At 36.5% G+C, this 72,089-nt stretch overlaps 3 protein-coding genes and 3 non-coding genes across 6 annotated transcripts; 2 read left to right on the top strand and 4 right to left on the bottom strand.

Moving 5' to 3' along the window:
• The first annotated feature begins 8,957 nt into the window (after positions 1-8,957).
• LOC142627611 (aldehyde oxidase GLOX) lies at positions 8,958-10,478 on the top strand. The gene has a single exon (XM_075801483.1). The coding sequence runs from the start codon at positions 8,970-8,972 to the stop codon at positions 10,476-10,478; it is 1,509 nt and encodes a 502-aa protein (XP_075657598.1). The 5' UTR covers positions 8,958-8,969.
• A 22,148-nt stretch (positions 10,479-32,626) lies between these two features.
• Positions 32,627-51,866, top strand: LOC142627848 (serine/threonine-protein kinase EDR1). The gene is made up of 13 exons (XM_075801739.1): positions 32,627-33,299; positions 34,535-34,957; positions 41,084-41,187; positions 43,644-44,842; positions 45,435-45,475; positions 46,356-46,424; positions 47,006-47,106; positions 47,298-47,376; positions 47,457-47,555; positions 49,755-49,823; positions 49,951-50,000; positions 51,140-51,316; positions 51,415-51,866. Exons 1-13 carry the CDS (start codon positions 32,826-32,828, stop codon positions 51,548-51,550), a joined length of 3,021 nt encoding a protein of 1,006 aa, XP_075657854.1. The 5' UTR covers positions 32,627-32,825; the 3' UTR covers positions 51,551-51,866.
• A 2,702-nt stretch (positions 51,867-54,568) lies between these two features.
• On the bottom strand, positions 54,569-55,514 carry LOC142626763 (uncharacterized). The gene has a single exon (XM_075800463.1). It carries the CDS (start codon positions 55,371-55,373, stop codon positions 54,837-54,839), a length of 537 nt encoding a protein of 178 aa, XP_075656578.1. The 5' UTR covers positions 55,374-55,514; the 3' UTR covers positions 54,569-54,836.
• A 915-nt stretch (positions 55,515-56,429) lies between these two features.
• On the bottom strand, positions 56,430-56,590 carry LOC142630112 (U1 spliceosomal RNA). The gene has a single exon (XR_012843225.1). It is a non-coding gene; the product is annotated as a U1 spliceosomal RNA (small nuclear RNA).
• Positions 56,591-61,751: 5,161 nt separating this feature from the next.
• LOC142630106 (U1 spliceosomal RNA) lies at positions 61,752-61,904 on the bottom strand. Its single transcript, XR_012843221.1, has one exon. It is a non-coding gene; the product is annotated as a U1 spliceosomal RNA (small nuclear RNA).
• Positions 61,905-65,731: 3,827 nt separating this feature from the next.
• Positions 65,732-65,884, bottom strand: LOC142630109 (U1 spliceosomal RNA). Its single transcript, XR_012843223.1, has one exon. It is a non-coding gene; the product is annotated as a U1 spliceosomal RNA (small nuclear RNA).
• Positions 65,885-72,089: the final 6,205 nt, after the last annotated feature.

The following is a 72,089-nucleotide window of genomic DNA, read 5'->3' as shown; positions in this document are numbered from 1 at the left end:
TCATGTGCGAAGGTACCGTCTTACTCTTTACCACCATATCATCCACGTATACTTCTATGTTTTTCCCCAGTTGCTGTTCAAACATTCGGGTCATCATTCTTTGATAAGTAGCCCCAGCATTTTTTAACCCAAATGGCATGACCTTATAATGATAGTTCCCCGTTGGAGTAATGAAAGCAGTCTTCTCCTGATCCTCTAACGCTAAGGGAATTTGGTGGTAACCCTGAAAGGCGTCCAAGAAACTCATCCGAGGATGTCCGACAGTAGCATCTACCAGTTGATCAATCCGTGGCATTGGGAAAGAATCTTTAGGACAGGCCTTGTTCAGATCAGTAAAATCCACACATACTCTCCACTTGCCGTTTTTCTTCTTAACGACAACAGTATGAGCCAACCATTCAGGGTAGAAAACCTCTTTGATAGCCCCCGCCCTTTTGAGTTTAAGAACCTCTTCCTTCACAGCCTCAGAATGCTCTCGGGAAGATCGCCGAGGTGGCTGCCTCCTCGGAACAATGGCCGGATTGACGTTTAAATGATGGCAAATAAAGTTCGGATCTACACCTGGAGCCTCATAGGGGTCCCATGCAAAGACATCTAAATTATCCTTCAGAAATTTCAACAACTCCATCTTCTCTTGGTGTGGCAATCGTATGCCAACTGGGAAAAACCTCTCTGGATCATCGGTTATTACAAACTTCTCTAACTCCTCACAAACAGCCTCATCTTCTATCATCGCTCCAGGTGCCTCCGGAGCTGTTAATTGCTATGACTCCTGGATGGGCAAGGCTGATGACTCAATTTCTGACTGACGAAGCACCGCAGCCGATATGCATTGCCTAGCAACTACCTGGCTGCCGAGGATTTCCTCAACATGCTCCCCCGAGGGGAATTTTACTTTAACATGTAAGGTAGAAGAGACAGCTCCCAAAGCGTGCAGCCATGGCCTGGCGAGGATGGCTGTATATGGAGAGTACGCGTCAACCACAAATGAAATCTACCTCAACCGTTTCTGTGCCGGATTGTACGGGTAAACGGATCTGTCCTTTTGGTACAACGGCTCTCCCTTCGAAGCTAATAAGAGGTGAGTCATAAGGAGTTAAATCTTCCAACTCCAACCTTAACCCCTTAAATAGATCAGGGTACATGATATCTGCACCGCTGCCCTGATCTATCATCACCCTCTTCACGTCATAATTCCCTATTCTGAGGGTAACCACAAGAGCATCGTCATGGGGCTGGATAGTCCCTATTTTATCCTCCTCGGAGAAACCCAAGACAGGTAAAGTGCTATTTAATCTCTTCGGCCTACCACCCACATCCTCGGCCTGCGGATGGGAAACCGCCATGACCCGAGTGGGACCCGAGCCGGTCCCGCTGTGTGCGGCGAAGATAACGTTAATTGTTCCCAATGCGGCCGAGATGAACCGTTCCTCCGGTTGTTTGAACCAACTTGACCGACCCGCCTTGGGCCGACACAAATGCCGCTTCAACTTTCCCTCACCGACGAGCCGCTCTAGATGGTTCCACAGTGGTCCGACAGTTCTCGCAGTGTGGCCCACATCTTGATGGTACCGACGTAAAAGGTTTTGATTTCTTCTCGCAGGGTCCCCTGCCATCTTGCCGGGCCATCTGAAGAAGGGCTCCTTGCGAACTTTTTCTAATAACTGATGCACTGGTTCTCGGAACACAGTATTTACAGCCTGGGGTGCTGCCAAGCCGGATTGTCCAATGTAATCCCTCCTCGGCTTGTTGTTGTGATATCAGTCCGACCTGAAATCCCTTCTCTCCTGCGGGATAACCTTCTCCTTCCCTTTTCCCTGCTGCTGGTCTTCCTCTACCCTTTTATATTCATCAATACGATCCATAAGACGGCGTACGCTGCGGACGGGCTTTTTCGTCAAAGATTTTCGTAGGTCGTGATCAGTAGGGAGGCCCACCTTAAAGGTATTAAGCGCCACCTCATCAAAGTCGCCGTCTATTTCATTAAACATCTCCCGCATATCGTCGGAGTATGCTTTCAGTGTCTCCCCTTCCTTCATAACCATGGATAGCAACGAGTCCAATGGCCGAGGGACTCTGCTACACGTGATGAACCGCGAAGCAAATGCTCTAGTTAGTTCCCCAAACGAGCCTACAGACCCCGATTTGAGACCGTTGAACCATCTCATAGCCACAGGTCCCAAGCTGGAGGGGAAGACTTTACACATCAAAGTCTCGTTGTGTGAGTGCACTGCCATCCTTTGGCTGAAGTGACTCACGTGCTCCACCGGATCAGTCCGGCCATTATAGATGGTAAACGTGGGCTGGGTGAACCTCCTGGGAAGCCTCCCCCTCTCAATCCTACGTGAAAATGGAGATTTAGAGAGTTGGTGCAACGCCCTACTCATGGTATCGTTGCCTAAGCCCCTAGGACGAAGCTTCTTACGTCTGCGGATTGGCTGGTCGTTCTCCTCACCAGAGGATGTTGCACTGGGGGGGGAATATGACCTTGAACTGTAGCCATGTCCCCTATCCTTCTCTGAGGAAGAACTAGATGAGGACGGGGAAACCTTACGTTTAGCACGGCGTAACTTCCTCTTCAAACGATTGATTTCCTTCTGCATGGATTTAGAGCCCTCATCGTGGGTAGTGCTACCCCCTCCATGAGTATGGCTAGCCCCTGGATATTCTGTATGGACGCTTCCCTCACGATCCCTACGATGTTCAAGACGTTCGAAATGATCTTCCGGTTGTGATCCTTGTGACTCTGCATGGTGAGAGCCTAATCCTGCCATAATATCCCTACTACTTCTAGACTAGATTCCCACAGACGGCGCCAATTGTAAGTGCACAATTGCACCTGGACCCAAGAACAGTTATGGGCTCAGGCCCAATGAGCCTTAAACAATATGAATTTGTAGAGTGTGTGGGCTTGAAACCCAGGTTAGAAGTGTATAAGGATGAAATGACAAACTAAAGATTACAAGTAATTGAAAGCAAAAAGGAGTAATGTAAATAGGCCTCCTCGGACGTAAGCCGAGAGCTGTTCTTGTATTATATTTATCTCTTTATCTTTTGTCTTTTTAGGTTACAAAAAGTTCCATCCCGTTTCTGTTCTAGGTCCTTCCTTAAATACTCCTCTTTTTAATACTTTATACACGTGTTGCCCCAATTCCTCCCTTAGCCTAGATATTTCTTTTCTTAGTGCCTTTGAACAGTAACTAGAAGTTTCCCTTTCACTGTTCAAGTGTCACCTCCCCATTAATGCGGCCAAGGTGGTAGGTGCAGGGTCTTTAATGTGGAGGTAGCAGCCTTTACTTTTGCCACTTTCCCAACATCGGTGCTTCTAGGACATTCAAGGGTTCATCCCCTTTAACCATTGGTCTTGACCGTGTCATTCCCTAACCTGTACTATGAAGTCCCGGGTTCTCTGGTGTCAGTCCGAGGGGAAAAATATCCTCGGCTGGATCCTCGGATCCTCGGCGTATGGGCCGACCTGAAGTACCAACAAGCCATAAACCCAAGAGCAGGTCGGCCTTCCTTAGCAAGGCCCGACGGCCCATATCCCTATTGAGATCTTTTTACTCCCCACAAATATAATAGAAATTTTACAAAAGATTATTTTCATCCTTCACTTTTCCATCCATCATAAAGGCTTACTAGAGACTTGTATTGGGATTTTTTTTTTTTTTTTTGATAATGGGAAATTGAAATCTTTCCTTTGAGTTTTTCACCCTTCTCATGCTTTTTTCCACTCACTTTTACATCATTCCTACCAAACACAGCCAACAGATTATGAGGTCTGGACTTGTAGTTGATGATCCTTTAATCTCAAGAGTAGCAGTGGTAAGTGCCACTGTTTGGCACAACATGGAAAAGGTTGATCAATACATTTAGTTGTGCAAATGTCCTGAGTGACCATTTTAACTTTCTATGGGAGGCTGTAAATTGTAATTCCAGAGAACTCTCTATTAATGAGATTTTTCAAAATTTATATTCAAGATGCTTAGATGAGAATGTATCAATCAATTTTCATTTGCTTAAGTAGAATTTGGATTGTCAGTTTTGTCTGTTTTCTCTGATGTAAGATATACTTGAGAATTTTCAAATGGTCCTGCCTTACAAAATTTTCCAACCTATTGTGAAAATTATGAGATCACCAGTTCATATACTTTATATTTCTTAGGACTTTTGGTACAACTGTGGTGCCCCCTTTTTCCTTAGAGGATGGTTTATTTTACTTTATCAAAAAAATACTTGTCTAATGTTCAATTAACATTTAACAGTGAAATAAGTGTATTCTCTTATCTCATCTCCTTTTCCTATATATATATATATATATATATATATATATATATATATATATATATATATGTGTGTGTGTGTGTGTGTGTGTGTGTGTTTCTCAACAAAAAAAAAAAACATTTAACAGTGAGTCCCATATTAGTACTGTGTTTCCAGTCAATATCAGAGAGACTCGATAGAAACCTAAGCTTTGTTAAGTTTTAAAAAAATAAAAAATCAGGAAAAGAAATTTTTTATTTATGGTGGTTTGTGCCATTATGTTGCAAATGGTGTAGTGAATGATGCATGGACTATGTTGCTGGTGAGTTTTCCACACAAACAAAGGAGACAGGGGGGAAGGAAAACACCGAAGTTACTTTACCTTTTTCTGAGGGAACTTCTTATCATAATATCTAATTCTTGATGATAGAAGCCCATCTTTCTATTTACTGCTGCAGCAAAGAACCATGATGATTAGAGTTTCGTAGACTCAATCTGTCAATTTTGTTGGATCTTCCTTGATAAGATGAACCACAACTAACATGCCTTCCAACATTTTTTGTGTGTATGTAGTATTGACATTTTATTAGATGGGACATTAGGATTCTATCATTTTTCTCACCAAGTTAGTGCCCTAAGGCCATGAATCAATAATGTGTAAAGAATTAACACGAAATTCTCAAACCTATGAGAAACAAAATAGAGAAAACATACACCAAAGAGAAAAAATAATCACATACACAAGATAGTATTTACATGATTCGGCAATTTGCCTACGTCCACGAAGTTCTAGAAATTTCACTATAATCAAGAAAAAATACAAAGTGCGGGAGTACAGTTTTTTTTCTCACTCTCAAAAACTATATCGAGAAACCCTAATTACCAAAACAACGGTTTTTATATCCTACACACACAATTCACAATGGACTACAACACGGGCCAAAAAAAATTTCCCAAGAGCGTTGCCCTCGGACTCCTAGGAGACTTGTCCATGAGTGTTACGGCTTAAGCCTATCGGCCCAAGCTTCAACTCCATGTACTAAGCCTCAGAAAATCTCCCATTAAAAACTACGCAACATCATTTCAAGTTGGGTCGTCATCCAGATCAAACATAGCTAAACTCTACAAAGCCCAACATAATGCAGTTCACAAGAATTTAGAAGTTGAAATGCTAATAATTATCTCCTCTTTTTTACCTGCACTATGCAGGTTGTGAATGATGATGATGACGACGATGTCAGCAGAGATGTTGCTGATGAGAATGATGATTCGTCAAATATGATGGTGGATGTACTAGAGTCCGAATTAAATTTGAACCCTGTAAACATACAAGCTGATGATGACCCTAGGCCAAAGGGAGCAGATGAAATAGAAGATGGATGGGTCCAAGTTGCACGAATACGGAGAAGGGGTAAAGGAAATTAGGTTGGAACAATGGTAGTACTCTTTCAATACAAATAATATCTCCTCTATTTATTTTCATTTGCTTCTTGTTCCCCTCCAACGGTATAAAGTTGTCTTATTGTAAAGGTTTTGGTTTTCAATTCTTGAGAATATGTTAGATGAGGTTTTTCTTTTTGCATACATGTTTGGATGCCTTGTGTGAACTCTTTACGAACCCTAAAAACCATAGGCGATAAATATCAGATTATCCTCGTATGCTATTTTGATTGAGTATTTTCTGGCAATGTATAGTGTCAAAAAGTGCAGTGAAGTCTATGAATAGTAGCAAAAATAAGCTGAACAGTGAAATAATTTGCATTTTTCATCCTAACCCAAACACACACTAATACATCAGGACCTTGCTATAGAAGCCATCCTAAATCCTAATCAAGCAACTTCCCTTTTCTTTTGCTTTCCAATTTGAAAATAAACTAGGCTGGTTGGACAACTTATAACCATTAATCATCCTAGTTTTCTTTCCAAAATAAGCTGTCATGTTCGGATTGAAAGGCTGAAGAGCCTGTGATTTAAGTGGTTGAGCGAACCATAATTATCATTGTATTAATCCAAAAATTATTATTTTTATTTGACACGTTTTGAAACCAAAAGTTATCTAATTTTGATTTCTTTCATCCCAATTTGGAATTCTCAGCCCACCCCTGTGAATTAAGGTAAAGGAGCAGAACAAGGTACTGGTGGTATCACTGTTCAAGATAGAGCGGCAGTGCTAAGTTTGTTTGCTTTCAGACTAAATGCTACAAGTGTCACATGACATTTTGTATGTTATCATATACAAGAAATAAAATTTTTAACTATTGACACGTAAAGAATCCTATTATGTGTGTTGAGACTTTCACCTGACATTGTATTAATCCTTTCTATTGTGTGCTATCATATTCAAGAAATAAAATCTTAGCCATAAACTAGGCTTGAAATAGAAAGGATCTTGTTACGTGTTGAATAATGTAATTATGCTGTAAATAAAATCTCAACTGTACCTATTTGTACACCAAAATAAATTAATACACAAGCAAACATGTAAATAACACAATGCAGATTTCTAGATGATTAACGGTTATCTAATTCTACTAAAAACTGTGATTGTATGGTTGAGGAACTCTCATCTCCACCATCCCTCTCTCTACAATTTCTGAACAGTATTTTCTTCTTTTGTGGAATAAATGTCAAATCTAGCCATTAATGGTGCCAAGGCAAATATTTAGCCATTGTTATATGGCCTGCAATTTCTGAACTTGAGAAGGAAATGAGCATTATTTCAGCTGCATATATTTAGCTTTAAGAAGTATATATTAATATTTCGTTTTAAACTTTTGGAAAAAAATAAAAATAAAAGTATCATATTTCTTGAGCTTATGATGCACTTTGTCAATAACAATCCTCACACCTCTTCTTTTTCTTCTCTTTTAAGCCATATATTACCATTAATACCTGTAATGGTTTTCAATGGGCCTAACTTTCACGTTACTTTTGTCTACGGTGCCTCTTTCAAGGTTTTCACCCTACCCGTGGTATATTATGCGTGTGTTTGGATTGGGCGTCCAGCGTCCAGCGCCTGCGTCCAGCGTCCAGCTTCAGTTTTTTTTTTTTTTTTTTTCCTTCCCAGCCGTAGTTATTGACTTTTCTTCCGTGAACAGTGCATTTGTGCACTGTTCACGGACCCACAAATTTTACTTTTCAGCCACTTTTTCATTAAAAATGGGTTTCACGGTACTATTTACACATTTTAAAATTATTTTGATACAGTGTTTTCAGTTTTCAGTTTTCAGTTTTCAACAATAAGCTCTATCCTAAGTTTATTGAGCATTTGGGGGATAGTGGTTACATAATGGTTTTCAAGGGAAAGTATATTTTAATGTGGGCTTTCTTTCTTTCTTTTTTCTACCTTCTTTCATTTCTTTTCTTTTTCTTTTTTCTTCTTACTTTTTTGTTTTTGTTTTCCCGTCAAGGATTTTTTTTTTCTTTTGAGGCCCAAGATAGGTTTTAGAGGATAATTATCTTGATAGACCATATATTAATAAATGGGATATTTTGATTTTCCTACTAGTAGTAGTAGTAGTATACATTTAACCAAAGGAAAATAACAAAATGTTCTTATCAATATATCGAAGTTTTATGGCATAATCAAAATGACAGGCACATGTAATTCACCTTCCTCCATATCAATTAGAATAAGTGTTCCTCCTTAGAAAGCCCTCTCCGTCATAAAATGACATCGTATGTTGGTGCAAACTTAATTCTCAGGTTTGACAAAGTTTATTTATGCTCCCAATTCGAAAAGAGAGTTCTAGCTAGCCATAATTATCATTGTATAAATCATTAGTCCTCGATTTGAAATTGATTTTTTTTATAGTTCAAATTAATATTTTAAATTAAAGGTGTAATTAGTTTACATTATGAGAGTCAAACAAAATCTAAATTGTAAGATAAACTTAAAATGCAGAGGATCCTATGACATTATGAATAACGTGATTTTGTAGTAAATATCTTTTCACTCCCGTAACCTATTTGCATACCAAAATAAATTAATACAAAATAAAGGGAGCAAATCAATAAAACAATGCAGATCATACTAAATATATGGTTAACATTATACTAGATATATAGTTAACGGTAAACTTCTATTGAATGTGATTGTAATTGTAGAGGAACTCTTTCCATTTCCTCCAACCTTCTCTCTGTGTTGGGAGTTAATGATGGAGATGAACAGTATTCATTTTCCTTTGTTGTATAAATCTCACTTCTAGTGAACGCTGCCAAAGCATTTGGCCATTGTTATGTGCCCCTAAAGTTTCTGAACTTGCCAAAGAAATGAGCATTATTTCAGCCGCATATATGTTAAATATCATATTTCTTGAGCTTATGATGCAGTTCTTGATTGAAACTTTTTAGCTACCAAGTAGCCCCTGAAAAGATTAACTCTACTTATTCTTTGGTTAATTGTTATATATTCAGTATCTAAATGCTTATTATATATATCAATAATCACATTTCCTTCACTAGTCTATCCACCTCACTGCACCAACTCTTTCACAAACCAGCAACTTCAACCATAGCCCACCAACACTAATCTTTCTCTCCTCTTACTTACCACATTAACAATGTCCACCAACATGATCACATTCTTCCTAACTTTGGTCTCATCTATTGTCTCTAACACCTTGGTTTTTTGTCAAACACTTCCTCCAAGTACTGGCCGCCAAGGCGAGTGGCATCTTTTGCATGCATCCATAGGCATATCTGCTATGCACATGCAAGTCTTACATGACAACAAACTCATCATGTTTGATCGCACCGATTTTGGCCAGTCTAACCTCTCACTCCCTAATGGCCTTTGCCGGTATGACTCCCAAGACACTGCACTCGAAATCGATTGCACTGCTCACTCTGTCCTCTACGATATTGACACCAACACTTTCCGGCCTCTTATGGTTCAGACTGACACTTGGTGCTCTTCTGGGGCTGTTCTTCCAAACGGAACCTTCATTCAAATCGGTGGCTTCAACGATGGTGACCACGTTGTTCGCTCATTCACTCCTTGCATCGATGAATACTGTGATTGGATTGAGTTTCCAAATTACTTAATTGAAAGAAGATGGTATGCAAGTAATCAAATACTACCAAATGGTCGTATTATTATTGTTGGAGGGAGAAGACAATTCAATTATGAGTTTTACCCTCAAATGTACTCTTCATCTTTAGGCCTTTTCAGGCTAAGTTTCCTAGCTGAAACCTCGGACCAAAGTGAAAACAATTTGTACCCATTTCTACACCTTTTACCAGACGGAAACTTATTCATTTTCGCTAATACAAGATCGATATTACTCGATTACAACAACAACCGTGTTTTGAAAGAGTATCCTCGTATCCCCGGCAATGATCCTCGTAACTATCCAAGCTCAGGCTCATCAGTATTGCTCCCTCTTGATGAAAACTTACCCAATGTTGTAGCTGAAATCATGGTATGTGGTGGTGCACCACAAGATGGGTTTAGTCGTGCAGCACATGGGAGCTACGGACAAGCACTTTCAACGTGTGGAAGGATAAATGTTAGTGATGAAAACCCTACTTGGGTGATGGAAGACATGCCAATAGCAAGAGTCATGGGTGACATGTTGCTCCTACCTACAGGAGATGTCCTTATAATCAATGGTGCAAGGCAAGGCACCGCTGGATGGGAAAAAGGTCATGCCCCGGTAAGAGCCCCCGTCCTCTATCGCCTTTCTCAACCCCCCAACAGGCGGTTTTCATTCATGGCCGCCTCCCCAAAACCAAGATTATACCATTCCTCAGCTGTTTTAGTACCTGATGGACGGGTTATAGTAGGCGGTAGCAATCCACATATGTATTATAACTTCACTGGAGTTGAGTTCCCCACTGATCTAAGCTTAGAGGCCTTTTCGCCGCCCTATTTAGCGGAGCAGTACGAGGTGGTTAGGCCGAGAATTCTGACTCTAAGCGAGGTTTTAGGGTATGGGGAGTTTTCCACGTTGGTGTTCACGGTGCCAGAGTACTATTCAATAAGGTTTTTGTCTGTAAGGCTAATTGCTCCATCGTTTACAACACATTCATTCTCTATGAATCAGAGAATGGTGGTGCTGAGATTGATTAGGGTAACGCGTGTGGCACCAAATACGTTTGAAGTGACAGTGAGAGGGCCATCCACGGCTGAGATTGCGCCGCAGGGGTATTATATGTTGTTTGTGGTGCATACTGAGATACCAAGCTCTGGTGTGTGGGTGAAGGTGCAGTAATGAAGGGGAATGTAGTTGTGGTGGTGGTGGCGGCGGCGGCCGTGCTCTCTTATCCTAAAATGTTTAGTTTTGCACTTTAGCTTAATGCATGCTTGCTCTCTTATTTATGTACTTCAGAAAAAGGGGTTGGAAGGAAGGTGTGTGATTAATTAATTATAGTTAGAATTTAGTTTTATCAAAGTTGAACGGGTGTGTTTTGAACTTTTGCTTTAAATAAAGCAATAGTAGTTGAATGAAAGGAAAAAAAAAATCCAATTGTTTCACAATTTAGATCTACACTCTATACATATAATGTCTCGAATTTCAAACCAAGAGTCCACTTTTTTTTTCTTTTCCAAATGTCCACATGTATTACATGGTGTATATAAACAATATAGATACAGAGGGAGTGTGAGGAAATTAAGGCCACAAAGCACTATTTGGTACTAAGGTTATAAATGAGCCAAGTTTTGTCCAATATTAAATGTTCAATCTTAGCTCGTTAATAAATTTAACATATTCAAGTTTGACTTGAGTTTGAATCAAGTCTATAAACAAAGTATAAGTTTGAGCATGTTAGAGAGTCCAATAGCTTGAGTTCAACTTGGCTTGGCTTGATTTTAGTCAAGTTAAGCTTGAGCTCAAACTCTAACTTAATATTAAAATCTTGAGGTCGAGATTCTATACAAGTACAATATAAAATAAAATATGTAGTGTTTTGTCATATATGAGCCAACCCTAGTAATAGGCTAGCCCCTTTTGGTTCAATACTAGGCATTTTTGGATGTTGTAGCAGCAATTTATAATGGTTGGTGCAGATCTATTCTTAGTGTAGCATCACTTGTATTTTTTTATTTTTTTGAAAAATGCTAAAAGTATTACTAATTTTACTACAAAAATTATTACAAGTTTGCGTGACAAAGAATGTTATAGTAACATATCAATAACATAATAAATAAATTTCTATATTTTTTTGTGTTATGTTTAAAATTTGACACATCTATTTGTAAAGTCTATAAAACCTATATAATTAAAGGTGAAATATCCATAGCATCAGTACTCCATTTATTTTGTATTTAAAAACTGAAAATTTAATTTGATACTATTATACACCAAAAAAATGAAATTATTACTCGAAAGAGGTAAAAAAAAAGTGAAATTATTATACACCCTAGAAATACTCATGCAATCCATATTCCATAAAGACCAAGGTAACACAAATAATATTCTTTGTAAGATTATGTGATGGCAATACGTACCTACACCTAGCTAGATGATATCAAATTTCTCAATTTAAAAAATAATAATAACTAATTGGTCAATATTTTCAATTTCATATGGTATGAAAGTAAATGACTAAATAAAATAAAAAACAAAAAAAATTATGACTTTGGCATGAAATTCCTAATGTATAACATCCAATAATTGGCGCATCATACTGTTAAAGAAAACATCAATTACAATATAGACTTATAGAGTAGACACTACGGATTAACTAATTAAATCTAATTATCTAAAAAAAAAACTAATTAAATCTAACAATTTAAAACTTTTTAAAAGATATATTCTCTCTGTTACCTCCCCCCCCCCCCCCAAAAAAAAAAAAAAAAAAAAAACCTGCATATAATTAATGAGAAACCTTGACCTTCAAATAATACGGCTGGTAACGTTTTGGCTCATAGAATATTAGTATTTTGTCTCAAACTTCTTTAATGGCTTCCGAGATATATGGCTGTTTCCTATATAACTAGTCAAGCTTTAAAAAAGTAGTATACAATTTGTTTATCTATAACGCCTACCTCGTTTTCTCTAGTCTTTAGGAACCTTCCCTCTTTCGGTCAAGCAAGGTACCCAATTTCATAGTATGAGCCTTCCTTGATCTGTATTAGCGAAACTGTTAATTTGTAAAATCTTAAAAAATAAAATTTTCATATGCATTAGCTGTAAAACCAACTTTCACATTTATGTCATTAAAATCGTGTTGAAAAAATCTCTTGGTTTTCAAAGGAAAAAGTCTATCAAAACGAATTATGAAATTCTAAAAGCGACCTGTTTATTTTACCTTCCCCAGTCTTCCCGTCATTTTAAAAGTCATAACCTTATAATTAAAGTCATAACTCATAACTTTGCGTTTGGTTCGTTTAATTAAGGATTTTATTTCTTTTTATTGTATGTTAAACTTTGTAATATATAGGGTCTGTTTGGATAGAACTTATTTTGCTGAAACTGAAAACTGAAAACACTGTAGCAAAATAATTTTTAAATGTGTGAATAGTATTGTGGGACCTATTTTTAATGAAAAAGTTGCTGAAAAGTGAAATTTGTAGGACCCATAAACAATAATTTTGTATACAGTTCATAGCTGAAAGCCAATATATGCGGCTGGGTTAAAAAAAAAAAAAAAAAAAACGCGGACGTGAACGCAAAAAAGTGCTATCCAAACGCCCTCATAGTCTCCTATCCTTGTGGCTTTTTCAAGAAATCTCAAAATTAATCTGCTCCAATTTTTGGACAAACATATGGTGGTCCTGTTTTATCATGTGAATTTGCCATCCTTACTGATCACTAATTTACAGAAATGAAACAATTTAAGCTGAACTATAAGTCATAGAAAACTATGCTAAGGTTGCGTTTAGCATTTGCTTAAAGAGCCAGTTTTTTTTACTATTTAGTTTATTTTTTGTACTATTTATGGGTCTCATTGTACTTTTTGTATTATTTATGGGTCTCATTGTACTTTTTGGTACTATTCATGGGTTACACTATACTATTTCAGCTACTTTTTAGTTTTAGTTTCAATTTCAGTTAAATAAGTTGTTCCCAAATGGACTGTAAGTGAAACTTGATTAAGCTAACGTTAAGAATGTGTTTGGATCCACGTTTTACTGCTGCGTTTTAAGTCTGCTGCGTTTTCAGTTTTTTTTTTTTCTCCAGCGCGTGAACAGTAACGGGTACTGTTCATGCACATGGAGTTACTGTACAGGAGACCAGAGGTACTATTCATGCACTATTCACACACTGTTCATAGGACCCACAAGCACTTTTTCAGAAAAAAAAAATATATATATATATATATATTAAAAATGGGTCCCACAATACTATTCACACATTTAAAAATTATTTTGCTACAATGTTTTTAGTTTTCAGTTTTCAGCAATAAGTTCTATCCAAACAGATCCTAAGTCCAAATTTCAATAACCATTAAATGTGTAGTAAAAATTTATAATAACTTCAACATTTTCTTTGAAGAATAAAAAACCAAACCTGCCCTCATAATCAACCTCAGGAGGAAGACCCAAGAGGGAATCTAATTTAGTGAATCTCAACCTTAATTAAATTCACACTGTGAAACAACTTTAGATTTGATTTTAGCCATATATACAAGCCAATTATAGCTAAGCTGTTTGTCCAAAAAAAAAATTATAGCTAAGCTGAAAGGAACTTGAGAAGCTTCTAAGCTCAAAGTTTGGTAATCATTACACATGCTTTTCTTATATAGCAAAGACAAAAGTATGTTTTGGTGATCTGGTCAGTTGAAACTGACAAGTATATATATATATATAACCGTCCCTACCTTCTTCTTTTTTTTCCAAAACGCGTGAAAACATGTATTGTAAAACATGTAAAAAGGTCTTTTATAATTAATGGAATTGGTTGTGATCAACTCAATCTTGATTTATATTAATTAAGTAGCTAGGTTGTGCTCCTCCCTTGCAATTAATTACTTTTAAAAAAAAAGGTACGTAACAAAAAGACCTACACTTATAATATGGTAAACTTGACAAACCTAAATATATAGACTAACAATTTCAACTATGGAAAGAGTAGATAACCTCATTGATCCAATCACAAGATCATGATGAGTATCATTGATTGATCAAATATTTCTTCCCCATAAAGCTGGGTTATTAAATCCATCCCGTTGAGTGATAGAACGGTGCAAGACATTCAAACTTGGGCATACACAAGCTCAAAGTTTGTAATAAGATCAAAATGTTCATTTGGCGAGCTGCAGAGACATATTGCCAACTAAACTTAATCTGGAAGTTTATACGATGTTGGATGTAAGTGTTGTGAGGATAGGGAGGAGTTAACAGACCATGTCTTGTTGTGTTGCCCATATACTGAAGAGGTGTGAAAGTTTACATGCTTGAGAAATACTTTGTACCGATATATGGTTAAATCTATCTTTTGTTGATGTTGTAGACCAAATACTAAATGGAGCAAATACCCAAAGACTACAATATTCTTTACAACTATCTAAATGATTTGGTACAATTGTAACTAATAAAGCTCGACAAGGCACACCATGGCCTAACCCTGTCTCCCTAGCCAGATCTACTACTGCCGATGCTCTAGAAGAATTAGAAGCTAATTTTGGTAGTTTTACTTGAGGTTTTTCAAAAAGTTTAGTTGTTGTTATGTATAGGAAGTATTTCTTTTTGTCTTTGTCTGTTGTTAGGGGAATTAGATAAATATGGCAGAGGCAAATGGATCGAATTCAAAGTGTGTGTGTGTATATATACTTTGAATTAGATCAATTTTAGCTATACAAGAGCATGTTAACTAATTAAGCTGAGCGTAACTGGGGTAAACTTATCCTAAACCCAAAAATTGATCACTACTAATCGTTATTCATGCGTGACAAAATCAAAGCTTTACTTTCGTCCAATTCATTTGGACAAGTGAAAACCCCTACTTTATTGTCAAAAGCGTGTGGAATTCTAAAACATGTGAAGAATAAAATAATAATTAAAAAAAAAAAAAAAACCCAATGATTATAAGCGTAAATTTATCCAGTTAGTTGTGAATCACCGCGCGATAAAGTCTATATTGATTATTAAGTAGCTTGGTTGATTACAAAGAAGAAAAAAAGGGGTAGCTTTGGTTGATTATTCATTTTGGTTGGATTTGGGTCTCACTCTTATAAAACCTTCATGTCTTCATATATATTAAAAATAAATAAAAAAAAGAAGAAGAAAAGTCCGCACCATATACCCTGTTAAGGAAGCCCTGTTAAGGAAGATGCGAGAAGGAATATAATTTGGTGAACTTGACAACCTTGCTTTTAACATGATGAAACAACTTTGGATTCAATTATTTATTCTAGCCTATCTGCTAATTAGTTGAGTGAATATGCACGGGTACAATTAAATATATATATATATATATATATATATATATATATATATATATATATAAAAGTTTCTAACTACCTTATAAATAATAACTGTTCATGATATTAAGTAAAAAGTTGATAAATTCGAATTATTTTTAACTAGACAAATAAATGGCATTGGAAAACATAGTTTTTCAAACTCTTGCTTCTTTTAATTTAAAATATATGATTGGGTTTCTTATGGGTCATTTATATTGAATTCCATGTATTTTGTACTAAATTAACTTACTTAACACAAAAATTAAAAATTTTAGATGAGACACATCTTACAAAATTAGATTACAGTTGAAATTTATTTTAAATTTGTGGTGGGTCTTCTTGCACTTTTGGGCTGGGCTGCCTCTTGCTGCCTTCGGCCACGCTGAGACCCAAGTGTTCTGGGTAGGAGAGTAGGACCGGTCCAATTGCAACTCACCTTGGTCCGGCTTGTGCACAAATTATGCCCATTTTTTGCTGAAACTTTGATCACATGCCCATATGATAGTATAGCTGTTACAAAAGAGTTATGGCAGGCGGATACAGTGTGACAATGATAAAGGCAACACACATGCTGTTAGACAAAACAAAACTATTGCAAAAGAGTTACGACAGATAAATATAATAAAACAATAATAAAAATAGATATGCTTATTGCCAGGCAAGACAAAATAAGGGATCTTTAATTAAAATAAGGAAAAGAACGATATAGCAACAAGGAACACATTATAAGTGAAATTGCAAAAACGAGAAAGGAAATAATAACGATAAGTAATGAAATCAAAGAAGGAAAAGGTTAGTTTGCTGTGTTCAATTGTGTTACGGGACTAAGACTAAGGAGGGATCCACTCCCTCAATGTGAATAACCTCTCAAGAAGATCCTACTGTAGAAATTATCCATTTTGAGAGAACGGGCCCGAATGACTTATGCTCAAACGAATTTTTCCTCCTCAACAGATGGTAGGCTTTTAGAGGGAGAGAAGGGATTAGCCTATCGATGCATACGTGCCTTTCTACACTCTCTATTTCTCTTCCTGATTCTCTTTTTCTTCCTTTTTTCTCTCTGTTTTGTTACTTTTATTCTTTCCCCCTCTTTTCTTTCTTCCTTAGTGCTTGCTCTTATAGTGTTATGGTGATGATGGTGCTGTATTTCTCTCTTAGTGGTTGCTACTGTTGCGATGATGATACCGTGCACGGCAAGGGCCCTTTATATACTGCATGCCATGACTTTTTTTTACCATTTTATCCTTTAACTACTTTTGTCTGTATTTTTGTGTCCTTCCCAACCACCCACTAGTTTGTCAATTGCCCAACCACCACCACTTATCTGTGCTGACTGTGCAACTCCCCATTACCAGACAAAAAAAATTATTTTGTTTGCTTATTTACCATGGCATTCTTATCCACCATAGTGTGAGTATTCTCTCTTGCTATCCTTCATGGCATACACCTAGTGGTTCCAACTCATCCTTCCCTCTTTTGGGTGGTATGTTACTCCAACATGACATTTTCCCCAAAAGAGTTTGAGTAGGAACCCTAGAATAGGCTTTCCTTTCTCTCCACCACCAGACCAAACCTTCTCTTACCTCTGACCTATGACTCACAACTCTTGTATTGACTAGGTACAGGTTGGTGGTACCTGGGCCTTAGACGTGCTCCACTTCCGTGTATGTCTAAAGCTTGTCTGCTACTCATGCATTAGCCATGGACTAGAGGTTTGTCTACGCGTTCTGCTGCTCATTCTTAACCTCTTATAGCGTGAACTATTTTCTAATCCTCCATTATTTATGGCTTGCTTCCTCCAAGAGCTAGGCCTTGTTTGATTGTAGGTTTTTCTCCCTTTTAACCCATTGTTTGCTCCTTCCGTTGGCTTATTAGTATTCCTACCATGCCATTCTGTTATTCCTGCTGAAGCGCTATTTGATGCATGCTTGTTGGGCCTCTTTCGAGCCTATTGTATTCTCTTCTTTCAATTGGTTACAATGTCCCAGTATGGTCATTGAGTTTATACTCATGCTACTTTAGGCTTTCTTGACCATTATATTGCTTGTGGGCTCTTTTGGCCCATTTCTTTCTCATTGGGCATCCTCGGCCCATTTGCTTTCCATGGGCATTCTCGGCTCATTTTCTAATTTTGCATTCCTATGGGCTTTTACTAACTCTTTTGGGCTTCCCTGGCCTAATTACCATATCCTTCATCCTTGGAGTTCATGAGCTTTCCATTAACCCCTTACTTTCTTAATTCATTACTTCGGCCCTGTTGTGGCTCATTCTTGCTCTTCTATATCACATAATGCCCATAGGTTTACTACTTCTTTCTCTGGACTCCTTTGGGCCCATTTGCTTTCCTCAAAGCTTATTTGTTTACTTTATGGGCCTATGACCCATTATTCTTGCCACTCAGACTTAATGAGTTTTCTCTCAATCTTGCTAACTCTTTCCTGCCCATATTGCTGGGCTTCTTCCTGCTATTGGGCTTTTCCAAAATGAGCATCAACAAAATTCTAATTAGATTTTATCTCATCTTTTGCTTTAAATACATATATATACACTAGGTTTGCTCAAGTATTAGTTAAGCTCGAGTTTGGGGTGACCTTGTCACTTGACTTGATTATGTCAAATAACAAATTTTTGAACCTGCTATGATCAACCACTAGATTGGGTGAAAACCACTCATTGCGGGTGGACGGTAGGTTCTTAGGCAAGCCATTAGATTAGAAAAAGGAAACGAAAAAGAAATTATCAAATCACTCCACAAATCCCATAAGAGTAGTTCTAAGATCACAAATTATTTCACAATTTTAATGTGATACATTGCAAGTAGTTAACCATCACTTACATATAAACCCATCATTTTTTTTCTTTACCAATTATACTCTACCACAACAGTATTGTGGCAAAAAATTGTAAAAAATTTGTGTTCCTAAACTTTTTCTTCCCATAATTTTCCTACTGACAGTGACACATATATGTTGACACGTATAAGGCATCTACTTAGAAAATATAATTAGATGAGTTGGGTTTAACAGATTTATTTGATGGAAACTTGACAACCTGACTTGATGTAATCAGTTTTTGTACCTTTTAAACCCATTGCCAATTGAGTTTTCTTTTGAATATGACCATTTTGGATTAGATTAAACTGGGTCGAATGGTAATACCAAAAAAAAAAAAAAAGAGGGAGAGAACAAAGTAAATCACTCATTGATAATTAACTTAATTTAATGAAAGTGGTTGGTATAGACACTGTCTTGATTGATTAATTAGCCTAGCCACCTATTTAAAAAAGATTAGTCGCAAGTTTAATTATTAACAACTAAGGCTTGACGTTAGCATCTGAGGTGATATCCCTATGTTGTAGTAACTAGTAAGTAATCATAGAGTTCCACCTCAAAAAATAATAATAATAATAATCATAGAGTTGGTCTTTATTTTTTATTTATTTATTTTTATTTACGGTAAAAGGTAGAAAGTAATTTGACCGTCATAATAAAGCTAAAATTTCTTTATTTATTATTGTACGGGCGTCGCCCTCCTTCAAGCCCACTTACTCAAAGATCCATGGAGGTAATAACACATGTAAGAACTTTACACTGATCACGTGTAAAAACACTCACCGCATGGCTGGCGAGGGTGAAATCTCGCCGCCTCCGACAGATATGTCTTCCGAGCAGGTTGAACTCAAAATGCACGACATCACCTAGGGGATGCCGCTGCCAAGCAGAGAACTTACTAGCGGAACTGGTTCCAACGCCACTATCACCTTCTCCCACCCATCACCAAACATTCACTTAAGTGAAATGATATTGGGCATTCCTTCCGTTGCCTAAAGAATGCTCCTACCGAGCATAAAGTCTAACGGTGGAGCTAGTTTCAATGCCACTGCCACCTTCTCCCACTCACAATTAAGCATCCACTTAGGGGAGACAGTATTGGACCTCTCCTTTCACCTACCAGGAAAGTGATCACGGCCATTCCACTAACTTTGGCTATAAATAAGTAAGGAAGATTCAGTTGAAAGGGTTGACGATTCTGGAGAGCAGAGACTAAGGAGAGGAAGTGATCACCTTGGAAAGAAGGAGAGAGTGGTCTTGAGAGCATATGGGACTTGGGTACATGGGTTGCTGAGCATAGTATCCCCCATTGTAAGAAATCCAAAAGCCCACGATACAAATAGATTGTGAGTCCAAATTCCTTTTAGGCCCAATAGCCATATCTGGGCACACACAAGTATTATTATTTTTTAGAATCAATACTGGAAATTTTATTCAAATAATTGAAAGATTAGAAGTGACAAAAAAAGAAATGTACATGAAATAGAATCCATCAAAACTATCAAATGGAAATTATAATGTTTTTGTTCTCCTAGCTAAGATATGAGCTACAGAACCATGTCTCTCTTAATACGAGAGAAAAAAAATGAGTTGTAAATTTTAGAGAAATGTTATGTTTACAATATTTTCATAACACTTTTGTAAGTGCACAATTGCACCTGGACCCAAGAACAGTTATGGGCTCAGGCCCAATGAGCCTTAAACAATACGAATTTGTAGAGTGTGGGCTTGAAACCTAGGTTAGAAGTGTGTGGGGATTAAATGACAAACTAAAGATGCAAGTACTTGGAAACAACAAGGAATATTGTAAATAGGCCTCCTCGGAAGTAAGCCGAGAGCTGTTCTTATATTATATCTTTCTCTTTGTCTTTTTTCTTTTTAGGTTACAAAAAGTCCGTCCCTGTTTCTGTTCCAGGTTTCTCCTTAAATACTTCTCTCCTTAATACTTTATACACGTGTTGCCCCAACTCCTCCCTTAGCCTAGATATTTCTTTTCTTAGTGCCTTTGAACAGTAACTAGAAGTTTCCCTTCCACTGTTCAAGTGTCACTTCCCCATTAATGCGGCTAGGGTGGTTGGTGCAGGGTCTTTAATGTGGAGGTAGCAGCCTTTATCTTTGATATTTCTCCAACATCGGTGCTTATAGGACATTCAAGAGTTCACTCCCTCTAACCATTGGTCTTGACCATGTCCTTCCCTAACCTTTACCATGAAGTCCCGGGTTCTTCGGTGTCAGTCCGAGGGGAAAAACATCCTCGGCTGGATCCTCGGATCCTCGGCGTATGGGCCGACCCGAAGTACTAACAAGCCCTAAACTCAAGAGCAGGTCGGCCTTCCTTAGCAAGACCCAACGGCCCATATTCCTATCAAGGTCTTTTTACTCCCCACAATAGCCCCTCAAAACTCTAATTTTCGACATCCGAGGAGAAAAATAGGGTTTTGATCTAACGAGGATCTACTCCTACCACTTTATAAGTGATGGCACGTGTGGAAATCGTTTCGCGTCCCAGAAGATGCCACTTGGCGGTTTTATTTTCAAAAACGCGCGCATTTATTACTGTAAGTTACTCTTTGTCTCCCATGTTCAACGGTGAGATGGGCATCCAACGGTCCTCGTTACTCTACGAAATTTTAGGCGAGACAAATATAATTTCGAGGCCGCCTTTTCGCACGTCGTGACGCTTCGGGAACCTGCGCCTTCATTTAAGTCATCAGGGATCAATCCCATCAAAACAACAACAATCATTCTTTACCAGCAGAAAACCGTGGAAACCTGTACCTTCAACTTTGTAAGTTCTTGCTCTCTCTATTCTTAACCTTTTCTCCTCGGATACAGTCCTCGGCTGTCTTCGTAAACACCCTCCCCTTTAGAGTTTAACCTTTCGTTCTTTTCTAATGGGTAAGTTTAAGTGTCTAGTTGATACCGCCGCTGGGATGGAGGGCTTTAGGGCTAAATACCGTATTCCCAGCGATGTAGGACTAAAATATTGCCCGGCAGAAGCCGTGGCCGGTTCTAGGAAAGAGGAAGAGGTTATCATCCCTATGATAGCCTTTATAGAGGGTGGGATGACCCTTCCAATGAAACCCGTAATGAGGGAGTACCTTCGCAACCACCGGTTGTGTCCCGATCAATGCCTCCCAAACGTTTTTAGAGTTCTAGGTAGTGTAGATGCTCTAAACGAGCAGATGGGTTTAAACCTCACATGGCACGATGTCGTGTTCCTATATGAGTCCCATAAACTTTCTAAGGTAGGTTATTATATTAAATCTCGGTCCAGCACCGTTAGGCTAATCTCCTGTCTGCCCAAATCAAACAAAGGCATGAAGGACGACTACTTGATCGTGTCTGGGAACTGGCACGACGGCCTCCACTGCCCAGTTGAGTGGGGGGATCCAGGTGCGACGCCGTAGGATTAATCTCCCCACAACACAACTTCTCCTAACACACACAGAAATGCGTATTCGTATTTACTTAAATTTGTTAAATATCTGTGTGAATCTGACCAGGTTTGTTTGTTTTGACGTCTTTTTTGCAGATAAGCAGCACGTGCGTCCTCGTCTGAGTCACTGTAACATTGCCGATCTAAACCGAGTACTTCGCTCCGAGGTGTTCGTTAGTGAAGACTTACAACTCCGGGCTGCTCACCTCATTCTAGGGTACAATCCCCTTTCCTCAGACTTCCAGGAGATAGAGAACGCCATAATTGCGGGCGACCGAAGACGAAGGAGGATAAACGTAGCTCGGCCCCACTTTCTGGACGACCGCGACCTCCCGGACGCTCCTAACACCGTTTTGTACAACCAGCCTATAGCAGCAATTCCCCTTGCTGTGCATTCACAAGCAACTGTCGTTCCAGAAGAGCAGGTGTCTTCTTCACACACGCTTGACGACGAGATAGATCAATTCCATCTCGAAGACACCGAGAGACCTCGCGGGAACCAGTTTGTGGTACTTTCCGACGAGGAGGAAGAAGCCACCGAGGCCTCTGGAATTGCAGGGTTTGTGGTTGCCCTTCCCGAGGACGAATTTGAAGAAGACATGGGAAGAATGGAGGGTCTCCTCACCAATAGGGCTACTAAGGTTGCAGAGAAAAAGAAAACGGGGACGTCCCAAGTTCCCCCAGCTTTACCTCCTCCCTCTCCTCCAGCTGAGCCAAAAATTCCAGCCGAGGACCCAAAGAAGAAGAGGAAGGGGGATAACGAGGGGACGATTAATAAAGACCCCAAGAAGCCACGACAACAACTCCCACCGGCCCAGCAGCAGAAGGTGGACAAGGGCAAGGGTAGGGCCCGCTCGGTTGAAATCGGGGAATTCAGGGACGAGGCTGAAGTGCGCCGAGCACCGACCACCTGGTCCCCCGATCTAAGACTGGACGGCGCACCCATCTCCTGCCAGTCCAGTATAAGGGCAGTTCAACAAGGCCATGCCCACCACCTGGCCGAGGTCTTGGAACGCCCTCTCCTGCTGCCCAAGGACATGGAGACCTTGGAAAAAATGGGCCAGCCACAACTATTCCTCTCCCTAAAAAGAGACTTAGCGCTGGTAAGTTTTTCCCTTTCTTTTAGGAAGATTCCACTTTTAACAGTATTTATAAGTAAGTTTTTTTTTTCTTTTACTATTCCTAACTTCATCATACTTTGTTACAGGCTATTCAGGAGGTCTTTGTAGCTGAGAAGTTTATTGAAGACACTCGGAAAATAGCCAGAACTGAGCTCGAAATCAGGATGGAGACTGAGAAGTCCTTGGGTACAGCCCTTGCCGAGAACGAGAAGCTGACCTCGGAGGTGGCAGATCTGAGGAGAGAGAAAAATGGGGTCGAGTCAAGCTTGAAGACTATGAAGACCCAGATAGAAGGACAGCGCAAGCTCCTTCGTGAAAGAGATGAAGAGCTCTCCCAAGCTTAAAGGGAGTGCTCGGATCTGAAGAAGGAACTGGCGTTGATGAAAAAAGAAGCCAGCTCCTTCCAACTCTCTCTCCAAGCTGCCAAGCAGGCAAGTTTCGATAAAGGGGTAGCAACCACAGAGGAGCAGCTGACAGAGGAGTTCGCGGCTTTATGCCGCGAATACTGTCAAAAAGTATGGGGGGAAGCTTTAAACGTAGCAGGAGTTCCCCAATCTTCGGATCTGAGGAAGTCCGAGAACGTTTGGCTTCCCCTAGAAATACAGGAGATTGAAGAGGCTCCTGCTGCTACTCCTACCCCCGAGATAACTCTTCCTGCTCTACCTCCGGTGGTCCCACAGCAAATTCCTGATCCTACAGAACCTTCTGGTTCCAACAAAGAGAAGGAAGGAGGAGGGGATGCAGAGAAGGACTTAAGCCAGACAGTTGAACCCAACGTCCTTCCAACTAAGACAGCCGATAAGGGAAAGCAAGTCTTGACTCCCTTTGAGCTGGAGTTGAGAAAGACCGAGGGCACCAGTACCTCCCAGCAAGATCCTCCTCCAAAAGCTTAGGACTTAGCTTAGGGCTTCTCTTTTTCCATTTTTGAATTATATATGTAATGTATATTCAACTGATTAATGAAGAACAATTTCGTTTGCTTTTCACTTGGGTTGTATCTATTTTTACTTTGTTCTTTTTGTACTTATTACAAAAGTTTCCCATTAAATCATATCAAAAGTTTCTCAGAGTACACAAATCTAACTCCAAGGATTGCACAATCATAACTTCCACATAATCATGCGTATATTATTAAAGATTTAATAAAAGGTGACATGGTTAATATATTTGAACAATGCCTTGATTAAAAAGAAGAGAAGACCTCATATAACGATTAAACCCTTGTAATGCACAGCACTGTTTCTAGTAAGATGTAAGATCCGAGGACCATTCCTTACATAAATTTTCTTGACATTTAAGGATATAAGACTTAAGATCCAAGTTAATAAACAGCAACGCATTAACACCCAGGCATAATCAGAAGTTAACTTTAATCAAAGTCGTAGTCCGAAGATAAGTCTTAAGCAATCTTTCGTTTAATTCTTAAAAATTGTAACTGTAAATGTTAATTTTCCCAAAGTAGGAGGTCCGAGGACCCGGCATAACTAAGGTTCTATTTAACAAATGATAAGACATCAATTTCCACAAGGTTTGTGGTCCGAGGACTGCACTTAACCAAGTTTCTGTTTGATTCTTTAGAACAGCAACTTCAAATGTTAATTTTCCCAAAGTAAGAGGTCCGAGGACCCGGCATAACTAAGGTTCTGTTTAACAAATGATAAGACATCAATTTCCACAAGGTTTGTGGTCCGAGGACTACACTTAACCAAGTTTCTGTTTGATTCTTTAGAACAGTAACTTCAAATGTTAATTTTCCCAAAGTAGGAGGTCCGAGGACCCGGCATAACTAAGGTTCTGTTTAACAAATGATAAGACATCAATTTCCACAAGGTTTGTGGTCCGAGGACTGCACTTAACCAAGTTTCTGTTTGATTCTTTAGAACAGTAACTTCAAATGTTAATTTTCCCAAAGTAGGAGGTCCGAGGACCCGGCATAACTCAGGTTCTGTTTAACAAATGATAAGACATCAATTTCCACAAGGTTTGTGGTCCGAGGACTGCACTTAACCAAGTTTCTGTTTGATTCTTTAGAACAGTAACTTCAAATGTTAATTTTTCCAAAGTAGGAGGTCCGAGGACCCGGCATAACTAAGGTTTTGTTTAACAAATGATAAGACATCAATTTCCACAAGGTTTGTGGTCCGAGGACTGCACTTAACCAAGTTTCTGTTTGATTCTTTAGAACAGTAACTTCAAATGTCAGAGCTAGCCATAACTTTGAAGTATTAATTGACAAAAGCTCATTTGATTAATAATAATACCTTCTAAGATTATTTACATTCCATGGACGTGGTACAATTCGTTCGTCTAGGTCAGCTAGCCTATACGACCCTATGCCTGCTATTGAAACAATGCGATAGGGGCCTTCCCAGTTAGGTCCTAGCTTACCCCATGCTGAGTTCTTAGAAGTGCCTACAACTTTCCTTAATACAAGATCACCAGGTGCAAGTGGCCTTAGCTTCACGTGGGCATCATATCCTCGTTTTAGCTTCTGCTGATAATAAGCCAATTGGACCATAGCTGCCTCACGCCGTTCCTCAAGTAAATCAAGATCTTTCTCTAGAAGTCCCTGGTTATTCTCTAGGCTAAAAGAACTTGTCTTTAGAGTAGGAAAACCAGATTCTAGTGGTATCACCGCTTCGGCTCCATAAGTCATAGAGAATGGTGTTTCTCCAGTGGACCTGCGCGGTGTGGTCCGATATGTCCACAGGACATGAGGGAGCTCTTCTACCCATTTGCCTTTCGCATCATCCAACCTCTTCTTGAGCCCGTTGACTATGACCTTGTTAACGGCCTCGGCCTGCCCATTTCCTCGAGGATAAGCTGGGGTAGAGTATCTATTTGTGATGCCCATGTCACCACAGTATTGCCTAAAGGCGTTGCTGTCAAATTGAACGCCGTTGTCTGAGACAAGTGTATGCGGTATACCAAATCTAGTGACAATATTTTTCCATATAAATTTCTTGGAATCAACATCTCGGATATTGGCTAAGGGCTCAGCTTCAACCCATTTAGTGAAGTAGTCTGTTCCCACGAGCAGCCATCTTTTGTTACCAGCAGCTCTCGGAAATGGCCCTACAATGTCCAAGCCCCATTGTGCGAAAGGCCAAGGGCTGGAGAGAGGGTTAAGAACCCCTCCAGGTTGGTGGATATTAGGGGCGAACCTCTGACATTGATCACATTTTCTGGCATAGTCCTGAGCCTCCCTCTGCATATTGGGCCACCAATAACCCTGAGTCAAGGCTCTATGGGCTAAGGACCTTCCCCCAGTGTGGCTCCCACAAATTCCCTCATGTAATTCCTCCAGTAATGATTCTGTTGATTCAGGGTGTACACATAACAAATACGGTCCTGAAAAGGATCGTTTGTATAGCTTCTGGTCCTCGGACAACCAGAAACGCGGCGCCTTTCGACGTACCTTTTCTGCTTCAACCTTGTCTTCAGGAAGGATGTCATTTTTAAGAAAAGATATGATCGAATCCATCCAACTAGGACCAGGCCTTATTAGATGGATGCGAGGTGCGTTAGTAGTTACAAGAGAAGGTTCTACCAGATCCTCAACGAGAATAACCCTTGGTAGACCTTGAGCCGAGGATGTTGCCAATGTAGCCAAAGAATCTGCATGAGTGTTTCCACTCCTAGAGACATGAGCTAAGGCAAAGGAGTCGAATTCAGCCTGCTGACGCTTGACTTGGGCCAAATATTCTTGCATTCTGGGGTCTCTAGCCTCCATGGTCCCCATGACTTGGCCAACCACTAACTGAGAGTCCGAGAACACATGGATTTCCTTGCCACCCATCTTATGTACCATTTGCATGCCTACCAAGACCGCTTCATACTCGGCCTCATTATTAGTAGCCGAGAAGGCCAATCTCAAAGATTTTTCAAAGACAATTCCTTCAGGGGACATTAGAACAAGTCCAACACCAGACCCTTTATGATTAGCAGCCCCATCCACATAAACTTTCCAAGCCGAGGGCGATATGGCTGTGATCACACCAACTGATTTTTCACCCATGTGTGCTTCCTTTGAAGTTTCTTCTAACAATGGTTCAGTAAACTCTGCCACCAAATCAGCGAGGACCTGACCCTTCACCGAGGTGCGAGGCTTGTATTTAACATCAAAGGCTCCCAAAATGGTTCCCCATTTTGCCACCCTGCCAGAATAATCAGCACTACGCAACACAGCCTTGAGAGGCAACTGGGTCAAAACAACCATAGTATGAGACTGGAAATAATGAGGAAGTTTGCGCGTGGCGTGGACTACTGCCAGAAGCGCTTTTTCCAAGGGCAGATAGCGCACCTCGGCCTCATTCAAGGACCTACTAACGTAGTAAATCGGTCTCTGCACTCCATTTTCATTTCTTATAAGGACTAAGCTCACCGCGTGAATAGCCACAGCCAGATAAGCGAATAAAACCTCGTCCACCTCAGGGCGAGATAAGATGGGTGGCCGAGAAAGATATTGCTTAAGCTGTTGGAAAGCTAACTCGCAGTCCTCGGTCCATTGAAACCCTTTCCACTTGTTCAACAACTGAAAGAAAGGACGGCACCGGTCAGCTGACCGAGAAATAAATCTATTCAGCGCAGCAATCATCCCGGTCAATTTTTGAATTTCTTTTGGGTTCCGAGGCGGCTGCAAATTCTGAATAGCCTTAACCTGCACTGGGTTTACCTCTATACCCCTATGAGTAATCATATATCCCAAGAACTTTCCAGACCCCACGCCAAAAGAACACTTGGAGGCGTTAAGGCGCAACTTATATTTCCTTAACACCTGGAAGGTGTCGGCCAAATCTGTCATGTGCGAAGGTACTGTCTTGATCTTCACCACCATATCATCCACGTATACTTCTATGGTTTTCCCCAGTTGCTGTTCAAACATTCGGGTCATCATTCTTTGGTAAGTAGCGCCAGCATTTTTTAACCCAAATGGCATGACCTTATAATGATAGTTCCCGGTTGGAGTAATGAAAGCAGTCTTCTCCTGATCCTCTAACGCCAAGGGAATTTGGTGGTAACCCTGGAAGGCGTCCAAGAAACTCATCCGAGGATGTCCAACAGTAGCATCTACCAGTTGATCAATCCGTGGCATTGGGAACGAATCTTTAGGACAGGCCTTGTTCAGATCAGTAAAGTCTACACATACTCTCCACTTGCCGTTCTTCTTTTTAACAACAACAGTATGAGCCAACCATTCAGGGTAGAAAACTTCTTTGATAGCCCCCGCCCTTTTGAGTTTAAGAACCTCTTCCTTCACAGCTTCAGAATGTTCTCGGGAAGATCGCCGAGGTGGCTGCCTCCTCGGAACAATGGCAGGATTGACGTTTAAACGATGACAAATAAAGTTCGGATCTACGCCTGGAGCCTCATAGGGGTCCCACGCAAAAACATCTAAATTATCCTTCAGAAATTTCAACAACTCCATCTTCTCTTGGTGTGGCAAAAGTGTGCTAACTTGGAAGAACCTCTCTGGATCATCTGTTATTACAAACTTCTCTAACTCCTCACAAACAGCCTCGTCTCCTGTCATCGCTCCAGGTGCCTCCGGAGCCGTTAATTGCTATGACTCCTGGATGGGCAAGGTTGATGACTCAATTTCTGACTGACGAAGCACCGCAGCCGATATGCATTGCCTAGCCACTACCTGGCTGCCGAGGATTTCCTCAACATGCTCCCCCGAGGGGAATTTCACCTTAACATGTAAGGTAGAGGAGACAGCTCCCAAGGCGTGCAACCATGGCCTGGCGAGGATGGCTGTATATGGAGAGTACGCGTCAACCACAATGAAATCTACCTCAACCGTTTCTGTGCCGGATTGAACGGGTAAACGGATCTGTCCCTTCGGCACAACGGCCCTTCCTTCGAAGCTTATAAGTGGGGAGTCGTAAGGAGTTAGATCTTCCAACTCCAACCTTAGCCCTTTAAATAGATCAGGGTACATGATATCTGCACCGCTGCCCTGATCTATCATCACCCTTCTCACATCATAATTCCCTATCCTGAGGGTAACCACAAGAGCATCGTCATGGGGCTGGATAGTCCCTACTTTATCCTCCTCGGAGAAACCCAAAACAGGTAAAGTGCTCTTTAATCTCTTCGGCCTGCTACCCACATCCTCGGCCTGGGGATGGGAAACCGCCATAACCCTAGTGGGACCTGAGCCGGTCCTACCAGGTGCAGCGAAGATAACATTAATTGTTCCCAATGCTGGCCGAGATGAACTGTTCCTCTGGTTGTTTGAACCAACTTGACTGACCTGCCCAGCGGGCTGACACAAGTGCTGCTTTAACTTTTCCTCACCGACGAGCTGCTCTAGATGGTTCCACAGGGTCCGACAGTTCTCAGTAGTATGGCCCACATCCTGATGGTACTGACAGAAAAGGTTTTGATTTCTTCTCGCAGGGTCCCCTGCCATCTTGCCGGGCCATCTGAAGAAGGGCTCTTTACGAACTTTTTCTAATAACTGATGCACTGGTTCTCGGAACACAGTATTTACAGCCTGAGGTGCTGCCGAGCCGGATTGTCCGAAGTAATCCCTCCTCGGCTTGTTGTTGTGATATCTGTCCGACCTGAAATCCCTTCTCTCCTGCGGGATAACCTTCTCCTTTCCTTTCCCCTGCTGCTGGTCTTCCTCTACCCTTTTGTATTCATCAATACGATCCATAAGACGGCGTACGCTGCGGACGGGCTTTTTCGTCAAAGACTTTCTTAGGTCGTGATCAGTAGGGAGGCCCACCTTAAAGGTATTAAGCGCCACCTCATCAAAGTCGCCGTCTATTTCATTAAACATCTCCCAGTATCTGTCGGAGTATGCTTTTAGTGTCTCCCCTTCCTTCATGACCATGGATAGCAACGAGTCCAATGGCCGAGGGACTCTGCTACAAGTAATGAACCGCGAAGCAAATGCCCTAGTTAGTTCCCCAAATGAGCCTACAGATCCCGATTTGAGACCGTTAAACCATCTCATAGCCACAGGTCCCAAGCTGGAGGGGAAGACTTTGCACATCAGAGTCTCGTTGTGAGAGTGCACTACCATCCTTTGGTTGAAGTGACTCACGTGCTCCACCGGATCAGTTCGGCCATTATAGATGGTGAATGTGGGCTGGGTGAACCTCCTGGGAAGCCTCCCCCTCTCAATCCTCCGTGAAAACGGAGACTTAGAGAGTTGGTGCAACGCCCTACTCATGGTATCTTTGCCTAAGCCCCTAGAACGAAACTTCTTATGTCTGCGGGTTGGCTGATCGTCCTCCTCACCGGAGGATGTTGCACTGGTGGGGGAACATGACTTTGAATTGTAGCCACCTCCCCTATCCTTCTCTGAGGAAGAACTAGACGAGGACGGGGAAACCTTACGTTTAGCACGGCGTAACTTCCTCTTCAAACGATCGATTTCCTTCTGCATGGATTTAGAACCCTCATCGTGGGTAGTGCTACCCCCTCCATGAGTATGGCTAACCCCTGGGTATTCTGTATGGACGCTTCCCTCACGATCCCTACGATGTTCAAGACGTTCGAAATGATCTTCCGGTTGTAATCCTTGTGACTCTGCATGGTGAGAGCCTAAGCCTGCCATAATATCCCTACCTCTTCTAGACTAGCTCCCCACAGACGGCGCCAATTGTAAGTGCACAATTGCACCTGGACCCAAGAACAGTTATGGGCTCAGGCCCAATGAGCCTTAAACAATACGAATTTGTAGAGTGTGGGCTTGAAACCTAGGTTAGAAGTGTGTGGGGATTAAATGACAAACTAAAGATGCAAGTACTTGGAAACAACAAGGAATATTGTAAATAGGCCTCCTCGGAAGTAAGCCGAGAGCTGTTCTTATATTATATCTTTTTCTTTGTCTTTTTTCTTTTTTAGGTTACAAGAAGTCCGTCCCTGTTTCTGTTCCAGGTCTCTACTTAAATACTTCTCTCCTTAATACTTTATACACGTGTTGCCCCAACTCCTCCCTTAGCCTAGATATTTCTTTTCTTAGTGCCTTTGAACAGTAACTAGAAGTTTCCCTTCCACTGTTCAAGTGTCACTTCCCCATTAATGCGGCTAGGGTGGTTGGTGCAGGGTCTTTAATGTGGAGGTAGCAGCCTTTATCTTTGATATTTCTCCAACATCGGTGCTTATAGGGCATTCAAGAGTTCACTCCCTCTAACCATTGGTCTTGACCATGTCCTTCCCTAACCTTTACCATGAAGTCCCGGGTTCTTCGGTGTCAGTCCGAGGGGAAAAACAACCTCGGCTGGATCCTCGGATCCTCGGCGTATGGGCCGACCCGAAGTACTAACAAGCCCTAAACTCAAGAGCAGGTCGGCCTTCCTTAGCAAGACCCAACGGCCCATATTCCTATCAAGGTCTTTTTACTCCCCACAACTTTCATAACAAATTTTAAGTGGTAAGTTTTTACGAGTTGTTATTGATAGACAAAAATGTAATTTCAATGATAAGTTCAAATTAGAAAGTATTGTGACAATATAGCAAAAGTTGAACTTTTATAATTTGTTATGTTTGAATTTTTATAATTTGTTATGAAAGTATTGTGAAATTATAATAAACGTTGAACTTTTAGATTTTATAGTTGCACTTTTCCACATCCTTTTGCTCCCTTACTACCCTGCAAATTTTAACGTGCTTGGGTGATGTTATATTTTTTGTTGTTACGTAAAGAATAGGTAGGGGCTATCTCAGTAATTCAGTATGCAAAAGACCTTGTTTGAATTTGACCAAAAATATACCTACTTGTTAGAAAGCCAATACTTCGAAAGTTCTAGACAATAACTGGAAGGCTGGGAGGTAGGGATATTATAGACACTCCCTCAATTAAGTTTAGCCATAACTTTTTTTTTGTTTTTGAACTCTATTCCACCAAAGTTTCAATAACTTCAACTAGTGGGCATTATGATAAATCTAATGTTAATAGTTTAACGACAACACAATGAAAAAACCTCACGAACTTATAAACCAACTTAATTTGACAAAAAATGAAATGATTAAACTAACTTAATTTGGATGAGTTTATAGTCATTCACCATTATTAATTACTTTACTCATAATGAAACACTTAAAGTTCGGTTTTAATCACACACTAACACACATTAACTAACCAATCTAAGTGTAACTCGAGTAAGCAATCCTAAGCTTAAAATCTCAATTACCATTACACGTGTTTCTCATGCTAAAACCTCAATTAACACACCCAATTATAACGTCACAAATATAATTTAATAAAAAAACTGTAAATTGTAATTTGTAATGAAAGGTAATATTATTTTCGTATAAATTTACTATTAAAATAATATTTACTACTATTACTTAGTAATTGTAAATAAAGTTAGTGAAAATTTTTGTTAGTAAAATTGATGGGTCAAAGTTAAAGACTAAAAATGTATAAAAATTGCCTTGATGACGTGGACAAACACCTCCACGTCATCCAATCCGGTTCTTTCCCGTACACGAAGTCGTGGCATCTGATTGGCGCATATAACTTTATATTCTCTGTCAACCCCAGGCGTATGTGAATAGTGAAGGCGTGAATGGCATTTTGGTAAATTAGAGAAATAACGTGACCCTTTTGTTACCGCCAGATACATAATACCACTGCGCTAAGTTTTCCCTCCTACAGCGCTTTCCTCTCTCGAGAGAGCCTTGACTCCCAAAAAAACCAAAGAAAAGTGAGGGAAACATTAGAGAGAGAGAGAGAGAACTTCGAGAGAAAGAAAAGTAAAAACAGTGAAACAGTGAATACAGAGAGAGAGAGAGAGAGAGCGAGAGAGCGAGGGAAAGTGTGGGAAAATTTTAGTGTGTGTGAGAGAGAGAGAGATGAAGCACATTTTCAAGAAGCTTCACATAGGAAGCAACCACGACCCGAACCGATCAAACGAAAACCCTAACGTGACGCCCGCCACGGCATCGACGCCGCCGTCTTGTGCCCCCGATCAACGGCCGGTTTCTGTGCAGGTTTCCGGCGCCGGACCTCCGGCGAGTCCTTCGGCTTCGTCGTCGGCGACTACTTCTCCGGCGAGCAACGCTGCTGGTACTACGCCTTCTTCTGCTGTTGCTGCTGCGTCTGCGGCTGCGGCTGCGGCGGCTAATAGAGCTGACTATATCTCGTCGGAGGAGGAGTTCCAGGTTCAGCTGGCCCTAGCGATCAGCGCGTCGAATTCGGACTTCCGAGACGATCCGGAGAAGGATCAGATCAGAGCCGCGACACTGCTGAGCTTGGGAGGTCATCGGAACGATTTGGCGAGGGATAAGGATGAAGTTTCGGCGGAGACTTTGTCGAGGCAGTATTGGGTGAGTTGAAATTCAATGAAGTTTTGATCTTAATTGAAGTGAATTTCTAGTAAATGATCTTGAATTAGGTGTTTCTACTCGGTGTTTGGTAGCTAATTTGTTGTATTGAGTATCGAATTGGTATAAATTAGGGCTTTTTTTTTTCCTGTTCTATTCAGTCAACAGTTTGAAATTTAATTAAATTGCTATTGAATTAGAGGGAGCTTAGTTTGTTGAGCTGTGATTGAGAATTTCATGTAGTGAAATGTACAATACGAGCTTGAATTAGGAGCTTTTGGTAGTTGACAATTTGTACTGAGTTGTGGATTGTTGTAGATTAGGCAATAACTGTTCAAGTATGCCAAGTGCCTAAATTGTTTAATTTAACTTTAAATAAATGGTAGTTTGGTTCATTGAGATGTTACTGAGTGTTGGATATAGTGAGTTGTGTTGTATGAGCTTATTTTATGGTGGTTCACTTGGTTTTGTTAAGTACAGATTGTCAAAATTCTGCCTAATCTAAAGCTAAACTGGGTAGAATCTGGTTCATGCAGTAAGAACATTATAAGTGGTCGAGTTTGATTTTCTTGAACCTTTTCTGAATTTTGTGGGTTTCTGGATATTACCTTGTGCATTTAACTTACCAATATTTGCTTGAGTTTAGGGGGAAAATGTACTAGCTTTGCACCATGCACCATTACTTTAGGCAAAGTATTCTGTATTCAAGCAGAAAGCCACTGAAACTCTTCTCTGACTGAATTGTGCACTTGGAAGTGGTGATTTTGGTAAATCAGGAGGTGTTTTCGTTAAAGCTTTGTTATGCATCTGCGTCTCACAGTTTAGTCAGTTTGAATTTGAGCTTAGCTTGATTATCGTAACTGACTTACTATGTAGTTGACTTTTATTTTATATATATTTTTATTTTGGGTGATGTTACATCATAACAAGAGATAATGCGGTTTTGACCGAAACACACACAGAAGAAAGGACAGGAAATGGTTTCAAAACATCCCACTTTTTAGATTTTCTTTCCTTATTCATAATGTAATTTAGGAGGCAAAAGGCATTTCAGATGTGTAAAATCTATATTGCAACTGGAGATTACCCCATATTTATCATGATGTTCTTAGATGTTAGCATTTATGTTACTGCTTGATTATGTTTTGCTCGCATATCAACTGATTTAAAAAAAAAAAAAAAGTTTTCGTGCTTTTTCTATTTTGGTTTGATTTCTGTTGGGTTCTTTGGTTCACCAGGAATACAATGTTCTTGACTATGAAGATAAAGTGGTGGATGGTTTTTACGATATATATGGGCTCTCCACGGAATCAGCAAACCAAGGAAAGATGCCATCTATCACTGATCTTGAAACAAACCTTGGTAGTTCTGGCTTTGAAGTTGTAATGGTTAATCAAAGAATTGATCCTTCCCTGGAAGAGTTACTGCAAATTGCACACTGTATTGCTTTAGACTGTCCAGTCACTGAGCTTAGTGTGTTGGCACAGAGGCTTGCTGAACTAGTTACCGGACATATGGGTGGGCCTGTGAAGGATGCTAATATTATCCTGGTGCGGTGGATGGAAAGGAGGACAGAGTTGAGGACGTCTCTTCAAACAAGCGTGTTGCCTATTGGGTCCATCAATGTTGGCCTTTCTCGACATCGTGCTTTGCTTTTCAAGGTCAGCTATCAGACTTACATTATTGATTTTAGTGTTTTTAGGCTGTATCTTATTTGACCTGATTTCTTGTGGCTATATCCTGGTTATGGAAAAACTCAGGCCAAATTTGGTATAGGCCCTGCTACAATATTTTAAGGATACTTTCTCCACCTAGAACTTTCAATCCATGGTGTTGATGAACCACACCAAATTGAGCTAGCATCTTAGTTGCTCGTAGCAGGGTGGCTTATTTACTTTGTGTGCTTCCATGGTGTTAATGTTATAGTGTGTGATTTTCTAAGATGGAATTTTAATTTTGTTTTGAATTGCATTTACTGTACCTATCATATTGCTTTTGAAGGTGGGGTGGGGATGGAATAGGTTATAGGATCAAAACTTATCGAGAACGAAATAAAACCCATGTGGAGTATGTGTCATTAGTTTTCTTTGATAAAAGAATCTGTATTTTTTGGATGAGGGGGTGGAATAGGGGTACATCGTAGTTTTATAACTTTTTAAGTGCAATTGCACAAAAAAGAAATGAAAAGAAAAAAAAAGAGATCGATTTTGGGAAATAAATGCAACATTGATGTAGAGAACATGTTGATATGTTTCTTTTCATTAAAATTTTAAAAGAAATACCTCTTTTTCATGGAATTGACTAAACTTTAGGAGAAAAACCTCCTCTATTGGGAGATTTTATAAATTGTTTCCCATGTTTCTGTTATAAAGTTTTATTGATTATGAACTTACAAAGAAGGGCATGTGATGCAATTATGGTAGATTAATTTTCTATTACTTTGCAAATTTTCCTATTGAAGAATTAAATTATGGAGTGCCAAGAGCCTTGTAACTCAACTAGTTAGCACCTCTTGGCATTTCTAATGGAGACATCAGGGTTCAAATCTCCCCTCCCCCATTTATCGAATTATCAAAAAGAATTATTTTATGGGGTTCACGCATGAAGTCCAATTGAAGTGAAAGTTGTGTGGTTTTAATGGTCTAGGAATGAGTCTTAGGGTTAAAACAGTTTTTTTTTTTTAAATTTTAAATTTGGGTTTTTATTTTATTAGTTATGGTTAGTTTTGTAGTCATTGGTAAATCTGTAATTTATGCAATTACTGCAAAGTAAGCGTATTTTGGTAATTTAGTTGAGTCTAGAGTCACTTAGGAGATCCTAAGTATCTTGGGTTTTATTTTCTTTGGGTCCAACTTAGTCTTTTATTAGGTTTTTAGTACTAGAAGTCCTAATACTAGTAGGAGCCCTAATACTTCTAGTACATGAAAGAATCTTTATATATTTATGTTGAATTCCTTCAAAGGGAGGAGTTGATTAATAAAATTATAGAGTGTTTGAGCATTGAGGCATGTTGACCTTTGTGTGACTTCTTCTCTCTCTTTTTTTCTTCTTCATCTCTTTCTAATGGTAGCATTCATGGAAATTGTTCAAACAGCCCTAAAACACCATAAAATCTCTCTTTTTTTCTTTTTCCTTAAAACCCCAAATCAAGCCGTTTCTTTTAATTATCAAAACCCTAAATCCCCACATATTTTCTTCTATCAAATAACTCATCAAACCACCTTTTAATTCCTTACACAACCCTTAACTCTTTTTTCAGCGACTCTAAATCCAAAATCAACAAATCTTCTTAAACCTAAATCCACCACAACCACATATAGATGAATTCCCCAAATTGTCCTATGTCAACATGCCCTTGAGAATTTTTGTTGTCTTTACGGGGCCCAAGGGGCACCCCACTTTTAGTGGAAGGGTGAGGTCTTATCCAAGTGGGCCTTCTACCACAGACATGCACCACCTAAGTGTGTGTGGACTAGGCCAGTCCGTCCAATTCTAACATTATTTTTATTTATCAAAAAGAAAAACTTTTGATTTCTTTATCAATGATAATTATTCTGCTTGGAGACAATAGGTATGCCAAGTTCTAGATGATGTAACATCTTTGTGCACCGAACTTCAACACTTGTCTGAACACTTGCATTTTTTTTTTTTTTTGATAAATAACGGAATTGTATTAAAAAAAAGCCCAGGTACACCGGGGGTGAACATGGAAAACAGAGCATCAAACACATAAAATACAAAGATCAAGCATTTCTAAAAAATTAGAACAAGGGAAAAGATTAAAGGAAGAACTCCACTCTAGCAAGGTATGAAGAAGAAGAGATTTAAGTTCTAAAAAAGACCGTTCCTTCCCTTCGAAACATCTTGAGTTCCGTTCTCGCCAAATACAGCATAGGACACAATGCGGGGCAGCCCTTCATAAATCAATGCTCCGATGCCCACTGAAGGAACCTAGCTAACTCGAAATAAATTAGAGACACCATGCGGCATAACCCATTGAAGACCAAATACAGCCCACACCATTGACCATAATTCATAAGCAATAGGAAAATAAAGAAGAAGAAGATGATTTACCGATTCCCCACTCTTTTTACACATATAGCACCAATCTACAACTGCGACACCCTTATACCATAAATTTTCAGTTGTCAAAATCTTACCTAATGAGGCAATCCACGAGAAGAAAGCAACCCTAGGAGGGACCTTTGAACACCACACAGGTTTTCAAGGGAAAGAAATGTCAAGAGTAGAGGAAAGGGAGAGATAGAACTCACTCACTTTAAAATTCTTATTCCCTGTTGGTTTCCAACGTAGTTTGTCCTGACTTCACTATTAAGGGGCATTGAATTGATAAGATCTAGAAAAGTGTAAAAATGCTATGTTTCCCAATCCTGGGGAGCTCTAGAAAAGAGAAGATCCCAATGAAGCCTCTGGTTAGGAAAGTGTATAACATCTGCAATAGAAGACTCCTTATTACAACTAATATTATAGAGTTCCCGAAAAGCCTCCCGAAGATTACAGCTCTCACACCACACATGAGGCCAAAATTTAATTCTGTCACCAACACCAACCTCGAACTGAATGGGTTTTGAAAAGACTAGCCAGCCTTGTCTTATGGTTCTCCAAAGACTAACACCATAAGGATTAGAGACTTCTTTTGTACACCAACCTCCCCAATCATTCCAATATTTAGTCTCAATAACCCGCCTCAAGAGATAGGTTGTCTCTCTTCCATATCTCCACAACCATTTCCCCAACAAAGCTTGATTGAAGGCTCTCAAATTTCTAATATCCAAACCGCCAGACTGCAAGGGAGAACAAACCTGGGCCCATTTTACTAGTCGGAATCTAGGAGACTCATCTATTCCACCCCATAGAAAATTCCTTTGAAGCCTCTCAATACGAACAGCAATATCCACAGGAATAGGGAAGAGAGATAGGAAATAAGTTGGCAAACTTGAGAGAGTGCTTTTGATTAAGGTAGTCTTGCCACCTTTTGATAAGTATAATCGCTTCCAACTCGTTAATTTTCGCTCCATTCCTTCTAGGATAGAGTTCCAAATCGCCCTGTCCTTGAATTTAGCACCTAAGGGCAGTCCCAAGTAAGTCATTGGCAAAGATGACTGTCTACAACCCAACTGAACACTTACATAGGTGCCAACTTAATTTAATCTTAAAAATAACAATGACTAAGGGACTACTATTAATCAGGGCAAATTACAGTTAAACCATTTGTAGTATAGAGTGAGTTTTGTCTGACAACGTGTGCTTTTAAATGGGACAGCTTATCCATCCGATGTTCAAACCATTTATGTTAGTTATACTTAGTCTTTAAATATTATTATGCAGTCTACAAGTGTAATCACCATCGTGCATAAAGTGCTAATTTTCTAACCTACAAGTGACTAAAGTATAATATATTTTTGCACGTGCATGTTATGGCAGAAAGAGTTTAATGGACGTTGAGAAGACAGGTCAGCTAAGTAAAGTACAACATTTTAACCACAAGTGAAGTTGAACTCACCTCATAAAAATGGATAGATACTTCTTTTACTTGACCTAATGAGAATCACTCAATATATCCCCATATTATTGTCTTTCCTTTTTTGGTTGTACCAAAAACATTTTCCATAAGAAGTAAAAAAAGTAAATTCTAACTTTCCACACTGTCATTTATCATTGAGTATTAAGAGCATTCTTATCAAACCTTTTTCAAATGCAAAAAATCTTATTTTTTTTTATAGCATTTTTAACCCAAAAGCTTGCTCCATCAAACCTTTCAAATTGTATAATTGTTGCAATTGATGAACAGTGCCATCTCATATTTGAGACCGCACTGTTCACAAATTGTAAAACTTTATATTATTTTTTTATTCAGTGGGGCCCACTTTCTTTTTTTCTCTGTCTTCACCTTTTCTTCTCATTCTGTTTCTTCCTATTTCAACATTTCTCTGCTCTCTCTCTTCTTTGATCTCTCTTCTCTCTCCGTGGTTCATGGTCTGTCGTGCCCAACGCTGATTTTTGCTCGTCGTTGATCTCTGCACGTCGCCAGTCTCTGCACGTCGCCAATCTCTGCTCGTCGCCGGTCTATGCTCGTCCCCGATCTCTCTGCTCTCAGTCACTCGATCTCTCTCCTCTTCGTTTGCAACGTCGCCGATCTCTCACCTCTCAATCACTCGATCTCTACTCTTTGGCTGCAACGTCGCCAGGTCGCCGCTGCCTCCGATTCGCCCTCCCACTCGCCCTCACCGGTTCAGATCTATGATTATCTCTCTCTCATGTTCCGATTTGCAGGTTGTGGGTTCCGATTTGCCCTCACCGGTGGAGTTTTTTTTTTTTTTTTTCGCTGTGGTTGGTGGTGGTGAGTGGATGTGGTGGTTGAGGGTGGTGGGTTTTGTGGTGACTGTTGGTAGTGTGGCGCTGGCGGTGTTGTGAGAAAGAGAGAGACAGAGGAGAGAGAAAAAATAAAAACTTATTGAAAAATAATAAAGAAACAATATTTAAATGAAATGGTAAAAAAATAAAAATTTTGATATAGGTTGTATTGTAAAGTGGTGTGTTATATGTTATAAAATTGGGTTGTGAGATGGTAAATGCTAAATTTTTTAGAATGCTTGATAAGAATGCTCTAAATGTGGAGACAATTATGAATTTTCAAATAAAAATTACAGTTGAGGACAGAAATGGAATACAAAAATTTAATCAATTAGTGTGGCTGCATTCAATGTACTTTCCTAAAACATTGTGCCTTTTCACAGTGGAATAAAATTTTGGGGAAGAGAGTAATTATTTCTAATGATTTACTTTGTAAAGTTTTTGTACATGTAGGCACGCATTTTTAAACATAAATAAGTAAACATGCCCCCATGTCTTGGTTTAGCGAGACTCTGTGGTCAACACCCTATTTATATGTCAAACATGACTCTTGTGTTTGTCCACATATGCTACGTAGGTTTTTAATTGCAAAAATTTTAGAGATGTCAATTGGGCTTTTCAATCTGTTACAGGATGTTGCAATCAAATTTTACTCGCATCTAATTTTGTGAGATTAGTTTTTTATGCGTGCTATGTATGAACTTATATATAAAATAATAAAAGTTGGGCCTTATATGTTGTACTCACTGTGTGGTGGCTCAAGTTAAGCACTGCAGTGGCTAAATGTGAGTGTTACACGTCATATTGTGCATTCTCTATGTGGCACTATGAAGATTTTTTTTTTCTTTTTTTTAAAGTTAAAAATTTATTACCAAAGTTCTAAAACGTTCAAACTACTGTTTCAATTTGACATTACCAAAATCTTCAAGAAATTTAAAGAACTTTCATAATTTATTTAAATTATTTAATCGCCTACCAAAGTTTTTAGTTTTGATAAAAACATGGCCTTATACAATATGTTCCTGTCATACAACTTAATTTAATTACTTTTTCTTTAATTTTTTATTTTGTTCAGTTTTGCTAAATTTATGATTTTTAATTAACCTGTGTATTTACTTATAAAAAAAAAACCTGTGTATTTCATGGCATACTTCTACCTATTAAAAGAAGTTAATTTTAGCAATTAAGATAATAAAAACACTTTTTTGTAATTATGATTGAAGAAGCATTTTCTCTAATTTTTTTCCTTTATCTTTGTAAAATTCTTTAATCCAAGTATAAATATCCTCAGGTTTAACTATTGATCTTTATGAAGTTCCACTAATATTGTCTTTATGAAGTTCCTCTAATATTGTGAGTTAACGGGGCTACTTGTTAGCTGTATTCTCATTATCTTTGTTTCTCTTATGTAGGCATTAGCTGACAATATCAAGATGCCTTGTAGACTAGTAAAGGGTAGTCATTACACTGGTGTTGAGGATGATGCTGTCAACATAATAAAGTTGGAAGATGAAAGGTTATTTCTTGTGAACTTCTTTCCTTTGTGTATAATGATGTTCAATACACACACACACACACACACACACACACACATATATATCCTACAGTGGAGTTTGGATTTTTATCACTGAGACAATCAGCAGTAGTTTGCACCTGCATTTGAGTGTTGTTTTAGTGTTTATTGTTCTATGTATTTATCTCAAGCATGTTTCATTGCTTTTGATTAAAGTCTGAAGTGTTTTCTCAATCTTTTAACCAACCAAAAATGACCTTGAATTTTTTTATTAGGAAATTATCTTGAAGTAAAATAATATCAAGGCAATAGCTGTATAGTATGCATTGATATTGGAAGGTCTTTTCATATTGCAATTACCTAGTCATCCCCTTCGATAGTCATCCTTCAAATGCTGATATTTGGGATTCGCGATGGTGAATGATCAAGTGGAAGCAAGTGCAAATTCTTTGTAAAACTAAACTTTGATCCAATTCATTAATTTTGGTTAAAATCTTATGTTCATCTCTACCTTAAGATTCTTGTGGATTTTTTTTTTTGATAAGTAAGATTCTTGTGGATTTCTCTCAACTGTAGAAATATAAAATGTGTATGTGAGGGACAATGACAACAAATATTTCTCCTCCACCAGTTAAGTATTTGATGTCTTAAGTAGCAAAGCCACTGAGGTTCAGGCTATGTGACTTTGGGAAATAATGCCAACCATTTGATATCATAAGCAGGAAAGCCACTTTGGTTCAGATTATGTGACTCTGGGAAATATTTCCTAAAAGGGATATGAGTAGTAATAACTTTCCTGAATTTGACTTCTTTTTGGTACTCACTATTTTCTTTCACTGGCCTATGTTCCTTTGTTAATCAGATCTCAGTGGCATTTTAGATGTAGCCTTTTTCGCTGACTTTGCCTGATCTTATACCTTCTCTGCTCTCTTCCCATCTAGAATATAAGTGTGTATTGCTTCAGGCTTTTGGTATCCACTGGGTTATGCCAAGATCAGTGGCGGGGTTGATATCTTGTTGGCATCAGTGGTTTGGGAAGCATAACTCAAATATTTGGAATTTGATTCCAGGGTGTTTAATGTGGATTGTTTGGTTGGAACGGAATCGTCGCTCATTTGAGAACATGGAGAAGACTTTGGATGAGTTAAAGGTGTTATGCCAGCGTAGCCTTTTTGACTGTTCCACATTGCTTATTGTGGTGTCTTTGGAGAGAGAGAAATAGCAGGTGCTTTGAAGATAAGGAGAGATCAATTTCAGACTTGAAGCTATTTTTCTTTAGAACCCTTAGAGATTGGTTGACTGCTCTGCAGAACCAATCATCTTTATCTTTTCTTGATTTCTTAGATTCTTGTAATTTGTGTTCTTGACTGTTTAACCCTTGTACACTCCCTGTGTACTAGGGTGTTTCATTTTGGATATCAATAAACATCTTACTTATCAAAAAAAAAAAAGAGTTTTTGTTTTCTCTTAGATTTTCCTTCTCTTAGTTTTTCTTTCTTTGTATCTTACTGTTCATCATCATGAACATCCTGTACTATTTTTTCTTATTAATATTACTTCTTTGATTACCTATCAAAAAAAAAAAAGTGTGTACTTATGTGTTCTAAGTCTTATGATTTTTGGTACTCATTATGATTTTGTTTGTGAGATGTATTCTTCTGTGTACTAAGTCTTTCCTTTTATCCTTTATTATGAGTAAAGTTCTTATATATATATATATATATATATATATATATATATATAATCTTCTTCTTCTTTTTTCTTCGGTAAAAGTTAATAATTTGTCTTTATTATACGTTGGAAATTTTTTTTTCAAACAAATAAAAAGGATAAAATTTAGAGATAAGCAGTATCTGTAATTTATTTTTTGAACGTGTGTTTGAAAGTGGTGTAGTGATATAGAGAAAAGTTTGAGAGGGAAAAATAAGATGATCGCAAGGGGAAAGAATGCTAAATTTTAAGAGTTCTCTTAGTTTTTTTTTTTATTTCTTAAATTGGGGGTGTTTTACTTTTATTCGGATGAAAAAGGAATAAAAAAGACTCAATTTTAGGAAATAAAAAGATGAATGTGAATGGAAAAAAATCCTAAATTATAGGAGTTTTCTTTTTTAATTCAAAATGAATTTTGTAATTTGACATTTATGACCCTATTTCTAAGAGAAGTTACCTTTCATGAGGGTATGTTTGAACCACATAAAAGTTCAGTTCAAAGAGGGGAATCCCTTTATAAATAGTGTGTGTGTGTGTGTAGAATAGGATTGAACCTAAACATACATAACTAATCCAAAGTTCGTGCATGTCCCATGGTTTATTCTCTCCTATGTGTGTTAAAGCAATATCTCCATGATATGCATGCAATTGAGTGTTGAGTGTGTGCGCATATTTAATTTGATTCATAAAAGTTCGTTTAACCTTATTTTGCTTCTACATAGATCTAATTTATATTTTTCTGCCTTCAGGGAATTTTTGGTTGATCTAATGGCAGCTCCTGGAACACTTATACCAGCTGATATTCTAAGTGCAATGGAAAATACCTTTAAGCCATACAATCCAAAAATAAACAGAATCACACCTCTCCATTTGTCTAAGGACATTGGAGTTGCCTACTTAAGACCAAAGCCTTTACTTGGTGAAGGTAGCAGTCGTAACTCTGCAGTTGAGAGTAGCTCACCCTTAGATAGAAGGTCAAGTTCTGAAAAGACAGAATCCATTCCTTTATTCCCCAGTACAAGTGGTGACACTACTGTTAGTTCATCAGGTATATCAAATAAGCCGAGTCCCAATCAGTCGGATCTTTCATCATCAGGCATTGGCACCTCTCTGTATAAAGGCAGTCGTGGTACCCATGCAGTTGGTGATGGTGTGAGGATAAATCTCAATGTAGTTCCATATAACCAAAATAACCCGGAGGATCCAAAAAATCTTTTTGCGGATCTTAATCCATTCCAGATAAAAGGAACTGGCAAAACTTCTTTGCATAACAAACCTACAGAGAATAGAGTTGATGAGCTTCAGAGACCGATAAATAACCCTGGTCGACCCCCTGTATCATTGATGTGGAAGAATCGATATGCTCTCAATGAAGTTCCTCAAAAAAAGGAGTATGATTATATGGAGGGTCTATATCCAAGAATCAATCGTGAGCCTAATGACTATAATCTGCCATCGTTAGCTTCCACCAGTTCTAATACACCTGGAAAGATCTATGGTGATGGTTTCAAATCAGCTGGTAATTCAAATATGCCCAGTATGGGCAGTAATGCAGCAAATTCTGTCAGTGGCACGAGTTCATTGTTGGAAGCTAGCTCAAGTCAGTTTGATAGGTTTCATCTGGTGGGGGATTTGAATGCTAATTTAAAGCGAGAACGTCCTAGGAATGGGGAAGAATCGCAAAGTAATGCGGTGGATTTGGTTCAAGAACTTGAGGACAATGAAATTGGTTTTCACGATCGTAGAAAGTGTATGCATGATCGATTTATGGGGAACAATTTGAAATTGAAGGATCCAGAAAGTGCTAACTCGTCTTTTGACTCCAGCACAAGTAAGGCTGAACAAATATACTCCAGCACAAGTAGGGTTGACCAAATATTTGATGATGTCGATGTAGGAGATGAAATTTGTTGGGAAGACCTGGTTATTGGTGAAAGGATTGGACTAGGTAATGCATATGGCTTGTTGGAAGTATATTATATTTGGCAAATCTTGGTAGTCATTTTGCAATTTTGGAATTTGTTCCATGTTCTATATAAATATGTATGCATGAATGCATGTATATGTTTTACTAATTATAGTGTATTGCTATGGTCTTTGGGCCAAATGGCATCTTTGCCCTCAACAAAGCAAGTGATGAATGTTGCAGTTTTGGGTTTAGTACCATAAGATTGTGTTAGCTGTGTTTAAGCTTTCCAAAGGGAAGAGTTATAGAAATAGTGCATGAATTATTTGGAAAGAGTTATAGCAATAGTGAATGAATTATGTATGGAGAATTATGTTCCTTTAAAGGATCTAGTGCTTCTATCTCCTCTCTCTCTCTCTCTCTCTCTCTCTCTCTCTCTCTTCTGGCTAGAAACAGAATGGTAAATCCTTCTTAAGAGGTTATAGTTTCATCTTATTTTGGTAGCTTTGTACTAGTGTTATGCTTACTAAATTAAGTATGAGGAAGAGAGACTCATTTATTTCAGTCCTTGCATAGCAATAACCCTTGTTTCCTAGGAAGTTCTTTAATTTTTATTCATCTTTCCTGTTACTAGGTTCATATGGGGAGGTTTATCATGCTGATTGGAATGGCACGGTGAGTTCTATGATTCCTTTTTGTATTGTCACATTTTGCTCTTTTGCTTTGAATTAAAAGAATTTCATCTTGTTGTCCATTTTCTTTTGCTCTGTATAATTCCATCTTTAAAATGCCTTGATGTGTTAACTTACTCAACTTGAATTTGAATGCTCAATTAATGCCTTGATTGATCGATCCTTTTACTATTTGACTATTGATACACTTTCACTGGTCCCAGAAGTTTAAACTATTGATCATTCAACCTATATTCTAACACTCTTCCTCACAAGTGGGCCTAAACTTTATAATTGGTGGGGCCCAACATGTGGAATTTTGAAATTTTTTAATAGGCGGTAAAGTGGAGATACGGTTTAAATTCAAGACCTTTTGCTTTGAAACCATGATAAATTTCTGGTAATTCCAAAAGTTTAAGCTATTAGGAAAGGTTAATTTAATCATTTACTTACCCAATATTCTAACAACTGCAATAACAAGTGAGTTTACTTAAAATAAAAGTAAAATTAAAAAAATTCTCTTCATTATTCTCATCATCCACTGTAGAATGTTTGTATGCATAATGATAGATTCTGCTATAGTGATACAGGAAAATTTACGGATGTCATGAATGTTGGCACCATTAGTTAGTGGTAAACTTAGATGGCTGTCATGCATAGTTGTTATTGGTGAACTATAGAATGAACTCTTTAATCACTGGTGAATAATGTATAATGTGGAATCTCTTTCTTTGTTGTTGTCTCATTATAAAGCTTTTCTGCCATTACTATGAGTTTGGTATTGTTTTTTATTTAATGTTTTACTTTTGACATAAAATTGTAGCTTTTAGACAATGAAGGGAAACTGATAATCTAATAATCTTCTGGTAAATTTTGAACTACAGGAGGTCGCTGTGAAGAAGTTTTTAGACCAGGATTTCTCAGGTGCAGCTTTGGCTGAGTTCAAAAGTGAAGTAAGCAATGAATTAAGCTTCTATATATGCATGTGATATTTCTCTTTTTGATTAATAAAAAAGTAAAATAACCTTACGCACTAAATAATGTTGTGCAATATGAATATCTAATCACCCAGAAAACCAAAAAAAAAAAAAAAATCAGAATTCTGGAAGCATTCTTGGTATCAGTGGTGTTGTCTTGTTGATGGCTAGTGACTAAGGTGGTAGCAGAATCGCACTACCAATGAGGGAGCAGGATGATGAGAAGGATGTGATGGCACTACCAATGGTGGTCTTGCATACACCTGCTTCCTTCTTAGAATTTGTTAATGATGAGATTTCCAGCCCAAGTTCAATATGTTAACATCTTCACCAACCCAAACAATTCCCAAAACTACAAAACCCAACCTAATCCTTTTCATAAAATATTGGATTCTCTAGTGATAGAATGGGATGTCATGACAGGAATTGTGGGGCAAGTTCATCTTCTTCTTTTTTTTTTTTTTCCTTCTGAAAATTGGACATTTAAGACATGACATCATATGACCCACTTGACACATAGAACATTAACCTGCACTTTTTTTCATATGTAAAATAAGGTACGAATAATGCGTAGACTGCGTCATCCAAATGTTGTTCTTTTCATGGGTGCTGTTACTCGTCCTCCAAACCTCTCTATCATTTCTGAGTATCTTCCAAGGTACAACACTGTGCTCTTTTTGTTGTCATATCTTAATGAGTTTGAGTTTTTTGCAAAACAAAATTCATCTGCAATGAGATTCTAATGATCCTTGCAATTTTACCTGCATTGATTAATATTTATATGCATGCATGATTATATATGTGCAACTTTCATTTCATTAGTAGTGTTACTAAATTTTGATTTTTCAGGGGAAGCTTATATCGAATTCTTCATCGTCCTCAATGTCAGCTTGATGAGAAGCGCAGAATAAAAATGGCTCTTGATGTGGTATGACATTATTAACCCTGCATTCTTTTTAATCATCATTTATTTCCATACCCATATTTAAAGCTATTGTTATCTTTCAGGCTAGGGGCATGAATTGCTTACATGCAAGCATACCCACAATTGTTCACAGGGATTTGAAGTCACCGAACCTTTTAGTTGATAAGAACTGGAATGTCAAGGTATATGATGATTTCATTTCAATATTATGTTAGCATAGTAATTCTTCCTTTTATTGGTTATTGCTCCTAACTAAAAAATCATGGTTATAATGTTTGGATAGTCTGGAGTCACATTTGTGTATTAGTCACAAAATTTTGAGTAAACTATGACTGTTTCTGGTAGTTTGTGGTGTTTATTGTTTCCTAAATTGAATCTTGTGCCAACGTAAGAATGGCATCCTTGTAATCTTATTTTTATATATTTGTTGTTTACTGCCAACTTGGCCATACCAACTTACATTGCTCTACTGTCTGATAAATCATCTGTACAGGCAGATATGCATAATGCTTATCAAAGTTAGATTCCTAGTTGCCAGCTGGTGGTCTCTGGTACTTGAGGGAAATGAGTTGCAATGTAAATCAATTTTATACCAGTTTTGTGTGGCTTAGGTGAACTTGCCCAAAGTTCAAAACTACCTAGGGCATGACCCTTACTCACAAAAGCCTGGTTGATTTTGGATCAGGGAGCTTGTTCAAGAGGCTAGGAGTGACATTCTTTTGGCATAGATGAACCTTTTCGTCTAGTTACTGGAGACATAAAAGTGCGGGAAGTGCATGTCCAGCACCTGGCATTGGTGTGTGTGTGTGTGTGTATAGGATATGCAGTCAAAATACATGGTTGGATATGTATCTGATATTTCGGTAAAAGTGATAAAGAGGAACAAATTTCTTGCTTGTCATTAAGGTTTGAACGTTATACAACTACATTGTTCAAGATGGCTACTTTTGAGCTATGACGTGCCCAAATGTGACAATCTGATGATATGGGATTGGCCTTAAATTTTGCCTAAGGTTGCTTATGTAGTGGGCTGAAGGTAGGGACGTATTCTAGTTTTGAGAATTTTAGTGGATACATAAGGTCTTATTATTTTTAAACTGATTATGGGCTGAGTCATTACAATGTTTGAAGGCAAAAGGGGGCAGATTTGAAGAATACAGGTTTCTCGATGTTCATTAATGTATATGTTATGGGGCTTAATTGGGCAATGGCTGTATTTATTATCTTGGGGCTGCTTGGATGGTGGCTTAAGGTAGGGGAGCATTTGGGGATGAGAAATTAGTTTTTTAAGAAGAAATACAGTGCAGAATATTCTCAAAGTGTGCTGAACATTAAGAAGGGAAGAAGAAAAAATAAGAAGAGAGGAAACACTAGCCAATGTTGCCTCAGCATTCGAGCACTAAATTTCCTTTATGAATGTATAGATTCTTCAGTACAGTGAAAGAATATTTATGGGCTCTTGGATGTTATCTTTTCCTATATGACAATACTAATTTGATTACTGTGCTAAATCAGGGATTTAATTAAAGCCTAGGGGGGTAAAAAAGGGACTCTTAAAACTCCTAGAGGATTCTAGACTCAGACATAACTAAGGAAATATGTATTAAAAAAAAATGCTTTGTCCACAACATTATCACAACACTTTCACAACAAATTTTAAGTGGTAGGTTGCTATTGGTTGTTATAGGTGGGCAAAAAATTAATTTCAGTTGTGGATCAATTTAGAACCAATAACAACTTACTACCTATGATCTATTGTGAAAATGTTGTAAAAATATTGTGGATGTAGTAGCACTTATCTAAAAAAACAGTTCAGGACTATTGTGAAATTCTAGTTCTCCCCTGCGCATATATACCTATAAATCTCAAATCAATGACTCAAAACAAAAATTATTGAAGCCTCAGACCCTGTAAGGTAACCTTTGTAGCCGTAAAAATCTTTGTTCAGCCAGGCATTGCAGGCGGTTTCCGCACATGAAAAAGCTCTACTTGTTAAAACTAGAATGTAAAAAAGAAAAACAGGAGCTAGATCTCTTCTTCCTTGTTTCTTTCCTCTGGTACTTGAATGCTCACCCACACCTGACACATTATGCACTTGAATCTATGTAAAATTGGTCTGCCTATGGGGTTTTTTCAAGCCAAAATTTCCTTTTGTTTCTGAATTTTAAAAATTGTTTTAGCCTGGAAGTCAGGCTGTAGTATGGCTTGTTTAGATTGGTGAAGCTTAACAAGCTGGTTGATGCACTGGGAAATTATATGATACCCTCCTCACTGAAGTGCATGAAAGTCAAACTATTAAAATAAAATGGTGACAAATGTCAATGTTTGTGGTGCCACTGGTGTGTGAGCCATTTCTGACAAATTATGATGCTTATATACAGGTGTGTGATTTTGGGTTATCACGCTTAAAGCACAACACTTTCTTGTCATCCAAATCAACTGCAGGAACGGTGAGAATCTGAGATCAATAATCAATATATTTTTTTTCAGTTGTTTCTGTAGATAACACAATTTTCATCAGCTTACTTGACACTCTTTCTTCATTTATATCTGACTGCATCTTCTTCTATGTGTTAGCCTGAGTGGATGGCACCTGAAGTTCTCCGAAACGAGCCATCAAATGAGAAGTGAGTTTCTATTGTTATAAGTATATTTTTAATTTTCAGCTTTACTTGGTGCATGTTCACCTGTATTGCTACACTACTTGGCTAGTCCATGCTCCATCCATCTATCATAGTTAATGGATATGCTTGATGCAAGGTGACAAACTCTAACTTGTGTTTGGGCAACAAAAAGAAGAAGGGGAAATGGCCTAGGAATCACCGCCAGGTGATGAAAATAGAATAATAGAACCTAGGAATGACCACCATTTGCTTGGAATCACTACCAAGCATGAGTAAAAGATAGGAACCCATGAATAACCACCTGAGCCTGCTCGGAACCATGACCAAGTATTGGAAGAAAAGTAGAAAACTTCCAACCCAAATTTTATTAAGCCTCAATTATCTTCTTACAATAGTGAACTTTGGGCCCTTTAAATTGAGAAATTACATAAATTATGCAAAGAAACAGAATCATAATGAGATTAAACAATGTTTGGAAATAAAATCCACGTCTCTAAATAGCATCAGTCAGTGGTAATCAGCATCAATCACGTTCAATAAAGTCCAACAAAATCAATCAACATTAATAGGTCTGATTTTTTGAGAGCACCAATACTCCAGTTGTCTTGTGGTTGGTTTACTAGCTCTGGCATATGTTTGTGCTTGAGGTAAGTTCGAGTGAAGTGTGCCGATTTTAGCTTACTGTTTTAAAGCTCTGGATATGGGTTTTGATGCCTTCTTGGATTTATCTTAGTCCTGAAAAGAATGGCAGAAAGATACTTGAGACAATGTTGAAATTCCTTCTATATAAAAACCAGTGCATCACATTTATGTTTTCTCATCAAAGACATAAGTGCTGGGAGGTCAGAGGGTGTTTGTTAGCAACATTGGGAACATGTTTTTTCTGGTCTTGGAATATGCCTAATTTACCCTAGTAAACATCTCTTCATGAAACTGAGCATATCATGACTTCCTATAACTATGGTCCTCTACTATCAAATCTTGTGATCATGACATCCCTTGTGAAAACCCATGTGTTGCTGGGCTTCGGATTAAAGAAACAGAGCCCAGGAATTGGAAATATGGCTTTTCTGTTTACAGCCTTGTTGAACATGTAGAACTCCTCTTAACATTAATTATATTATCCCGTATGGGATATTCAGGTGTGATGTCTATAGCTTTGGAGTCATTCTGTGGGAGCTAGCTACCTTGAGATTACCTTGGAGTGGGATGAACCCAATGCAAGTGGTGGGTGCAGTAGGTTTCCAGAATCGTCGCCTGGACATCCCTAAGGAAGTGGATCCTTTGGTTGCTCGGATAATTTGGGAATGTTGGCAAACGTAAGTTTAAGAAATCTTAACAGTTACATATATTCAGCTATCATTCCTTTACTAAATTTCAGATTAATTGTTTGCTCTTCTTGCCTGTTAATTCCCAGCGATCCAAACTTGCGACCCTCATTTTATCAGCTCACAGGCTATCTCAAGCCTTTGCAGCGGCTTGTCATCCCATCACATCAGGACCAGCCAAGTTCGACTCTGCCACAAGAGATTTCAGTAAATTCTACACCTTGAATAGTCTCATTTTCTCAAGTGTGAATAAGGAGGCATTTTACTTCTTTGCCATGAGAGTTGTATATGAAAATTTAAAAGGAAAAACAGAGAAAAGAAAAGGAACATTTGATTAGAAGGCTTGTAGGTTTGTAATTTGTGTTAAAGTTCTGTATGTATTTCTGCTGCAGCCAAAAAGACTGCAGCAGCTCTTTTTGTACAGCTTGGTGTACATCGTTTGTTCCAACAAGAACTGAAATTGTGTAATATATGTGTTCATACCTTTTGTAAGACAAAAGGCACATTGTCATAATGAAAGTAAAATTACATTTTGCTGTTACATTTTTCTAATTATAATTTGAAACTTACCAATTGCTTTCTATTATCTGGCAATCAAATTATGCTAAAATTTGAGTAGGAAAACATGGTGACATTGTTGACTAGCTACATAGAAAGACAAACACCATAACTACCAACAATGCCATGCCCAAATCTGCCATTTTACAATGAAAATCTTGCATAATGTCATACTTCAGGAATTTGTAATTGATCAATTTCGTTGTTCAAATTTAATATTACAAATTTAAAGGTATAACCAGGGTCTTGTTTCTCTTTGGTCTATATGTTGATTTGAACCGGAAACTACAAGATAATGACAGTATACTTTACTTGCATTATCATTGCCGACTACCCATCTACTAAAATCATCCACGCACTTAAAAATTTTGAATGACCGCAGAGCCAGCCCAAAATAAGAAAAAAGAGAATGGCCGGCGAGTGGTTTCAAAGGGTTCAAATGTGTTCCTCGTTTATCGTTAGAAATTTTGATGAAGTGTAATTTAGGTGCTTGCTAGGGCCCAAAGTACACCAATATTATCTATATTTATATAATATCTTAAAATCAAACTATAGCATTTAATGGTGCTACTCCAATTGAGCAACATCAACCATGTCACCATTTTTTTTATTGATTTGTTCCTCTTTAATTTTTTTATAATATTAAATATATTGACCAATTAACTTTACTCATTCATTTTGGACTTTTTTTTTTCCATAATAATATATTTGATAGTTTTAACTTTACATATATATTTTCTTTATGCATCCATCTACTTTAATTTAGAATAGAAATAACTGCTTTCACACTTTTCTTTTTCTTTGTTACTCTTACTCAATTTATTGCTTCTCGCTTTTGCAACGGTGTATGGCCACAACAACCAGATAGGAGAATGAAATATAGGCTATAAATGGTCACTCGGCATATATCGGGTGCTTGAAATATGCTGATATATGGGGTGCTTAAAATATGCTGATATATGAACCCACATAACTCCATTTTACTAGAGACTGGGCCATGAAGCTGTTGACATACTCCAGGGAAAACAATTTTGCATGCAAGGCAAAGCTTTAATGGGAAACACTGTAGGACTTAGAATACTTTGTAATGACTACTAAAAATATGAAAAATTACGTACCTAATTTTAAATATATATATATATATATATATTTTATTGTACGCTTGATAATCCTTTTTACAATCCATAAATAAATTTCTATCACTTACTTTTTAGTTTTTTAATAAATAGTATGTGCACATCATCAACACATGTAATATGCTTGTAACTAAATTAATATCTAGGATTGTTACTGATACGTGCCTTCAAATTTGGTCCACTACGGTTATTTTGGTCTAATTTGGTTCATTTAGTTCACTTCAGTCCATTTTTATACATATTGGTCCACTTCAGTCCATTCGGTCCAACTGGGTCCACTTCTTCTCTTCAGTCCACTTCGGTTTATTCAGTCCAGTTGGGTCAAATTCAGTCCATTTGGGTCTACTTTGGTCCATTTTAATCAACTTCGGTCTATTTTGGTCCACTTAGTTCCTATTCGGTCTAATTTGGTCTACTTTGGTGTCCATTCGGTCCATTTCGGTCCTTCTTGTCCATTTTGGTCCAATTCAGTTCACTTTAGTCCTTTCAATCTATTTTGGTCCACTTCATTCCAAGATGACAAAAAGTAATATTATTATTTTTAATTTTTTTAATTTGATAGTATTATCTTTCTTTACGTTTTTCCCTTCACTTAGCTGATATTATTATTTTAGTTTTTAAGTGCATTACACAATTTTAGTGAAATGATATAATTTAATTTTGAAGACCAATTTAGTGTGTGTATGTGTGTATATATGTTTATACAAGCACTCAAAATGGTTAATATGACAAAACAAAACTACATGAAGCAAGTTCATTATATTGATGTTGTGGTTGGAAGAAGCACCAATATTTTTACTAAACAAAAGAATAATAATGATAAAATTTTTTTAAAAATTGGCACAAAAAATAAACGCATTACGTGGGCCTGCGACTAGTAATATCAACAAGTTGAAGCATAACATTTATTGTTCCCACATTCCTATTGAGCCATACCTATGTATCATTTCAGTTCACTTCCGTCCATTTTTGTCCACTTAAGTTCATTCGTTCCACTTCGGTGGTGCTCTAGGAGGAAAGATTTTAGTAGGAAGAGGAATTTCTTTATTGACAATTATATCACATTCTCATCATAATGTTGGTAAGTTCTTAATAAAATTACATTTTTGTTATATTATTAAAGTCTAGTATTTTTTTTTAATATAAATGATAGATTTGCTTCGTCTTTAGGTTATTCAACACATATAGAGGATGAACCGTTTGTAAGGAGCACTAGAAACAAATTTCAATTATACATTACTTTACTTACAAAAATATATCACCTTATACAATGATTAGATGTGAAATAAAGTAGGTTTCCTCACCAAAAAAAAAAAAAAAAAATCTTACTAAATTTAAAACACTTTCAAATAAAATATATATATAGCTTAATTAATTTAGAAAATCTATTGTTTTACTTAACAAAAATACAAATTCTCAGAAAATGTCGCACATCGAATGGATCCGCGACTAGTAAGGAAAAATAATGTATGTTTTGGATCTCTGTCAATAATAAAAAATAATTGGACATTTCAACTCTGTATTTCCATAGCCAAATCATCTTGATGAAATCATTAACAATAAAAATCACACAAAATACCATAAACACAAGACATTAAAGAAAATGTATACATTAATATTACATCACATACATCATCATACCCAAAGTTATTCTATTGACCTACAAACCATTAAAATTTGAATACTGCAACCTTATAGGTTGAGTGCTACATGCATTACTGTCCAAATTTTGTAGAAGTCATTGTAATGACTGCAGGGTAGAATTTTCCACTTAATTTATATCATGATACCAATAGCAATACTTCTTCCACAACAATCTAAGGGTCAACAACTGGGAAGGAGCCTGTGGCTAAAAAGCTGTAGACAAACAAGTCCTCTAAATTCCCCTTAAGATAGGTATACTTCCTCAGCATACCCTCCTTGAGGAGCCCAGCTTTTTCTAGGACCCTTTGAGATGCTAGATTCTCTACAGCAACAAAAGATTGCAACCTTGCCAAATTAGGCAAGTCCTTGAACACTTGTGAGAGAGCAATCTTCACTGCCTTGGTAGTTATCCCCTGGCCCCAGTACTTTGTGGCTATACCATACCCTATATCAGCCCTACACCTGTCATCACCCGATCCGGGGAAAATGGAGACGAAGCCGATCGAACGGTCATCGATACATATGGATCGACGCCATCGTAGATGGGGTATGCAAACATCATTGATGAAAGTCAAAGCCTCTTCCTTCGATGTAAAAGTCTTCCATCGGAGGAAACGTGTAACTTGATCATCACCTGCCCATAACATGAAATCATCCACGTCTGTTAGCTTCAAGGGTCGGAGAGAAATTCTTGATAGATCAATGGCCATAACACTGACAGTGATGGCAGCAATGGTGCCACAGGGGTTTGTAACCAAAATGCTATTATTGTAAATTAGAACTTGGCTTCTTCTTCTTCTTTTTTGAAGGGAGAACTAGGCTTGGGTAGTTGGGTTACGCATTATTCAAGAGCATGGAAAGTATATTTTGGTTTATAATATTGATTATTGTTTGCTAAGATTCCATCACCAAAGAATATATTATTGGAACCAACCCCTCCAACCACCAACCCAAAAAAAAGTTTTAACTTCAATTCATTTAATTAATCTCTTTGATAAAGAGAACTCTCATTCAACTGTCAAAAAATAAACATCCAACTTCTAAGCATTCCAAACAAAAAGATAGGAAAGAGTTATTACACACTATTTTACTTGGTTTAATATATATAGGAAGCTGCACACATGCCATGAGTCTTCAGTCTTCAGTCTTTAGTCTAATGCCATGAAAATGTCAATAAAGTTATATATAGGATGGGTTGAAATTTCATCTATGTCCTTATCAAAGTCAGTTTATTCAAAAACTCAAAATATAAACATATTAATTACTACAATTGGATTATTTATTTATTTTGGAGTAATTAGTACTATGAGAGAAATTCTATTTTCATATAATAGTGGGTCTTATTAATAAAGTTCTTGATAGAATATATCATTCATTTGAAGTAATAATTTCAGAATACTAAATAATTTTCCCACTGAGTTGGACTCTCTTTGGTGCATGAAATTATGTTTTGGCCATGTTTGGCACCTATATTTGAGCAAGTGTATTCCCCAAAAGAATCAAAAAGAAGGCAAAATACTTGTTAGGTCCAAAATTGCTAAACGTTATGCAATACTATTCTATATGATAGACCATGCTCCACAATTACATGACATTTTCTCTTGGAAAGGTATATTTGAATTTCATATTCAATTTAGAATAGTCTACAGAAATAAATGGAAAATTAGAATGGCAACAAAATCAAATAGTAAAAAACACATTAATCATGCCTCTTGGATGACATAAAATTAGCATATAGCCACAAAAATTTTAAACTAGAATTTGGCAAGGGGCGAAGGCCCCCAATGCAACAAATAATGACGTAGGCTCTCCCACTAGGGGAGACTTTAGGACGGAACCCCTCCTATAAGTGCAATGGAGGTCACCAACCTAGGCCATGGGCCTTCTTGGTTACCCATACACCCCGTGTCCCCGTCCAGGTAAGTATGTTGTTAAATGCTGCTTACTTTTTTATTTGTACATCTTGCTTGTCTCTCTTATATTTCATGTTTAACCTATGTGGGATTCAAAGCTGATTGGGGAAGAGGTAAGTTGTTGTGGTTATCTATCGTATAAAAACTTGCAAAGAGTCTTATAGTTCAATTGGTTGGCATTTTCCAATGTTTCTATTCGCAAGTGTCTAGTTAAACTAAATTTTATTAATTGAAATGCATAAAAAAAAATCAATATATATATAAAAGTAGAGACCTCATGCGAGAGTGCATGAGGTTCTGCCATGTGGCGCTCTATATGAGTTCTTTACAATCCTCTTTATTATGAAATGATGTTTTCAAACTTCAAAAATTAAAACAATGCAGCTTTTATGTTTAGCACTTATTGCTTCATCAAAAATCAATTCACTTCTTCCTCTCTCCTAACTCTTCACTTCTTTCCATCAAAAAAAAAAAAAGACTATTCACCTCTTCCGGACCAAAAAAAAAAAAAAAACTTTCACTTCCCCGTTCAAATTTAAATGCACACTATGGATAAGCACCTGGCAAAGTGAGACCAAGCTTTGCAGTATTACACCTTTACAATAATATTATACTTTCCAAGTAATTTCTGTTGAGATCAAACCCATCTTAAATCTTTTAAATTTCATTCATTCTCTTTCTTAACTCTTCAGTTCTTTCTACGTCTCTTAAGTCTTAACTCTTCACTTCTTCTAGCAAAAACACAAACAAAAAACTCTTTCACTTCCCCTTTCAATTAAACGCACTCTATTGTACCTATTTCTTTTGAAAATTATATATTGATGGATCAACGATTCCTCTTTGAGTTCATGGACAAAAGTTCCTTTCTTAGTGTCTATAAATAAATAAATATTGCCAACTCTCTCTCTTTGTTTCTTTCTTTCAATTTTTTTTTCCCAAATTTTATTTGGGATACTAAGTTTGCGGTTTGCAATGTTTAATGGAAGATAGACTCAGGTAGATTGAAGCTTCAACTTTACCATGTTTTGGCCGGGGACTAAAGTAACTAAACACAAGGAGAAAATACCACCAGCCCCTAATTTATCAAATCCTTCTTCAGTATCTAAGAAGTACAAAATACTAATACTCAATTTGTTCATTCTTTGTTGTTGTTTGGTAATGGGTTTTTGATAATCGAACTAGATGGTGGTTTGTTTCTTTTCATTTAAACTGTTTACTGGTTGAGATTTCTACTGAGCCACGCTGTTTTTGTAATTTATGATTTGGCTTTTGGTGAGTGATTTAAATATGTTACATGAGGATGTGATTAAGAAAATTAGTTGAATTGGGTAATATTTAGACCCTAAGGCAAAGACAGGTTGAGTAACTAATTTGGTTTTGTTGGGCAGGTAGAAAGATCAATGAGGAAGAAACTTAATCAATAAATCAAGCTCCTCCAAGCCACATGTAGTCGGAGCACACATACATGTATCTATATGGATTGGGTCACATTCAAAGCGCCAATAGAGGCAAAACTTTTGTGGGATTCAAAGTGCAAAGAGCCCAAGAGTAATCATATATATTATTTTGAATCCATAGTATTTGATAAAATGCTTGACAGAAAATTTATAATTTTTATTTGGTTGTATGATGTAGCAGCCTATATAATTGACATAAGTGAAACAAATTAAATTAGCTACGGGTAAGAAAGAAGTTATTATTTTTAGGTGAATAATTTTCTTTTACCTATTGAGGGGTTAAGTATTATTTGGTAGCAAATTTTTAAAACAATCACCACAATCTACACATATTCTATGTCCTACTAAATGATAGAAACTCAATTGTTAAAAATAAGAACAAAGAAAGAAACAATAGAACCCCAAAGGTATAAATTAAGAACTGAGTGGGCAGAAAAAAATTATGTGGTGTCTCCATTATTTAAAGGTTAGCCTAGAATCTATATAAACTCAAAATGGTATTAAAAAATTGTTAAATATATTATACTGGTACACCTTTGTTAAAAAATTGTTTTATTATTTTTTTTATTTATAGAAAATAGAATTTCTATTCTAGCATAATCTAAGTGTATATGTATGTGAAGGTCCCTCCTGGAGACTTGAACCCCGACCCTTGCCTCCCACACCCCATAAGTACTTATACTTGTGGAATGAGCATCGCACCAAGGGTGTGCGGTGGTTAAAAAATTGTAAAATATGTTGAGTCATGTCTACCTCAACCATCATTGAAACTACTTGCTTTATTTATTTATTGGTCAAGTATCATGTACGATTGTTCGCAAGAGCCTTGATAATATCAAAGTGTGTTTGTTGCTTTGCCTAGACATGAATCACTATGCAACCTTAGCACTGCTATAGTTAAAATATTATTGAAGATGCTTCTTAGGGTCAATGCCTTAGTTAGACATTTCGTATGACAAGGGACAAGTTCAAGGAGTTTGATATGCATAATGTATGCTTGCAATTAATTGGTTTACGATCAACTGAAGATGCTTCATAGGGTCAATGCCTTAGTTAGACATTTCGTATGACAAGGGACAGGTTCAAGGAGTTTGATATGCATAATGTATGCTTGCAATTAATTGGTTTACAATCAACTGATGGTAGACAACAAAATATGCCTACATGCTCTGAAATTTCTACTATAATTGTAGGTGATTTTAGCAATGAAAATATCCACCATTTATGTTATAATATATGTACAAAAATTTCAAAAACCATTTTACATAAAAGCTTACAGCATTATCCGCGCAACGCGCGGGCAACCTTCTAGTTGTATTAATTGAAAGGCAGGCAGGCTCAATTATACTACCTTTAAGGCTTTAACACTATAGCCCCCATATGCTATGCTTCCCTACCTTGCTTGCTGCATTTTTTTTTTTAATTATTTGATAATACGATAGTTGTGACAGGGGGATTTCAACCATGGGCAACCAGTTGAGTTATAAAACTCTTGTTATTTGTTTTTCGTTTTAAAGTTGAAGGTTCAAACTTTTTAGATTTTCTTCTAATGTTTGTTCTCTGGCTTATGCATGTGTTTGCAGGTGAAATAATAATAATTTTTTATAACACTTGTAGCTTTTTTTTTGTTTGGTTTTGTGTTATAATTTTCTCATTATTGCAATTTAAGATTTATACATTTGTGAACAATTCCACGCATGGACATATGATTTCCACACTATTATATTATCGTCTTAATAAAATTACTTAGATTTTCTCCTAATGTTTGTTCTACGGCAACTTGTGCAACCATATATGCATCCTCTAGCCTCCATTTGTTATTGACAGTTGATCACTTGTGCGTTCCACTTCACATCAAGGCATCAAGCCCAAACAAAGTTATATTTGATCTTATCCTACCTACTTTTCTACTTAGAAAAACTTTCTTTCAATCTTTTGATTGGACTTTGAAGTTTAATTGATTTTTTTGAAAATGGACGGTTTTATTGAAAAAGTGCTGTTTCGAAATAGGAAACCAAACATGCACTCCATCTTTAATTAGGTGGTTCACAGAGAAATGTTTGTCGGTAAAATCTATGGGTTCTATTGATTGACTTTTCGACAGACATCGTCAATAATTTTGTTAAGGAATGTCTGTATTTTCTTTGTTTGTTTTCCCAAAGTTGACTGAAATCAATCTTTTTTTTTTTTAATTACAAATTAAATTTTGCATTATCCTTCTAAGATAATTAAAGACATCAATTTATTATTTTTCTTAAATAAAAAATTAATCATGATAGTTTATAATTTTTCTTCTACTTGCACTCATGTGAGATAAGAAAGCATTAACAAAATTCATTATCATATTTGAGTTGAATTCATTAAAATAATGACATATAATCAAAAGTTGGCAAGTGTCGTTACCATGATAGGTCCAGTGCAATGAACACTAGACCCAAGTTTTTCCCTTTATTATCACTAAATCGTCACTATTGGTGAATTTTCACTTTGTTTCTTTACATAAATTATAATATTAGTATTCTTGATAGAATCCTATGATTTGATCTGACTGTCCTACGTCTCTATTGCAGCGATTTCTAGTTTTTACGTATACGTAAGATTCCGATTCTTATAACCTTATCCATTAATGCACCCACATAAATATGCTCTTTTGTTGGTCCTGCTTCTCATTTCTAGGTGCATACCGCAATCTCTTACAGTAGTACTCCATGGTACAACGAGTATGTTTTTTTTTTTACAAAGATGAAGAATATATTTTTTATTTAAAAAAAAAAAAAGAGCTTAATTTATATATTTTACTAAATGATATTTTTACAAGGTTCTTTCAAGAGTGTAAAATTCAAAAATAGAATTCAATAATATCAAATTTAGTTACAAACATTTCGTAAGTTTTATTATTATTATTATTATTATTATTTTTTGTAGATCGCATTTCATGTGTTTAATTTGTTTCATATTAATAAATGAACTAAAAGTTGAATAAATCTCATGGAACAATTTTTTCCTGAGAGATGCTACATCCACAACATTTTTACAATATTTCCACAACAAATCATAAGTGGTTATTTGTTATTGGTTCAAATTTGAACTTAACACTAAGATTACTTTTTTGTCCTAACAATAACAACCAGTAACAATCTGTCACTTAAGATTTGTTGTGAAAATGTTGTGGACATATCATTTCTCATTTTTCCTTCGACCTTTTACTATAGAAAATAAAGATGAATTTTGATGTTTTTTTTCTTTTGGAGATAACAATTATAGCATGTATAGCACAAAATAATATAATAATTATATATTAGTTTGTATAATTTTATTCAATTTGTTATTATTTTAATTAGAGAGGTGCTACGTCCATAACATTTTTACAACAAATCATAGGTGGTTAGTTGTTATTGGTTCAAATTTGAACATAACACTAAGATTACTTTTTTGCCCCAACAATAACAACCAGTAACATCCTGCCACTTAGGATTTGTTGTAAAAATATTGTGGACATATCATTTCTCTTTTAATTAATAATAATAACTATACGATGCTTAAATTTTTATGTTTGCTACTTCTACTCAGAGTCATTGATATCAATACAATTAAAATGATAACATCAATTACTATAAAACAATATAGAAATACAAATGAGTCACAGAAAAATTTCAACAAATTATTGTGAAAATACATTAACATTTAAATGTCCAAAATATTTAAGACTGAAAGTGGGCAGGGGCCGAAGCCCCCATAGCAACAAATAATGACGTAGGCTCTTCCACTTGGGAAGACCTTAGGTTAGCACCCCTCCTTTATGTGCAATGGAGGTCACTAACCCAGGACATGATCCTTAATGATCAAACATAGACCCCGTCCAGGTAAGTATGTTTTTAACTATGAATAGTGCTCCATATTTATACCCCCTTGCGCCTGTCTCTTCACTTATGTTAGTTCGATGTGGGAACTTCAGGCTAATCGCAAGTGTCTATTTAACTAAATTGTATTAATTGAAAGGCTAGGCAGGCACAATTATACCAACTTTAACACCATAGCCCCCATATGCTATGCTTCCCCTGCCCTGCTTGCTGCATTTTTTTTCTTAATTATTCGATAATTCGATAGTTGGGTTGTGGAGATATTTGAACCATATATTGATATTTCCTTTGAAAATATAAGATATCAATCAGTTGAATTATAAAACTCTTGTCAACTGCTTGTCATATTAAAGTTGAAGGTTCAAATCATCTATATCTATATACTATTTAAAAACTAAAACTTAGCATTTATTGTTGCTGCTCCCTTTAAGCCACAATAGCATAGCATTTTGGTTCAATTTGATCCATCTAGTCCACTTTGGTTCATTCGGTTCATTTTGATCCACCTCGGTCTATTTGGTCCGTGTCGGTCCACTTTGGTCCATTTTGGTTTGTAGGTTGCCTTTTTCGTTTTTTGCTCAAAATTTCATTTTTCTCCTTAATTTTTTAGTTAAAAAGTATGTATTTTTTTTATTTTGGGCCAAAATCTTTAATTTTGGGTTAAAAAATACAAACAAAATAGACATTAAAAATTAAAAATAGGCCCTAAAAAGCCAATAAAAATAATAAACATTCAAAAGTTTATCTTAAAATTCAGGTTTCAATGATATAGATATTATAGTTATATTTGAAAAAAAAAATGCTACAATTCTAAACTTATATTTTAAACTTGCTAGAAATTTCTATTTTTGGGGTTTCTTTGAAAGGGAATTCATTGTAATTTTTAGAAGTCTAAACGTTAAATTTTAACTTTTTTTATACTATAAAATAATTTACTATATACTATTTTTTTTTTTTTTTTTTTTTAAACTCTGGGGTCTCATAGTAGTTGAATCCCTTACTATGCCTATGCCTTCATACACAAAATCAAGGACCCAAAAGGAAGGAGAGAGGGAGTAAATTTTGATGGGGATGGGATATTTTAATCATAACAAATATATTAATAACATCAATAGGCCACTGTTGAAAGCTTGAAATACTATTTATCCACGCCTAGCACTTTTTATATATACACACACTAGTCTCATCACATATGCTTTGTGTGCGCAATGAGGGCTTTTTTTTTTTTTTTTTTTTCTAGTGTATTTGGTCTTGAGGGAAATATCAAAGTGGATTGAAATTTTTTTAAAATTTTTTTTTTTGGATAAGTTTATTTTGAAGACATAGATTAGTTTATTTTGTATTAATTGAAAGGTAGGCAAGCTCAATTATACTACCTTTAACACTATAGCCCCCATATGCTATGCTTCCCCTGCCCTGCTTGCCACATCTTTTTTTTTTTAATTATTTGATAATTCGATAGTTGTGATGGGGGGATTTCAACCATGGGCAACCAGGTGAGTTATAAAACTTTTTTTACCTGTTTTCCATGTTAAAGTTGAAGGTTCAAATCAGCTATATATATATATTATCTAAAAGTTGATACCTAGTATTTCTTGTTATCACTCTCTCTTTGAGTCACATAAGCATAGGATTTCAGTTCAATTCGATCCATTCAGTCCACTTCGGTTCATTCGGTCCACTTTGGTTCATTAGGTTTATTTCAGTCTACTTTGGTCTATTCGGGTCTATCTCGCTCCACTTTAATTTGTTTGGTCTATTCAGTCCACTTTGATCTACTTCGGTCCATTTTGGTTTATAGGTTGCCTTTTCTTTTTTTGCTCAAAATTTCATTTTTCCTTTTTACTTTTTTTGAGTTAAAAAACATGACATTTTAATTTATTTATGGGCCATAAAAAAAGCAATAAAATTGCTAAAACATTCAAAAGTTTATCTTAAAATTCATGTTTCACTGATATAGGCATTATACATATATTTAAAATACACACACTAGTCTTTGATGCGCGTGCTCAGAGACTCTTCTATTTTTTTGGAAAAAAGTTAATAATTTGCATCCATTATAATTTGGAATTACTACATTTTCTAATCACAAAATACCTAGAGGTGTGATGAGCATTATGTGTTTGCAGGTGAAACAATTTTTCATCACACATGTAGTTTTTTTTTTTGGTTTTGTGTTATAATTTTCTCATTCTTACAATTTGAGATTTATACGTTTGTGAACAAATCCACAGATGGACTAATGATTTCTACTATTGATTTATAAGTTTGATAAAATTACTTAGGTTTTCTTGTAATGTTTGTTCCCCGGCAACTTGTGCAACCATGCAACCTCTAGCCTCCACTCCATTTGTTATTGACAGTTGATCACTTGTGCGTTCCACTTCACATCAAGGCATCAAGCCCAAAACAAATTTATATTTGATCTTATCCTACCTACTTTTCTGCTTAGAAAAACTTTCTTTCAATCTTTTGATTGGATTTTGAAGTTTAATTGATCCTTCTGAAATTGGACGGTTTTATTGAAAAAGTAATGTTTCAAAATAGGATACCAAACATGCACTCCATCTTTAGGTGGTTGATAGAGAGATGTTTGTCGATAAAATCTATGGGTTCTATTGATTGGCTTTACGATAGACATCGTCAATTATTTTGTTAAGGAATGTCTATATTTTCTTTGTTTGTTTTCCTAAAGTTGATTGAAATCAATCTTTTTATTTAATTACAAATTAAATTTTGTATTATCCTTCTAAGATAATTAAAGACATCAATTTATTATTTTTTATAAATAAAAAACTAATCATGATATTTTATATTTTTTCTTCTATTTGCACTCATATGAGATAAGAAAGCATTAACAAAATTCATTATCATATTTGAGTTGGGTTGATAACATATGACCAAAAGTTGGCAAGTCTCGTTATCGTGATAAGTCCAATGCAATGAAAACTGGACCCAAGATTTCCCTTTATTATCACTATATCATCACTGTTGGTGAATTTTCACTTTCTTTCTTGACATAAATTATAAATTATAATATTAGTATTCTTGATAAAATCCTATGATTTGATCTGACTATCCTACGTAAGATTCCGGGTTTTATTTTTTATAACCTTATCCACAAATATGCACCCACATAAATATGCTCTTTTGTTGGTCCCTGCTTCTCATTTCTAGTTACATTACATTAGTACTCCATGGGACAACGAGTATATTTTTTTTGACAAAGATGAAGAATATATTTTTCATTAAAAAAAATAAGAGCTTAATATATATATATATATATTTTACAAAGTGATATTTTTACAAGGTTCTTTCAAGATTCAAAAATATAATATCAAATTTAGTTACAAACATTTCGTTAAGTTTTTTTTTTTTTTAGATCGCATTTCATGTGTTTAATTTGTCAGTCACTTTCATACTAATAAATGAACTAAAAGTGGAATAAATCTCATCATGGAACAAATATTTCCATCGACCTTTTACTATAGAAAATAAAGATGAATTTTGAAGTTTTTTTTTTTCTTTTGGAGATAACAATTATAGCGTGTATAGCACAAAATAATATAATAATTATATATTAGTTTGTATAATTTTATTTAATTTGTTATCATTTTAATTAATAATAATAACTATACGATGCTTAAATTTTTATGTTTGCTACTTCTACTCAGAGTCATTGATATCAGTATAATTAAAATTAATTCCTTATATATTAATAACATCAATTACCATAAAACAATATAGAAATACAAATGAGTCACAGAAAAATTTCAACAAATTATTGTGAAAATACATTAATATTTAAACGTCCAAAAATATTAAGACTGAAATTGGGCAGGGGCCGAAGCCCCCATAGCAACAAATAATGACGTAGGCTCTTCCACTTGGGAAGCCCTTAGGTTAGCACCCCTCCTTTATGTGCAATGGAGGTCACTAACCTAGGACATGATCCTTAATGATCAAACATAGACCCCGTCCAGGTAAGTATGTTTTTCACTTTGACTAGTGCTACATATTTATACCCCCTTGCGCCTGTCTCTTCATTTATGTTAGTTCGATGTGGGAACTTGAACTTCAGGCTAATTAATCGCAAGTGTCTAGTTAACTAAATTGTATTAATTGAAAGGCTAGGCAGGCACAATTATACTACCTTTAACACCATAGCCCCCATAGGCTATGCTTCCCCTGCCCTGCCTACTGCATTTTTTAATTATTCGATAATTCGATGGTTGGGTTGTGGAGAGATTTAAATCATAGATATCTCTCTTGAAAATATAAGATATCAATCAGTTGAATTATAAAACTCTTGTCATTTGCTTGTCGTTAAAGTTAAAGGTTCAAATCATCTATATCTATATACTATCTAAAAACTAAAACTTAGCATTTATTGTTGTTGTTCCCTTTAAGCCACAATAGCATAGCATTTTGGTTCAATTTGATCCATTCAGTCCACTTTGGTTCATTCCATTCATTTTGATCCACCTCGGTCTATTTGGTCCGTGTCGGTCCACTTTGGTCCATTTTGGTTTATAGGTTGCCTATTTCCTTTTTTGCTCAAAATTTCACTTTGGTCCATTTTGGTTTAAGCCACAATAGCATAGCATTTTGGTTCAATTTGATCCATTCAGTCCACTTTGGTTCATTCGATTCATTTTGATCCACCTCTGTCTATTTGGTCCGTGTCAGTCCACTTTGGTCCATTTTGGTTTGTAGGTTGCCTATTTCGATTTTTGCTCAAAATTTCACTTTTCCCCTTAATTTACGAGTTAAAAAGTTTTTTTTTTTTTTTTGGCCAAAATATTTAGTTTTGGGTTAAAAAATACAAACAAAATAGACATTAAAAATTAGAGATAGGCCCTAAAAAGCCAATAAAAATAATAAACATTCAAAAGTTTATCTTAAAATTTAGGTTTCAATGAAATAGACATTATACTTATATTTGAAAAAAAAAATTTGTTTCAATTCTAAACTTACATTTTAAACTTGCTAGTAATTTCTATTTTTGGGGTTTCTTTGAAAGGGAATTCATTGTAATTTTTAGAAGTCTAAACGTTAAATTTTAATTTTTTTAATACAATAAAATAATTTACTATATATTATTTAAAAAAAAACTCTGGGGTCTCATAGTAGTTGAATCCCTTACTATGCCTATGCCTTCATACTCAAATTCAAGGACCCAAAAGGAAGGAGGGAGGGAGGAAGAACACCCATTAAATTTTGATGGCGATAGGATATTTTAATCATAACAAATAAATTAATAACATCAATAGGCCACTGTTGAAAACTTGAAATACTATTTATCCACACCTAGCACTTTATATATATATAGACACACACTAGTCTCATCACATGTGCTTTGTGCATGTGATGGTGGATCCAACCACTTTCGCCGGGGGGTCCGCTGTAAGGTCACCCAGAGTGAAAGTTCGATCCATTAGGTTCATTTTGGACAGCCTTTAAGAGATAGGGGGTGCCACAAGCCTAGTTTTACTCTTGAGTCTTGAACCCAATCTGATACTTACTATAAATGGAAAATCAATAACCTTGTTGAGATTGATTTTGATCTACAGTTCCTTCTCTTTTTCTATCCGTTGTGATGGAACCCTAAGAAAGAAACATTTGAATCTGAATCGAAATGAGATGCAGTACCTTAACGCAACAATTTTGGATGGAGGGGATTTGGTAGTTGAAAAATCAATTTTTGATTTTAACCATTAGAAAAAAATAAAAAGTAAGGTTGTTATACTTTAGACTTGAGGTTGAGGTTGCTAGATCAGATCAAGGAATAACTTTATGTCAAAGAAAATATGTTCTTGAGGTGTTGAATGATGCAGGACTCCTAGGTTGCAAGCTAGCTAAGACACCAATGGAACAAAACATCAAGTTAAGTTGAGCAAGTATGAAGGGGAAGAGCTCAAGGATCCAAGTATGTATAAAAGAATGATTGGAAGGCTGTTATAATTTACTATTACTAGGCCAGACATCACCTATGTTGTTCATAGGTTAAGTCAGTAAATGGCTAAGCCAAGAAAGCCTCACCTAGATACCGTGTATAGAGTTTTGCAATACTTGAAGAATGAACCAGGAAAAGGCATATTGTTTTTATCAAAGTCAGAAATTCATGTCAAAGGGTTTGCTGATTTAGATTGGGCTTCATGTCTTGACACAAGGAGATCGGTGACAGGTTATAATGTGCTCATTGGAGACTCTCTAGTTTCACGGAAATCAAAAAAATAGTGCATAATGTCTAGATCCTCTGTAGAAGCAGAATATAGAGCTATGGCTGTGGCCACTTGTGAGATAGTTTAGATATTGTATTTTCTTAAGAATATTGGGATTGAACATAATAGGGAAGCTTTGTTGTTTTGTGATAGTCAAGCTGCCCTGCATATTGGCTCAAATCTAGTATTTCATGAAAGGACCAAATACATTGAGATTGATTGTCATGTAGCGAGGGATGAGGTGCTAGAGAAGGTCATCAAGTTAATCCATGTGAGAACACATTGTCAACTTGCTGATTTGCTAACCAAGGCACTAGGAATAAATCAATTCCTCAATCTGATTTGCAAGATGGGAATGGTTAATATACATTCTGCAGTTTCCCTTGAGGGGGAGTGTCAGAGGAAAGAGAAGAAACGTGAGAAGCATGAAGAGCAAGGATCAAAGCAGAGCTTGACAGAAACAAGAACACGTGAATCTGCAGAATTGAAAACAGAGGAAAACGGCAGTAGCTTGAGAAGATAAACCACATGTAGTTTAGTATCTATTTGTTAGTATGTTTAGTTGTAACACGTGAGATAGTTGGTAAGGTTTCTGTTCACACATGTAGAGATTAGTTAGTTTTGTATAGTATATAAGTTGTACAGCTCGTTTCCTAATGAGATAGAGAAGCATTTTCAAATTCTCTGATAGAAGGTTTAAAACACTTAGACCCCAACAATTGTTAGAGCATTAACTATACACTTCCAGCATTCATTTTCATCCTCGCTGTCCTTTTCAGGTAGTTTATTTGAGTGCCTATTTGTTCTGGAAATTTAATTTTGGTTTCCTTTCTTCCAATTCGTATGAATTAAAGGTTTTTAAGTCGATGATTTTGTAAGAAAGAATCTGTGGGAATTAAGACCAAGGCAGGGCAAGCCACTAGTATGAATTAGATGATGAAAACCCACTTACAAACATTAAAATCAACTGAAAAGCAGTATCTTATTTAACTCCTAACAGCAAAATGAGGAGCACAATAATAACCCAAAAAGTATAAATCTAATTCCAAACAACAAAACAGAGCTGTCAAAGACTTTATGAAAAGGAGAAGCAAAAAAAGTACGGATTTGAAAATCAAGCAAACAAAATGGAAGTTAATAACGGAAAAATATAGTATATGCCACATCAGGGTTTTTTTTTTTTTTTTTTTTTTTGAGATTGATCTTAACGGGTTTGTACTCTTGGTATGGTTCAGCCTAACTTTTAATGACTACTAGTCTGTGGCCAATACTCAAAGTTCAAATCACAAGCATATCTTGATTTTTAGTTCTTAAAGAGATTATGATGGTTACTTAATCAACAAATAAAGCCTAGGTAATTGTAAGTTGTAACATCTTCATATCTAATGGTGGTTGCTTGTCTCACTTTGCACTATTCCATGCCATAAAACATTTATGCCAGAGAAAAAATACAAAAGCAGAAATATTGGCTTAGGAACTTGATAAATAGCAAAGTATGTAACTCTATATCAACTAGAGTAGTAGATGACTAACAAGTATAGGTTTGAGCTATGTGGGCTTCTTGATTTCTTCTTAAAAAATATATATTGAAAACTAAAAATTATAAACGGATGACTGATCAGTAAAGTTGTATTTAAAAAATCAACCAGTTTGCTTTTCATATGAGATAGACTACTAGAGAAATTCAACTAACAAATCCAATACTCAAAATTATCGAGATATGCAGAAGAGTACATACTTTCATGTGACAGAAATACTTCAAACTCTATGACAAGAAATAAGCATACAATATTACTTATTAATTGATAACAAGCAAGTATCTGACCCTACAACTTAAAAACTTTGAGAAATAACAAAAACATTTTGAAGCTTTGAAGGCCCCTCTTTCTTCCAATAAGCCACTGCTTTTATTTTCTGACAATAAATGAGGGAAAGAGGACTCGAAGCCCTCTATAAAGAGAATTGGACAATACCGTTGACCTTGTGAATTTAAGGTTTAGCATAGTGTACTCACTTTAGAATAAAGAATTTGTGGGAATGAATCAAAATGTTAATGGATGTCCTTAGGGCATTCATTAGCATTTCCCTTATTAATAAATCATAATAAGAAAATTTTGACATCACTTTTATGGAATATATAAAAAGTTGTCAATACCATTTATTGTTTTATCATTCTCCCAATAAAATGCTTCTAAAAATAGCTCCTAAACCAATGCCCTAAGGGCATTGGTGAACATTTTCCAATATTAAATACATTAAGAGGTAAAATTAATGTGAAATTAATTCACACAGATATTAGGAAGAAGAAAAGCTATCATATTGCACCAATTTTTTTTTAAATCAAAAATTCAAAGCTATTATATACAAATACATACGTGTAAGTTGCGACTTGAAAAACAAAAACAAAACAAATGCATGGGTGCAAGAGGGATTATACGAAAAGACTATTGGTATGGTAAAAATATAGTATAAGTTTGAAAAATTTTTATAATAGATTTTTAGTTGGAATAGGATTTTTTTTCTTTTCAAAGAAAAAAAAAGATGATAAAGTTTTAGCTAAATTTAATTATTGTTAAATCTTATCTTATGATTAGAGGAAATATATCCTAACATTTTGTCAAAAAAAAAAACATTTAATAAAATAAATTAAAATTTTAATAATTAATAAAACCTAGTATGCAACTTGGAAAAAGTATTTTATATCAAATAATACTATGTCATCCATATCAAAATCAAATAAACGAAATACATGTACGCAAAAATAACTACCCACTAACACGTCTTTCAATTGTTATTGGGTTAGTTATTTTTGTTGACATGTCTCATACTTATTAAAATTTGATACCACTGACATGGTATCATTTGATACCAAATACCTTCTTTGTAACTTGAGGGCAAAAAAATATGTAGTCAGTTTAGAATTTATTTTGTTACTGGGAAGGAATTATTTTTTGGTTCAAGTAAAAAATTTAATAAAAAATTGTAAATAGTACCGTACAGTTTGAGTTTAATGGAAACTCCTTCCTACCCTACCTATTAACAAGCTTGTATTTGTTGTCTTCTTTTTTTTCTTTTCTTTTTTTGTCAAATTGAAGGAAAATTCTTAGGTGCTTCCGAAGCACGGAGAAATGGTGTTCCCTCCTCTCACATTTATAGTGAACCCCACCATGAATTTAATAAATGGACCACACCATGAATGTGAGATGAGGGAGCACCATTCTCCGTGCTCCCTAAGAATTACTCCAAATTGAATAGATTTTGTGCATGAATTGCCTTTATGTTTAAGCTATTTTTCTTTAGCTTCAAAAATAAAAATAAAAACAAAAACTCCACATACATTGTACTTTTTTTTCGCATTAAAAATTGACAGGTAGATTAATCCAATTCATGATATTCAACTTTTGTACTACGCTGTCTTTCCCACAACAATTGGTATAGTTTTTTTTTTTTTTTTTTCATTTATGAATTATCAACTTTTTTAATACTCATGTTTCTCTCCCACCAACAGGTTTCACCTTTTAGTTACATACTCACACTTTCATCTCTCTCTACGTCTCAAAGTCATAAAAAGAAACAAACAGAGGTATATTCTTTGTCTAAAGTCATGTTGTGTTTATATGTGCATAATTAGAGTAAAAATATTATAAATAATAAATAATTCAACTAAGACTTCTTCTTTTTTTCTAGTAATGCAATCATATACATACTATTTAACAATAGCATTATCTTTTTTAAAAAAATTCTTTTTACAGAAAAATAATGATCATAATTCAATTAACAAAAGTTTCAAAACATTAAAAGGAAGTTTCATTATTTATCATAAATTATTTTATACTATATGATTTTGTTTCTATAAAACAAGTTAGACTTGCAAAATATAAATTTATCATATAATTAAAAAAAAATTTATTTTTTTATTTTTACTATTTATTTATAATTTAGTTTTAATTATACTTTTAAAATTTATTTGAA

The sequence above is a fragment of the Castanea sativa genome, chromosome 3 (assembly GCF_040712315.1).
Source record: "Castanea sativa cultivar Marrone di Chiusa Pesio chromosome 3, ASM4071231v1".
Lineage (NCBI taxonomy): Eukaryota > Viridiplantae > Streptophyta > Magnoliopsida > Fagales > Fagaceae > Castanea > Castanea sativa.
The sequence above is the reverse complement of the archived record's forward strand: the minus strand, read 5'-3'. Positions and strand labels throughout refer to the sequence as shown.

What these genes read in the sequence shown, in the direction of transcription:
- LOC142627611 (XM_075801483.1), top strand. Translation starts at nt 8,970, where the DNA reads ATGCACATGCAAGTCTTACATGACAACAAACTCATCATGTTTGATCGC.
- LOC142627848 (XM_075801739.1), top strand. Translation starts at nt 32,826, where the DNA reads ATGAAGCACATTTTCAAGAAGCTTCACATAGGAAGCAACCACGACCCG. An exon ending in ATGCTGATTGGAATGGCACG is followed by an intron (nt 45,476 to 46,355) that starts GTGAGTTCTATG and finishes TTTGAACTACAG; the next exon opens with GAGGTCGCTGTGAAGAAGTT. An exon ending in TAAAAATGGCTCTTGATGTG is followed by an intron (nt 47,377 to 47,456) that starts GTATGACATTAT and finishes GTTATCTTTCAG; the next exon opens with GCTAGGGGCATGAATTGCTT.
- LOC142626763 (XM_075800463.1), bottom strand. Translation starts at nt 55,373, where the DNA reads ATGGCCATTGATCTATCAAGAATTTCTCTCCGACCCTTGAAGCTAACA.